Below are 72,089 nucleotides of genomic sequence, written 5' to 3'. Positions count from 1 at the left end.
CAAATTTACAAAAAAATGAACAATTACCATCCTAATAAGGATGCAGAAAAAAGGCTGAACTAAAAGTTGCTTGAAATCGAGATGGGTGAGATGTGAAAAAGAAAAGTTGGCATCTGGTTCCATTAATAGTGATGATAGTAAATATCATCAAAGAGGGGATTGATGGAGCAAGGATTTGCACGTTACGCGACTTGCTTGAATTCAACAATCTTGCATAAATAATGTTTAACATAATAACCAATTTGTTTTGTTTATTAATCTTACACTTTTACACTACACGCGGGTGTCCCAGAGACGCTTGCCTATGTGTTTATTAATCCTAACTACGCTTGCAACTAATATGGTCGCTGCTATGCGGGATTTCAGTCTGCGCATGCGTCGGTCATACCCATGTGAACTTTTAGTTCTGGAGGGATTTTTCGCTCATGCGTGGTACTGCTAAATATGGCCGCTTTGTTCTAACATGCTCTTTGCTTGCCACCGCTGCTTTTGGTCAGATGTTTCATTCTGCTTAACTCCTAATGCTATAGATATTATAAAGTAAGGGGTGTAGTGAAGCCAATCATGGTATACAGTGTATTCATTTTATTCTATGTTTCTAATTTGTTTTCACTTACTTTTCATGTATCGCTTATTGTGGGCCTGGGAGCGGGGAGCCACTCCATCTTTGAAGCCCATGTAGCCCTAACCACGTGATGAAGGAAAACCGAATCACGCAGTAGTGGAACTTAGCCAGCTGGCTGCTGAAGCTGAGATGCTCCTGGGAATCGACCTACGACCCAGCGAGAAGAGCCAAACTGCACCTGAAATTGTTACATTTTGATATTCCACTGTGTGCGCTATTGTTTCTGTATTCTTATGCCATGGGAACTGGAATGTAAGGGGTGGGTTCAAGAAATTGAATATTAATTGTGGGAACACCAAATTCTAGGTGGTGACAATGACCTAACCACCTTTCTTGTCCAATCCGAAGTTGGGGATCCTTACACTTGCAACATTTGTGGGTGGTCTACTGACCCGAAAACAGTATAACTGGCCTAGGTTTAGCTAGAGAAATTGTCCGACTTGTCCGAATAGCTGACCTGTCACTGACCCTACGAACTCTATAGGTGATTGATACAGAGAGCTGCGGAGCACTCTGTCCTTAATTTCCAAAAACTTAGTCTGGGGTGGAGAAACCTTTGAGTGCTGGCGAAGCACTTTGCTGGCAGATTCGAGAACCCAATCGGGGTTATTGGCAGATTCTTTGCAGAGAGGGCGTAGCGCAGGCGTTGCATCTGAAGCTGCAGGTGTTGGTCGTACCCTTCCGTGAGCCCAGTCCTGATCCAATCCTGGGGTGATCCTGTCCTGACTGTCCATGAGCTGTACCCGCTCGCCTACTGGCATCCTTAGTCCTTGAGGGTCCTTTCCTGCCTTTCCCAACTGACCCGTGGCCAGGGTTAGTCTCCGTCCTGTTCTAGGTAAATATAGTCTGTGTGGGTGTTTGTCTCCCAACTCTCAACTCTCTCTCTCTTCTGTAATAAAGCAAACTTGCCTATGTTATTTCCCTGTCCTTATATAAAATTGACTTTTCATGCAAATGGTTTTTTAGCCTGTTCCATATTTTTCCCTACCTTTAGTCAAATCACTGAAACTGCTTTCATATATAGTATGTCCCATTCTTACCCTCCCTATAGGAAATACGTACTTGTTGATATAGAAACTTTCATGAGTTACGTTTCTCTTTAACTAATAGATTATTAGGAAAGTTGCTTTGATTAGTATGTTCCCTTTCTTTACCCGCCTTTAGTAACCGTTTGAAGGTCTATTCACTATAATAGCGTGTTTAGTTTCCGTCCCTTATATTTCCTAAAATTCTAAATGCTTCTTACATTGATTCATAGCTACACTGTATTTCTGATTTTAGTTATTGATAGTTTGATCTGTGTAAATCTTATTCTTATGGCATATGATAACGAAAATTAATAGATAACGTTTTTTTGAAACTTCTTGAGTGTGTGGTTATTACAAGGTATAACAAAATTTTAATGTATATGGTATTGGTGTTTATCTACTTGATTCTCAAATTCAGCTCCTGATCCATGGTGATCATAGGCACCTGTTCTCGAAGACAGATACACGTAAATAAATAGACAGGAAAACTTGAATTACTGATAGCGGTGTGTAGGTTACCTGATTTATGAAATAGGAAATAGTGGTAAGACACGTTATGGGCCCAGTAGTGTATATTTGGTAAATCAGAGTCAGGTGACCTGCACGCTCTATCAGTTTCATCCTTGATCTCTTGAAGGAAGGATGCCATAAATGCCTGAGTGATCGGAGTTTCCGAGATGGCCTTTTCTGGTGCAGAAGCTAGAGGAGCAGAGGTATCCTGTGAGAGTGGAGTAGTTTTGGATGAAAGGGAGGTAACCAGGTTGTCTCGAGCCGCAGCAGAGTGCAAATCTTTAGTGGCTTTATTTTTGGGAGGCATGGTTAGAAGACGTGGTGTATCAGATACCTAGGTAGTTGGAGTACAAATTCCTTCAACTTGCATCGAGATTCAAGCGGGTATCTTGCTTTAACTCTATTAACTACTCAGGAGCACTATTGCAAGTCCAGCACTCTCCATCTTCCCTCAATGATAGCGGCTCACCCAGTAGGGTCCTGGATGCCTGTGAAAGTATTAACATTTGTCGGGCTCTGCCCTCAATGTATGTCTGAACAGTATCTACTCGGGCCTGTTCCAAAGGCAAAACTTGATGATTAAAGTCGACCACAAGTGGGGGCGCTGCGTTATCTCATCTTTACAGCCCCTCCATTCGAGCCTCAGGGCTCCAGGTATCAGCGGGGGACATCACAAACTGCAGATTAACTTTCAAAGTGCCCCTATCCACACAAAGCTCTCAACATCGGTCAGGATGTGAGAACAAGACCCATCAGCTGAACAACAGGGTGGGCAGCCAGACCAGAGCCGAGTCTAGCCCAGGAGGGTATGGTTCCGGTGGTGGAAGAGGCACAAGTATTGTCAATTATGTCCCGGTGTGGCAGGCCACCCAATCCACAGTTCCGCCCCTGTGCCTTCCAGCTCCCAGAGAATCAAACACAGGCCCAGGAGCCTTCCCACAATCCCTGCACCAGGACTCCTGGAGTAGCGCAGTTCACCACATTTCCTTCGTAACGCCGGAGCAAGATGCAGTAATTCATTCGGTGTCTCAGCGTGAAAAATAAGAAGTCTAGGGTCTCACCAGCAGGCCAGATCTATTTGATTACTGCCGCCACCGTAAAAATCACGCTTGCAGGTCCCACAACATAGGTCCAACACAGGCTCTGGCAGCAGGCGAGAGGGAAGGGAGTCAATGACACAGATACATAGGGAGACAGTCCTTTTCTATCCCATCAGCTTGATATAAGCAGGACCAGGCCCACTCATCCAATGATTGTTTGTGTGCAGGAAGGTGTCCCTTCCTGCACAAAAACAATCATCCCTGCAAAGCGGGCACCCTTGGAACATGGCACAAGGATGCCAGTACTGGCACATGACAGCCAATTGTATGCCAGCACAAGAAAAAGCACACAGATGCGTCGTATTGTTGTTAATACGACACATCCCTGTGCTTTTAAAATGATGCCGCTCAGGGCAGCAAAATGAATTGTGGTGACGCGCTGCAGAGTATTCTGCAGTGTTCCAAAATCATGAAATGGACCTTGGAAGTCAGTCACATGAATACCAAGGTAAGTTACGTGCTAGCTTTGCCTGAGGATTTATGCATAATTTCAGTTAGGGGACTGATAACAAAAGTTTGTGATTTGAAATGAAGTAAAGTGTTTGTGAGAAATGGTATGAACGGAATTAAATTCAGTGGCAGATTCAAATGCAAAAGCCTAAAGGTCAATATGTTTTTTTAATTTCTTAACCGTCAGCATTATCTCAAGAGTACTGATTGCACACTCAAACTTTGCAGTAGTGATAACATATATCACGATTTGTAGAGGGAAATGCTTGGATGATCTTTGAAATGTGAACACTGCATGAATACTCTGATTCCCAAATAAAAGGTGGAGTGGCACATTTGATTTTAGTAGTAGTAGTTGGAGACATGTAGATGTACTATGGATTCTGCATAGGGTATAGAAGTGCTACCAAATATACCAATCATATTTCCACCTGCAGCCACTCTCTTTATACCCTGGAGGTTCCCTGAAACCCAATGACCGTCTCACCTTTGAGGCCCGTCTCACCTTTGAGGCCCTTCTCTCTCCACCCCTTCCTTCTTCATATCTTGTGATAAAGTTTCCACTTTCTTGTGAATGCATATTTCAAAATAAGGCATTTATAGCTGCAACAAGGACAAAGACAGCATTTTCTCCTTTAATTCTCCAGCCTTTATGTTTCCTTTCCAGTGTAACCGATACCAGGCTGGTATAGTATTTTGGCAGTAGGTATGTAATTAAATTGGAAAGACAGAAATTAGTAAACATACTAAAGGCACAATTAATCCAATTAGAAATGCATGTAAATGTTGGAAACGCTCCTAACCACTATGCACACACACAGCAAATGGCATTGTTTGCGAACAGTGTTCCCAGACTGGATACATCTTCTGCTGTTTGTTTGTTGCAAGCCATCGGTTAAGGCAACATTTATTTCATGTAATGAACCACATGATTATTTTCTGAAACATGTTTATATAATCCAATTGATGCTGGAGAACATTTCCATTCTTTGTATAGCTTAGGATCCAGTGCCGTTTAGGAACTGGATAGGTTTCCATTTAGTTTTCAGATATGCATTTGGTCCCCATAATTTTACGTAGTGTACGTAGCCGTATCTGTGTAGAGAGGCACTGAGGTAATACAACGTAATATGCTATTTCACAAACAAATAATGTTGTTTCTTTCTACAGTTTTTCAACCTCAAATTACAAGCTATCTCTAAACGTCTTCTTTGTATTCCTAAAACCTTGCATAAAAATGTGATCTTGAATTAAAACTAACGATTGTTCCCTTTCCTCCATTTTTATCAAATGGCCCTTTCATCATCCTACTTTCTCTACATGCCTTACTCTTTTTAATTGTAATCTACTTTAAACCGCCTGTTGTTCTACTATTATTGTATTTCTTCAAATTGGCCCCACCTTACCTCATAAGGTCACACCCTATCCTTCTGAGAAACCAGGGGGCATATTATCAAGGGGGTTTATCTCTGCTTTTTTGGCTTTAAAAGCCAAGAAAGTGGAGATAAAATTATCTCCCTATTACCTAGCTGTCACTTACACCAGTTAGCGACAGCTAGTAGGAGATAGCGACCATCTTGGGCCCCACTTTGCATGTCAGTAATATTTATCACTAATTACATGCAAAGTGGGCGTGCCAAGATGTTAGCGACTGGAAACAGTCGCTAACATCGCTATCTCCTATTACCAACTTATGGAGATATTTGCGCTAAGCGCGAATATCTCCAAAAGCTAACACCTGCCCTGAGCAGTTCTTAGCCATGTTATCCAATGGGAGGTGGATAACATGGCTAAGAGTATTAGCTCGCTAATGCATGAATATCGCTGACTTTTCAGCGATATTCATGCATTGCGGACGATTTTTATCGCATTTGCGATAAACCTTGGTAATACCAAGGTTTATCTGCGATAAAAATCGCCGCAGCTCAGCGGTAAATTTTTGTCTCTAACCAAGCAATAGGGATAATTATCGCTATTGCTTGGTAATATGCCCCCAGATGTCTACATCATAATACCTACTCCACTCTAGCCTATTATTTTCTCCAACTATATGCATCAACTCACATATCCCCCAATAATGAACGCTTCTAACTCCTATTAATTGAATTTACCCCAGAGAAATTGGAGTAAATCCATGCATGGTGACTTTAAGTGCACAAGACTAGTCCTAATAACCAACAATAACCAATAACCATTAGATTAATGACTAATCTTGGGATTCACAGTAGTGTTCTAGTCACTGTAAAATGAATGCTTTACTATCTTGTAAGGTAAGTAGGCACTGTTTAAATACAATTACAATAGAATACATGGAGGCTGTTGTACAATGATGAAAACTACCCCAGCAAGACAATATATCTAAGTACCATCACGCCCATCTATTTAGAATAAAAAAAATAGCATAGGTTATTGAGGCATTCAAAACAAAATCCCAAGATCCTCACCGTTCTATTCGTCAGGAGTCTGTGGGTGACTAAGAGACACTTTATGCATATTTAGAGGCAGGTTATTCAATTTACACATGGAAGGCTGTCTCCGTACATGTATTCCCATCGTAATTACACATTCTATGACATTTAGTCAGTTCTGGTTATCTAAATGTAGAAATTAGCACTGGAAGGTGTTCCTTCAGTACAAATCACATGCAAGACAGTTTGCTCACCTTTGTACCATAGCAAAACGATTAGTGTTGTATAAGAAATGTATTTTTGGAGCATTTCTGAACACATAATTGGAATTTTAAACAAAAAACAAGAGCAACACTTATGTCATTGCGAACAGGGGTACCAAGTAATCCTTGGAACACGCTTTCACATGGAACTAATTTGCGAGTAATTTATGTGTGTCACAGATCTTACTGTGTGGACTTGATCTAAATAAAACAATATTTTAAAAAAGTTTGTAAGAGCAATATTAGCACAGCCAATATTTTCGTACGAAACTGCGGTTCGGCCGAACCGAAGGGCATATTATCAAGAAAGCTCGATCCATTATCGCCGCTTTTACCGGCAGGAAACTGCCGATAAAGTGGCGATAATGGGCTTGATAATATGCTCTATTGAGTTCTAATAGAAGCCCATGTTAGATGTGAAGACATCTAACATGGGCTTCGATTGGAATTCCATAGAGCATATTATCAAGCCCATTATTGACGCTTTATCAGCAGTTTCCTGCCGGTAAAAGCGGTGATAATGTATCAAGCTTTCTTGATAATATGCCCACGAGTTTTATTAAACCAGGATTATTTTGACGCACAGTATTATGAGTGTCTTTTAGGGCACTCAGGAAAGAAAAGAAAATAGGAACATCCAGGTGTGTGAACAGACCAAAACCAAAGTCAAACAGAAAAGTTGAAGTGAAAAATCAACATGTAAAGGTATATTGGTTGATACATAGAAGAGAGACCAGTTTCTATTAAAAAAAATCTTGGATACACAGAATCAATCATTGTATCACAAATTCAGAACCGTTCAGGCACATGCATCAACCATTTTTGCAAGTGCTAACTTTGCAAAAATCGGCTGTTTGCACCCGCAAAAAGGGCTTCTGCGATGCATCAATCTGTCAGCCTATTGCAATTTAAGAAATCGCAAATCATTGAGATTTCTTAAATTGTGATTGCATTGAAGGAATTGCAAATTGCGACTTCTTAAATGCAATGCATGATGGAATAGCAAATTTCGATTTTGCTAAAAGGGGGCGCAAATTACCATCAATTTGTACTTGATGGTAATTTGCAAAGACTTTGAAAAATGCACTAAAGTGCATTTTTCTAAGTTGTAGGTTACACACATTGCGCCTGGTGAAGGACTTAACATCTTCTATGCTCAGACTACACTGCCTGCCAAATTTAGAAATGACCAAGCTGGTGGTCAATGAAACAAACATTAAGAGGAGCCATCACCACAGCAGTTTCTTTTAATGCTTTTTTTCCATTTGATGCACTGCTCCAATATCCAAAATTTTGGAGCTGACCAAAATGTTATTTTAAAATTTTCATAAACAGAATCCTGAAGCCAGATTTTCTTTGTCAAAAAATAATGCGCCTCTCACCATGGGAGTCATCTCTCATGGCAAGAAGCGAATTAGATAGTTTTCACTGCATCGTACCACAATGGTTTTCTACGAGGTGACGGGGAGTAAAAACTTACCCTTATGTCCACTCATTTTTACGTGGGCAGACATAGAGGTCAACCTCATAGAGCTCCTACTCAGTCCTGCCATAGGAGAAGTACAGCCATGCAAGAGTTGAAGTAGTCTTCCCTATGGTAGCACCAATGGTCCCACCACGTATATATCAGGTTGGCAGGCCAATATCTTTGTGGTAAGGATATTCTGCTGCCGTTCCAATGGCGTATTCATACGTCCACAGAAAATCTGGTTCAAATTTGTACACCAGTTACACATGTTGGTTTTGGCACCTCCAGAAAAGCTTGTTTCTAAGAACAAATACTTATCACATAATCTGTATATTGAAACCAAAAACATTCAAGGTGAGCCATGAAGCCCCTTCAAGGCACCACCCGCTTCATGGTCCATTCACATGCCATTTAAACACCAAACACAAGACTTTCATACTACCGCCCACCGGCCCAAATCCAACAGATCAGTACACTCACATCAAAATACTACAGCTATTCAAGAGCATATCACATTCATATGCCCAGGATGGATTCTCCTCTTAAGACAACCTCTAAACTAGTCCTCAATGAAATTGCACTCAAACACACCACAAGCAACCCTCTATAAACATGTATGTCCTGACATGTTGCCGGTTGGTGCATCCTCAACATTCACAAATTAATAAACAGTTTAACTACATATCACCCTGTGGTGGGCTGGCCCGTTGTCATGAGGTCTGACCCCCTTACGAAATCCATTCTGGCCTAGTGGGTTTCCGGGCCACAGCCAGGAAACTGTTTTAGGGAGGCCTCATTGGAAAGGGGAGTCTCTCCCCTTGCCAATGAGGCCTCCTTAAAATGAGAGAGGCCATTTTAGGTACTTGTTCTCCACAGGAGCAGGATCGAGTTCTTACCTGCTCCTTTTGCTTCTCCAGTGGGGAATCTGTAACATCAGCACACCACGGAGGATGATGCAGAAACTATTCCACATCTCCCCAGGCCTTTACTTTTAGTGCAAACACTAGAAGATCCTTTTCAGCCCTCCCAACTGACAGCCAATAGCTGACTGATGTACTCAGGATGGGGTGCCGTTGTCAGCCATTGGCTGACGCCCCACCAAAATGGTAAAGTATGATAGCCATGATAATTGTTTATTTACATTTATTTGTGTATGTTATGATTTCATGAATAATAATAGTAAAATAAAGTATAATGCTCTATACTTTAAAAAAGAAATCCTCCAGTGCAAGCACCAGGAGATCCTTTTCATCCACCCATTTATCAGCCAATGGCCGGTAGACAAACTTGGGTGGAGGTGCCGGTGTCAGTAATTGGCTGACACCCGCACCGAAAGGGTTACGAACCATGAACATGATAATTGTTCTTTTTTTGTTTCGTTGTGTATTTTATGATTTTATGTAAAAGATTAGTAAAACAGGGTATAACATGACATTTTTATTACCAAGAGATAAGAGTCTGCACATTATTTTCAAAGCATTGTTCCTTAATTGTTAGTAAAAGGAATAGGTAGGAAAATTAGTGCCATTAGGCAAAAAAACAGACAAGGATGAGTCGGCATCAAATCTTTAACATTGTGATGAATGTGAGAGAGTAATTACAGCCAAGCACTTCATATTTTAAAATCAATATCAAATAAAAAATAATAACATTAATGTGGCAATGGAGTTGAACATTTTGGAGAACACATTGAAAAGGACTGAAAGTTGGTACACTGGTTCATAAAAGCAGGATGATACAGGTGAATAGACTGTGAGCTACAAAAAGATCTCATTCTCACACTGGGAATTTTAGATAAATAGTGTGCGGAGTCAGAATGCACAATGTATGGCTCTAGCTTCAGTGGGAATTCAACACAGCAACATTAGAAAAGACGTTTTAGGATTGAAACATTTACATGCAACGACTTAACCACCTGAACTATCTGAAAGTAAGCTTACAAATGAGCAAGATGAACAAGTGTTGATGTGAGTATGTAGGATGACATGTTTGCATAGAATCAATAAAAAGGATTTGGTAAAGTCAAGTGTTACAGGCAAGATTGATTTTGTGCAGGAATGGACGTACCTGCAAAAAAAACAATAATTTAGGGCATTTTCCTCTTCCCAAATGTACTTCAGAACAGGAAATAACCAGGAGAAATAGTTAGGAAGTCATACCATTTTGATGCATCCCCATGTTTAGAAGACTTTGTAAATCTGGAAATGCACCAAAATCCATTAGTATATGCGTGGGAACACCTATGCTTCACTCATGGAACAACTTCTCAATGTCGTGTAACACAAAGCAGCAATTTGCACTACCTTGCATTACTCTGGATTTACTAAAGCATGCAAAGCCATGCATAGTGGGTTTGCGTAGTTTAGTTAATCCCACTAAATGTAGCAAGCCCTTTGTAATTATGGACATCTTTTTTGTGTGGATTGCGTTCCAGGTATCAAGTCATCCTGGAGAATGGTCTGGATGATACTGAGATACTAGAATATTGTAGCTAAAATATCAATGACCATATTATTGACACGTAAGTATATGAAATAATATATTGTCTAGTTGCATATATGTAGAGTTAGGAATGGAAAATCTATACTTACCTGTATACACTCACCTGTCAATATTTTAGTATCTCAATATTCTATGCACCTATTGTCAAATCATCCATGACTGAATGTCCTCAAGTGCCAAAGTTAAAAAGAAACATATTACGGAGAGGTAACCTTCAGGTATAACTGTGTAACATCAGCATGATGTTGAAGTTACTTGTCAGAGTTGCAGATTAGAGCCAGAAGAAAATTGAGTTTAAAGATGCTTTAAATAAAACGTATTTAAAGGTTTAAGAAACCTTGTGGCATCCCTTGATGTAAATATACAGAGTTTGAAAGACTTTGGACTGATTTGATTTGTTGAGATTTATTAGTAAAGTAGGATGATAACCATTTAGGGAGCTTATCCTCAAAACTCAGGGATTGTTGAGCATTTAAAATAGCAGGTTATACTTAAATATATCAGCAATTAGTTCCAGCATGGTCAACTCATTATTGCAGCCTGATCTAAAACAAGAAAGTAAATCATTCAAAGTTCTTATCACTGACACTTTGTGCAATGCAGGCACTCTTACATCATGGTGCAAGGGTGCCTGTGTTGTAAGCAGGATTGTTTTTGTACAGAAAGGGATACCTTCTGCAAAAAAAAAGTCCTGCTGAATGAAGCACATTTAGAAAGAGGAGTAGTATTTTGACGCATTCGCAGTCCACTAATGGCAAATCTGTGAATGAACCAAAATCCATGAATGGATGCATGGGAACACCCACACTCTACCCATGGAACTCCCCTGGGGCAGAGTAACGCAAGGCAGCGATTTGTGCTGCTTTGCATTACTACAAACATATCAAGCCATGCAGGGCCATGCAAGGTGACCTTGGGTGCATTGCGCGGCTTGATGAATCTGACTTTAGTGTTGCATTGCCCTTACAACCCCTTGTGTGGTGCAAGGACAATACAACACTATGACAAGTATGGCCGTTAGTATAGAACTCATATCATAGCATTAGTAGAACTCTGAGGGAATAAAAGGGAACTCCGAAGGACAGAGGTCAAAAGAGTCAATCACAGGGACAAAGAACATAACCAGAATATGTGTATGTTGTTGGTGATGATAGTAATTTAGTCTCTCTTTTTCATAGGCGTCCATTCCAATTAGATGGAAAAATATTCACCTCACACACATGTAATCAGCTTGGAATTGGTATCTCATAACAGAGTATAGGCATGAACTAAAGAGAACAGCTGGTACATTTGACAATGTTTATTTGCTCACAGGAACTGTTTTGTGTGTGGATACAGATTGGAAGAGTAATCTTATTCTGTGCCGTATGTTTGCTTGACAGACTCCACAGCTGCTAAATATATGTTAAAACATAGGTAAAGACAAGATGAAAAACATTTACGAATTAAGGGGCATTATATGATTGGATTAGTATTTGGGGTGGGAAGTTGCCCACCTCAGAAAATAATAATGCTAACTTGTTAGGGTGAACTTCAGAAGTCACTAAATCACCCTTAGCTTAACTCCCAGGTGGCTGCTGCATGGAACAGACAGGCCTAACTTAGGGCAAAGTGCAAAGTATTTATGCAGTACCAAAACAGTAATAAAATCAAAACACCAGGCAACAAAAATCCCAAACAGAATTAGAATGATTGAGTCATTCTTTCTTAATGAAAAGAATGACACCAAAATGACAAAAATCCAATTAAAGAAACTAGAGATAGCACTTTTAAAATTGTATATGAAAATAGCATCAAAATGCACTATGTACCAATGATAGTCTATGGAAAGGATGGACCAGGACACATTTCAGGCCAACCAAGATGGAGCACTGGTCTGAATCATCAAGTGGGTTTATCCAGATTTAAATTATGCAGACGCCTGTGTGGCCACCGTGAGGACGGAGTAAATGACTCTGTCCCCATTGTGAAGACGCCACCCACCTAATTTATAGCTGACCACCATACATTAAAATGTTTTACCTGGCAATAAGAAACATAAATAAATGACTACGTCAGCCCATGTAAATTGGGCGGATAGACATAGTCAATTCTCCAATGGCCCTTAATCCCCAGGGCTATCAGGGAGGCTTGGCTACTGCACGGATAGAGTAGTCTCCGCCATAGGCAAACTTAAGGTCTGCCCGCCATTAAATTTGGTAGGCGGACCACTATATTGGAGGGCTGAGAACTCTGTCACTGTTGGAATGGAGTACCCTCTGCCACTATAAAATAATAAAGGCTCATAGACTTTTTCATAGAATTGAAAATCCTCCAGATGGGCAAGCCTGAAGCTATATCACAGGAAGCTGCATCAAAACTAGACACCTTTGCCATCAGGACTAGCTGATGCTCTAGAGGTCACGAAAGACCAAAAAACTGTCTCAGTACCAACTTATTGGAGTTTCATGAGCAGCTCCTCTGGGTTACTTCTATGGCTTTCAAGACCTCAGAGACAGCTCTTAGGAGTCACAGCTCACTGTAACTGGTGCCACCAACAGGGTCCAATCCAGGTTAAGATGGTACTGGCCAACTGCTCACTTTAGAAAAAGGCCACTTGCTGCTTCTTGTGTCCCTGTAGTCACACAGGAGGTCAGCAAATTTACTCTTGAAGTCTACTTTTTTTGTCCTGGGTACAAAGGGGGGACTGGTTCAATCATTCAGCCTTCTTTCAAGTTACAACAAGCAGGTTCCAGTCCTGTTTTGATCTTCTGCAGTTTGGGAAAGTGGTCTTAGGAGGGTTCCTTGGGGTGCCATATTTATGGCTTGCACCAGCCAGTAATGTAGAGACTCATGGGCCCTCTCAACCAAATGTGGTAAAGGTTTCTGGGGTTAACCCTTATCACTTTTAGGCAGTTTCTGTATGACCCACTACAAACAATCCACAGTCCGCTTTACTCCTGAAATTCAAAATGGGAGAATGCTACCTCTCTTCTGCTGAACCCTTGTTTCTACTCAAAACTATGGCTAGGGAAATGAAAAGTCCTCTCCTCTGTGCCCACTCCAAACTGGCTCAGTGGGTAGCTTCCCTCCAACTTGGTTCAGAGTCAGCCTGGCAAATGTGTGGCTTGGGAACATAGACTTGCCCTTCCCCAGGTCTCCCTTTACATTAAACTATGAATGAGCAGGCTTCACCTCTGTCCCTATCAAGCTAATAAAGTCTCTATGCCCACCCCGCCTGCTCTTCCTAATCTGACAGGGATCCCATGGTTTCCATCTAGCCTCTTGTGTCACCATGCCTAAGTCATTGTTCTTGTCTGGGAGCAGTTTTCGAACCTCATTAAGCTCAAGCACTATCTGGGCAACCAATGGTAGGCTAATGCAAAATCGCCTCCTTGAGCTTAAGTATGGGAAAATATACCTTTCTAAAAGCTATATTCCCTAAATAATTATTGCAAATCCAACTTCACCAATCAATTGGATTTATAATAAATATGAAAAATGGTCTTTGAATGACTATTCTAGTCGTATGCTGTCAAAAAGTAAAGATTAAAGTTAATTATTTGTACTTTGACATTTTCTAAGAGCCGGCTACAGCTCTGCCAGTGAAAATGCATTTTGGGAGCTAGTCACTGAAGGAGCAGGTCAACTTTAATTTTGCATATGATCCATTTTAAATTATCAGTCACCCTATAATGTGGCAACAAGGTGCATTTAGCGGTGATATACATTTTTTTAAAAAAAGGGTAACCCTCCTAATAAAAGGGTTCTTTTGACAGGTTTGACAACCGTGTATTAGGTTGCTGCAGTCAGGCTAGACATGGTAGGCCTGAAGTTCTGTTTTATAGGCCACCACTCAGGATGGCACAACAAGTGCTGCAGTCCATAGGTGGCAGCTAAGGTCCAGGCCATCAGTGCATTTTCTACACCACACACTAGGTACTTGTTGTAGTCTCCCTCTCAGGTTGCTCTACCACATCAGGGTTTATCAGGTAGAATGTTGGTGCGCTGCCTGGTTACCCTGTTGCTAGTTGCTTTATTCAAAGGAACTGAGAGCAGTTGAAGAGAGAGATTTATGTATGCTTGTTGCTCCTGTCTGCTGTGTGGTTTTCCTGCAATAAACTCCTATTGAACCTATCTGCATCTACGAGTGCTCTACTACAGTACTTAAAGGAAAGTTAAATAGACACAGAATCCGATCAGGAGGATTGACATTTTTTGACATTGTTCCAAAGGAATGGAACAACCTCCCACTCCACATGCTTCCGCAAGAATCTGAAGACCTGGCTTTTCAATTTCCCAGCCTACCCTAAAAGGGACTAGGTAAACATACCCCCTCACCGCCAGGAGACCCTTGCAGGTGATAGTGCGATTTACAAAGACAGATAACATAACTAGTCTCAAACCTTTTTTAGAGAGCTTTGTACCATGATTGAGAACACTGCAAAGGTGGACCACCAGTGGCGAATGAGTTTTTATGTCATGGTTTGTGTCTGCCAAGGATTAAATATGGCAAAAGGGTATTAAGAGCCATATGTAGGTAATCTACATTTACTGATTCTAAAATACCAAATTTTACTGATTCGGTATTTCAGAATCGGTAAATGTTATGTAGGAAACAATTCGATAAATATTACTGAATCGGTACGATTCAGTATTTAAGAATCGGTATTTGCCGATTCGGTAATTCCCATTCATTCCTATGGTCCTGGAGGCCCATAGGAATGAATGGGAAGCCATTCACTATTACCGATTCGGTAAACACAGAATCGGTAATAGGGGGCACATATTCAAGGGTGGCAGGGTGTCATATTGACACCCTGTTGCACCCCTGAATCGTGCATGTGTGCACATGAGGCACATATACATGCACTAAGGGCATGTATGTCTGCCATATGGCACTTTTAAAAAAACACAAAATAGCTTTTTTAAAGGTTAGCAATATTTACCAGCAACTTGTAGTTGGTGGTAAATAACGAATCCTGAATGCAAGAAGGCACTCACTTTGGATTCGGTAATCACTGATTCCTTGAAATAAGGAATCAGTAATTACCGAATCCTTAAACCTGCCTCCTACATCTCAAACCCTAAATACCAGTCGGTAACGGCCAAAATTCGGTAATTTCGGCTGTTACCGACCGGTATTGGGCTACTTACATATGGCCCCTAGTTAGTTAGTTAGGTAGTTATTCAATTTTATATAGTGCGAGCATGGCCCAAGGACATTTGGGAGTTTTAAAAATGAGCATACTTTAGTGGCGTGGAAGGTGTCCACCTAGAAGATATCAATATTAAATCACCGCTGCTATGTACACATGAGCATTTCAAATGAGTGCAACGCAAGAGTCTTCAGTTTCATTACCCGTCGTCTAGCTTACTGATCAGTTACTAATGAAGTGTGATGTACAAATCATTTGAATGTTCTTCGAATAAAGAATTTTGAAATTCTAAAATGTTTGATCCCGTGCTTTGAAGGAACCATTCTAATGTGTATGCAATCAGTCGCGCAATTCCTCTTGGGAAAGAGACACAAAAAATGTTTACAAAATCTATGCTTCACAAAACCTGCCAGTGATACGCTTCCAGAGAAGTTTAAAACCTCCTGCTGCGAGCCACAGTCAGCAATTTCTTATGTGAAGGTATACAGCTGTGTAGGCTACAATGATTCAAAATCGTTGTACAGAGTACCGAATAGTATCATAACTGCTTCTTACTTAAATCTGTGTAGTATGAGCACCTTTCAATCAATATTAGCAAATATAGAGATTCTACATCAGTATATACTTGCTACTAAAAACCTTCTTCTTGTCTTATGGGTAACTTTGTTGGAACCAACAAATCCACCCCAACCTCCCAGTTTATGTAAGGTACACATTTAACAGGTAGGATAATGAGTTTACTACAGTTGCCAATGGCAGGAAATTTAAGTGGCACTTGCCATTACTCAGAGCAGCAAAAAATGTAAAGCACACCAACTTGAAACACAGATAAAGCACACATGTCTCGCCCCAAAATGCCTATAAAACTCTCACTACTGCATGGTTGATATTATGAAAGGATTTGACCTATGAGGTGACAACAGATCAAAAAACATGCTGTAGAGAATATATGCAAAAGTGATGTGGCTTGTGTAGTGCTGCTCGATAACAGATTGATGTCAATCACATTTATTGGCGATTCTCATAGCCATTTTGTGATTTTTGTCTTCATGGATTCCCCAGCAGTCTTGTCCGTCAGCACTGTGCATGGGATTGAAACATATCCTAAACAAATATATGACTTTACAATGCTTGCAATTACAATGCATGCTTTTACAACACTGTCTTTACATCACAACAACCACAACACATACCATTACAACCCATAATACTTTTAGGGAAACAGTAGGGTAAGTGTTGGATAGTGTAGGGATCAAAATTATTATTCCCACTCCAGTGAGTGCAACAGTAGGGTAAATGTTGGATAGTGTTGATGCAAAAATTACAAAGTGTTGGATAGTGTAGTGGTAAAAATTGCTATTCCCACTCCAGTGAGTGCAACAGTAGGGAAAGTGTTTGATAGTGTAGGGGTCAAAATTACTATTGCAATCTACCCAAAAACCTATACCGACCCTAGTACTAAAAAAAGTCCCTGACTAACCATATAATGTGTTGTAATGGCATGCGTTGTAATGGTATGCGCTGTAATGGCATGCGGTATAGTGACATGCATTGTAATGGCATTTTTGTAATGGCATGGGATGTAAAGGCAATTGTGTTGTAACAGTTGTGTTGTAAAGGTAGGTTGTTGTAATGACTGCGTTGTAATGGATGCTTCCCATCCTAAGCATGCTTCACAATGATATATTCCTGTGAAGTGAATTCAAAGCCTTGGTACTATGTGATCCCTGCTCATCCACAGTTCTTTGCAGATTTCCAATAACCTTGATTTATTAATTTCATGAAAACGATATCTCTCTCTGTATTCAGATTATATTACTAAACTGATGATTGTTCTTGGCCTCATTCGTCCATCAAACCATATTATTCTGTTCCACTAAACAATACCAATTACATCTTTCTTCATAAAATCAGCACAAAAACAAACCAAAACCACAAACAGCACATGATCCAAAGGAAGGGAGCTATGATGAGGTATAAATAAACCCTGGTAAAAGTTTTTAAAAGCAAAAGGCATATGCTTTGAGGACAGCACACAAGAGGAGATTAACAGCTACCGGAAACCTCCTTCACAACGTACAAAGAAGGAAGAGGCTTGAAAATCAGCCCTTTGCTTGGTTTATAGTATTGCTTGCCAAAATATGAGGAGGATGTATGTCCCTTGAAATCTTACGTTTTGCTTCTGTTTGATGCATTTCACCATATCCATAAAAACGCCAGATGAATAGAAAAACTCACCTGCAATGTTTTCCCTGTCTTTTAAGCGTGGTACTTCACAACCCTCTAAGCACCTTTGCATTTACTTATGAAAAGTTCATGATTTTTCAAAGATAACATGAAGACACTAAAAGTACAATGGGTATTAATCCCCATACTTTGATTACTGTGGTATTACGGAAATAACAGTTGTTTCTCTGTGCGAAAAAACACATTTTGCAAAAGTAGCATACATATGGTCAGCACAAGACAAAATACATATGACTAAGGAATTAACATAAATAGAATCTCGTGCTATTTGAACACGATTGCTCCACCAATCAGCTCACACCAAATGTCAACATGCACACAAAAGACTCAATGAGTCACTGGGGACAGTAGTATGGTGCGTTACTTATAAATGTTCTGTGGAACATGTATCGCATTGTGCCATTCCACTTGTTGTTTTGATCTTTATAGTTGATATTTATGACCTCTACATAAAGTGTGCACGGTCACATTTCATAACCATGATAATCATTTCAATATATTAATTTGAAAATTCGACTTTTATATGTCAGATATAAGTCGTACAAATCATGCAGATTGCATAAAAATCAACAGCTTTGAGCAATATCAAATCTTTACCACCCACATCTGAAGCAAAACTTAAGATATGAGGAGGGTAGCAAATGAATCCTGTTTTCTGTTATAAGTCGTATATTTGGCATAAAATAGGTTTGTTGTGAGTTAGCTGTCATGTCCCCAAGCATACCAACGTGTTCATTCGAATCTCAAACCCTAGAAACCCCAAAGGTGATCCAAGGACCTTACCACCGGCAGCTCTGTAGGGCTGAGCTCATGTCAGGCTATAAAATCAACAATAGTGCTGTATCTCTGTGTCTTCCCTACTGGACCGACACCGATGGTAGGAAGAACAATCCAATAAGCTGAGCGATGTAGGTACTGCGGGCACGATTCACAGAACTAACTTAAGACAAAATCCTAAACTTACTACCATTTTGGTATTCACAGAAGGCACTTACTCATTTTGGTATTCACAGAAGGCACTTACTCATTTCGGTATTCACAGAAGTTAGGACTCCTAACTTTAGGACTCCGAAATGCCTTCTGTAAATACTGAAAGTCTTAAAGTTAGGATTTTTGTTAGTTTAGGAGTAGTAAAGTTAGAACTCCTAACTTTAGGACTCCTAAATGCCTCCTCTGAATACTGAAAGTCTTAAAGTTAGGATTTTTCTCAGTTTGGGAGTCCTAAAGTTAGGAATCCTAAATGTACTACTCTTAAACTGACAAAAATCCTAACTGTAAGACTTTCGGTATTCACAGAAGGCATTTAGGAGTCCTAAAGTTAGGAGACCTAACTTTACTACTCCTAAACTGACAAAAATCCCAACTGTAAGACTTTCGGTATTCAAAGAAGGCATTTAGGAGTCCTCAAGTTAAACCAGCACCTAGGGAAACCTAGCAAACCTGCATATTTTTGAAAAAAACTAGACACCTGACTAATCTATGGTGTGCTCAGTTGGACTTCATCACCGGAGAAGAATGCCAGGACTGCTTGCCTGCATGATCTTATCCGGTTTTTATTGAATAGTGGTCTCAAAAGGTCCAGAGTTCTTGTAGCAGATCCTTACAGATGGTGAAGAGGTGTATTATGTTTTCTTTGCCTTTGCCACAAAGGCAGCACTTTGCTGGCATTTAGGTATGCAGCCAAGAGGCCAAATGATTTGCAGGGGGTAACAGTCCTAGGTGACATTTTTAAAACTTCTCTTTTGTCTTTTTGGTGAAGCTGTTCTGAAGATGTGTTTGGGGCCTGAGTTTGATGTAAGATTGTATGGTTAGCCAGCCAAGTGCTTGTTACGCCAGTGAGGCTTTATCCTGCAAGAGAGATTCTTTTCTGACAATGTTATTTTACTGCTTTTTTGAAGCCGGCCAAGAGCCCTTGGAGATCTCATAATTGACGCAGCCCCAGCTGTTTGATTGGGTGCTCCAGGAGAAGCATTGCAGGGCGGTTGTCTTTAGTTTGCAGTTCCTTCCACAGGAGAGCGTTGAGTGTTTTTCCTTCTCCTCTGCTTATTTTGTACCAGCTTTTTAAATATACTGGTTTGCGTGCCAACTCTTCCTTTGCGAGGCTAAATTCAAGCCTCATCTGCGCGGCTGATGTGTACCTCGGCAAGCCACAGATCATGCGGAATGCCCTTGCTACTGTACCATCTATAGTTTCAGTGTCCCTTCCTCTCATCACTTCGCTTCCGTATGTGATAGATGGAATCAGTTTTGCCTGAATCTCCTTTGTTAGGGGGAGGAGGCTTGATCCAGTAATCTTATTTTTTAGATTTCTTAAAGATACTGCGGTCATTAATCCTCTCTTTTTTATGTCCCCGCATTGTGGCTTAAAGCTGCCCTTGGAGTCTAGAATGACCACCAAGTATATATATTTGCTTACAACATCCAGCTTCCTTGAGTCCAAGAACCAGTTGTCCGTTGTTTTCGTGCTGATACACATGACTTTAGATTTTTCTTAGTTGATTCTGACTTTCTTTGTTATAGAGCATTGCAATGCGATGTCCAATAGTCGCTGTAGGCCTATCAGGGTCTGGCTGTTGAACATCAGATCGTCCGCCCAGAATAAATTGGACAGCTGGGTGCCCCCTAACTTGGGTGCATGGGAATTACGTTTGTTCTGCAAAATCGACAGTTAAGCCATGAAACGATTAAATAATGGTGGTGCAAGTATGCATCCTTGTTTTACCACAGTGCTTGTAGGGATCTTCCTGGATAGAAATTCCCCTGCACCTAGTTTGACGTGGACCCAGGTATCACTATGCAAGAGAATTAATTGGTTTAACAGAAGCAGGGGAATTTTCAATTTATTTAATTTTAGTCATAACAGGTTTCTATTGACGTGGTCAAAGGCAGAGCTATAACTAATATAGCACAGGTGCAGAGGTTGTTTTGCTGGAAGTGCAGAGTCAATCAAAAGAGCTAGGGCAACTATGTTAGTGGCCGTCCACGTGTTTTTGGCAGAAGCCGAATTGATTATATGGAATTGCTGGTATGTCTTCCACCCAAGGTGTTAGCTCCTGGAGTAAGAGGCCTGCATAGTATTTGACATCATTATCGATTAGGGCTATGAGATGATAGCTTCCTGGGTCATTCCTATCTTCTTTTTTGAAGATTGGGGAGATGATTGCACCCCTTCAGGATGGTGGGATTGATGAGGACTGCAGAATTTTTTCAAACATTGGTCTAAAAACGACAGCCCAGTATTTCGGCTCTTGTTTAAACAAGATTGGGGGAATACCATTTGAACCTGGTGCACCGTTGCGTCCCCCTTTTGAGATTCTTTTGCATATCTGTGCATTTGTGATTGGGAATTCCTGATTTTGTGCAAGAGCTTCTTTATGTTGAGGTGTCCACGCTTTGGAAGCATTTGTGGGGTTATATGACCCTTTCCTAAATTCTTGGGCTTCATTCAGATGTATGCCATGTAAAGTTGTCCAGGCCTCTTCAGTGGCATAGGATTTGATCCCTCACTTCGCTCGCTGGTCAAACTGTTGATCTTTTGCAAAACTGAGTGCTGTTATTTATTTTGGCGTTGTGTAGAAGTTTTCCCCAAAAGGCCTCATCTGCTTCTTTTTTAAGTCGCCAGATCAGCTTCCTGCGAGTAGCTTTTAACTGTCTAAACGCTTGACATGAGACGTGGTCTGTCCTTACTCTTCAGAGAGTTTGGTTAATCAAGGTCTTTAACTTTTTTAGCTGGATGTTATTTCTAAAATTTTGATGGTTGTTGTGTTTTGAGACTTTGACGTTCCTTCAGTCCTTACATTTTCTTTTTTGATTCCGGAATTGTCTCATAATATTTTTGTAAACAACTCCCAAATCTTGATTAAGTCTGCAGTTGCTATTTGCACCTCTCCTAATACTCGTTTGGCTTGGGATAGGAGACATTTTGGATCATTGGTTTTGCACTTTATCCGCCTTTCATTTGTTGAATATTCTGAGCCTAGTGTGTTGGCTGTGGGGGGACATATTATTGTGGGAGCCTCAATCATGATTTTCTGGGGGAGGTGGTCACTGCGGTCCATTGAGACAATATGGAAATCTCTTACCCTTTGTTACAAGCTACGAGAGAGGAATGTAAAGTCAATTGTAGAGCTAGCCGTAGTGCTATGAAATGTAGCTACTTGGGGGCGATCTCCTGAGAATCTACTGTTGAGTGCTCGGAAGCCCAGCTCTTCTAATGTTGCCAGGATTCTCCTGACTGTTTTTGAGCATCTGCCTCCCGTGGAGTTGTCTTGGTGACTTGGTTCCCAAACAAAGGGATCCTCCTCTTCAGTGGTATCTGAGGCTAAAATGCTAAACATATTAAGTTTAAAGTCCCCGCTGATGGTTTTCTCGGTTTTTAGTAAATTTATATGTTTTTCCTTCAGCTGCTGTGCTCCCTTGGTTTTTTCCTGGGGATGTAGTTAGAGGTTTATTAGGACTAGATCCTCCTTTTTGTTCTGCTCATGAGATGTCAATCGCAGTGCTTGCATTGCGCTCGGAGGGGCTAGTTTGTAAGCCAAGGGCACTCCTGCAACAATGGTCTTTAGCGAGCTGTATGTGGCAAGGCCTTCCTTCTTGTGGCCATACCATGAGCTCTGTGTAGGTGGCAGAAAATTCAAGTTATAGTCCGACATTGCAGGTGGGGTTTTGGACCAGGTGTCTTGCAGTGTGATGATGTCATATCTTTGCAAATAGATGTTTAATTCCGGGGAGATAGACATTACAATGTAACTTTTACATCATAATGCTATTGCAACAAAACCTTTACATCGTATACTCCATTACAATGCATGTTATTACAACGCATGCAATTGCAACGCATATTTAATTACAACGCATGCCATTACAATGCATTTAAAAAAAAATGAAAATAAGTACTCGCTTTTAAAAATAAAACAAACGTATTATTATTTAATATACAATTTGCAATATATAGTAATATTTAGTTTACTAATGGATTATTTGAATTTATTAAAATAATACTTGGGTTTTAACTAAAATACTTGAAGAATAAAGAGTATCTCTGGCACTGGATGCAGGGAAAATAGGGGTTTTGGATAGGGTAGTGTATTAAAATGTAGGCAGGAACTATGAAGAAAGAATATAAAAATGAGTTAAAGATAAATGTATAAAACACGAATTTATGGATTTAAATACATTAATACTCTGGTATGAATTAGAATACTCGAAGATTAATAAAGAGTATGTCTACCACGGGATGCATGGAAAATAGGGTTTTACGATGGGGAAGAGTATTAAAATATTACTCGGGTATGAATTAAAATACTTGAAGAATAAAAGAAAGTATCTCCGGCACGGGATGCAGGGAAAATTGGGTTTTGGGTGGGGTAGTGTAATAAAATGTAGGCAGGAACTGTAAATAAAGATTACAAATATTATTTACATAAATGTATGAAAACAAATCCTCGGGTATGAATTAGAATACTCGAAGATTAAAAGAGAGTATGTCAGCCATCACCTAGAAGTACAGCCGAGGTAGGAGAACATGGCGGCCGCAGGCTAGTGCGGCGCGCGCGTCAGACGTCGAACTCCGAACGCCGTGGAGCTGCTGTTTCTGTCTCTGTCTTCCCGAGGAGTAATGTGAGAGCACAGCACTAAACTTCTGCAGAAACCGGTATTGGGACCTCGGGGTACACGAAGTAGGGCTACAAAGCTGAATCTGCATCACGTTTCCTCACCACCCGGATCCCTGCTTTCTTTCAGAGTTTGTGAAGTGGGCGGCTCCCGTGGATGTGCCACTGCGACGCCCTGCTATTCCTCCCCGGCAGCCCACCGCCTCCTCGGAGCCCGTGGCAAAGAGCAGCCGTGGAGTTCCGCCGAGGTCGTTCGGCGCGGGGGCAGCTGAGAGGTAGGCTGGGTTGTGCTGGGGGAGTGGGGCTTCAACTGCTGCAGCGACGGGTTTCCTCTGAGAGGGCTCCTGACATAGGAGTGGATGTTGGAATTAATGTGACTGACCAAATCAGACCTGAACAGGGGAGCGCGACTGGAGGGGTTTGTGATGCCGTCTTAGAGAATGGGAATCAATTAGAAGAAGTTCTCGGGGGCATTGAGAGCGAAGAGAATGAGGAAGTCTCAGAGCTAATTAAACCTACAGTTAAAGTTAAAACCACCTCCCTTAGAATAACGAATCCCCAAAATACCAAGAGCGTGAATGAGAAGTTGGGAAAGAAGCAGAGGACGAGTAAGGAAAAACTACAACCCCCAGAATCCCCTTCGTCAGAAAAAGTGGCGACAATTGAACCCTCTACTTCTATCTCCATAGACCCAGCAAAAGTTAGGCTTAATCAGAAGTCTATAACTAAGGGGAAAAGAAATAAAAAAAATAGCAAAGGTATCTCCAAGGGGGGTCTAAGACTTTAAACTTGACTAGCAGTTCTGGGAGAATAAACCCCTCTCTGCGCTCATACTTCAAAGTCTTGCCTCAGGTATTAGATTTGATACCAGCTAGCAATCCAGATAAGTGTGACAATATAAGCACACCTCCTGTTCTTATGTCCACAAATATAAACTCGGATACTCACAACAGTAACAGTATCCTTGAGATTCCTACCCCAGTAACCGATATGGCGGAGCTTCTGTCTCCCTCACCACTGAATGTAGTAGTAAATACCCCGGAAAGAGAAGGCGGGGCGCAAGCTACAATTCCCCACGGAAACATACACAACTCAGCGGAGGGAGATGAGGAAAAAGGAGAGGCCCACTAATACTGAGAGCGCATTGGAAGCCCTGGCAGCCTCAATAGCTTCAATGAGAGAAGAGATTTGTAATGACTTCTTGATCTCTAAGGCAAATAAATATGATATCCGGACGTCTTGTGAGGGACTGAAGAGGAAGGTAGATGGGCTGGGGGAAAGAACAGAAGTATTGGAGAGCTCTGTCGGGGTGAGCTAATCTGGAGGCAGCCGAGTCAAAAATCCAAAGTCTACGGAGGGAAGGGGATGCTATGAAAGAAAGAGTGGAAACTTTAGAGAATTATTCACGACGAAACAACCTGCGTCTCCTGAAGATACCTGAGGGAAAGGAAGGTGGAGACCTTAAGACCTACATAATTAAACTACTGAAGGAATCCCTAAATTTGGAGGAGTCAGCAGAGGAGCTCGATAAAGACATACAGAGAATTCATTGTGATCCCTTCCGATTAAACCCCGGTAGAACTAAACCTAGGAAAATTTTGATAAACTTTCTGACGTATTCCCTGAAAGAAAAAATCCTTAATCTTGCGCTTAAACTAAAATCTATAAAAGGCCCAGATTTTCCTTTTGAAATTCGCTCTGATCTCTCTAAACTCACGCTGGATAGGCAGTGGGAACTAGGCCAGGGGATGGACACATTTAGAGCTGCTGGCGCAACAGTCCAGATGAGATTGCCTGCATTTTTGTGGATTATGTATAATAATAAAATGCATAGCGTCAAATCACCCTTTGAGGCTGATAAACTATTGGAATCTATCTGTAATCATTCCTAGGGCAAACTCTAACTGAGTAGAACTATTAAGTTCTTGTTCTTATACCATTCCGCTCACCTTTACCAACTGATATATATTGAGAACAGAGTCCAGGAACATCGTATTTTTCTGTAACACTCTACTCAATGCCTCATATTCAACGCCTGGTTTAGGGATCTATAGTTAGTTTCTAGTATGTTAAGTCAGAAATCGATTCTGAGCTAGCTCAACGACAAGAAGGAGATATATAAAAAAAAAGAACGCACACAAGGATTCATATGATTATAGGATGGGAAAAAAAAGGGAGGGGGAAAAAAGAAGTAGAAAGTCCCTAAAAGTGTAAAAAAAAAAGACAGAGGGAGAAGAATGTGTAAAGTTGTTTTTGCACTTGTTTATGTTTTTCAGTTGAGGCAGGGGGGCACTTTCGCAGTGTGGGAGAAGAAGGCATTGTAAGACGCGAATCCGGCCCTACATCTGGTCGGAGTAAGTATGGGAGGGTTCTCCAAGGGTGGGGTGCTGGGGGTGGGAGGAGGGGGGAGAGCAACAAAATGCAAACAAATCCTCAGGAGTCAGGCCTTCTAAGACAAGTTTTTAGTCCAAATAGAGCAAACTGATATTTTTGGGATAACAACACAATTATGACAAGCAGGGAAGTGCTAATAGGGATCAATGTTGGAAGATGACCTCTGTTCAGTTCCTATCTTGGAAGGTCAATGGTCTGGGCGCGCAAGGGAGAAGAGAACGTATTTTACAATATTTACCAGACTCTCCAGTGCAGATCATAGTCATCCAAGAATCACATCTTTTAAAAAGTGAGGCCAACATAATACTAAAAAAGCAGAGATGGATAGACAAATTTATTAGTACCGATCACAATGCTAATATAAGAGGAATTCTCCTAATTTGCAAAAAATCAGCAAAGGTTCAGATTCTTCATTACAATGAAGACCAAAGTGGAAGATGGCTCTTGGTGAATATGTCTATCAATGGTTGGGTGTGTAACCTAGTTGGATATTACGGTCCTAACATAGATGATTCGTCCTTTTTAGAAATAATAAGGAACCATTTAACCATTTAACGACCTCTTCGGATCCAATAATATGGACAGGGGACTTTAATGTTATATTAAATCCAAAACTAGACAAATCCACCCATCACAGTGGACATAGAGGTCATACTCCTTCTAAATCTAGACAGTCCCTTAAGGGGATAATGGAACAAATAGGCTTGGCAGATTTATGGAGAGAAAAGCGGGTATAAAACAAGGGATATCCTATAGAAACTTAAAATACAAACACACCTCAAGAATTGATTTTGCGCTATTTAGCTATTGCCTCCAAAACTCTATAACTAGTATTAGTTATATCCCCTCTCATCTATCGGATCATTCGGCTTTCTTATTTATTTTAAAACTTCCAGCTCAAACCAAACATCCTTCCTGGTCATTTGACCACACTATCTTATTAGATCCAGAGGAAGTGACATATTTGAAGAGTTAAACAAGTACGTTCTTGGACATAAATTTATGCTCAGCTTCCCTTGATACGGTTTGGGAGGCTCTAAAAGCATTCTTGAGAGGATGTATAACAAACAGATCCTCCCACCGGCATAAAATGTATAGATTGAAGATTAAAACTCTTGAACAAGAACTAGGAAAGATTGAACAGAGGCTTGGTGCCTCAATTGGTTCACCTCAAGACCTAAATATTATGTCTGACCTGAAAAACCAACTAGATAACATTTTACAAGAGAGAGTAACGAAGAGATGAGAGGCGAGTAAAATTTCTAATTTTGAATTTGGAGAAGCAGCGGGCAAGATTTTGGCTTGGAAGGTCAAGGCCGATCAAGCCAAAAACTATATAGGAGAAATCAATGTTGAGGGTGAGAGTGCCGCTAGGACATCTAATCAAGAGATAAGTACTGCCTTTAGGGAATTCTTCGAGTAAATATGCAGGGAAGACACCCTAGACAATCAGCATACAAGGGACCTATGATTAAATCAGATATCCTTACTGTTCCTCTCATCCGCACAGCGCGAAGGGATTGAGATGGAAATTTCTGAGGCAGAAGTGAGGAAGGCCATTAGGTCACTAAAGCATGGTAAGGCCGCAGGACCTGACGGGCTTCCAGGCGAATTATATTGGGCCTTGATAGATGTAACCGTTCCTACTCTATCGGCCCTCTTCAACGGAATCTTGAGGGGGGGGGACATGACCCCCATAGATCTTGGGGTGAGGCCACTATAGTATTGATCCCCAAACCAGGCAAAGACCCAACATTATGTGGGTCATACCGCCCGATATCATTACTGAACAGCGATTACAAGATATTTGCTTCCATTATGTCATCTAGATTGGGTTCAGTAGTGGGGGAAATCATACATCAGGACCAGAAAGGATTTATCAAAGGTCGCCAGCTATCCGATCTAACGTATGATCTTGTGGGGGCAATATATATCGCCTCATCCTTTTCCCTTCCATTGGCAAAACTCACCTTAGATGCGACCAAAGCCTTTGATAGGGTTAATTGGCCCTATCTTGGTGCTGTCTTGAAGAAGTTTAACTTTGGTGAGAAGTTCTGTTGCACTGTAGCACTTATGTACAACTCACCATCTGCACGGGTCTTAATCAATGGTACACTGTCTGACCCATTTAAAATCTTGAGAGGTACTAGACAAGGCTGCCCGCTCTCCCCTCTCCTCTTCAATTTGTACATTGAACCATTCGCAGAAGTTTTAAGGGATTGATGTACTTATTCCATCATTCAGATTTGGGGAGTGGGAAAGGCGGGTAGCCCTTTATGCAGACGACATTTTAATTTTTACCTCAGATCCAGAGACCTCATTCCCAGAGGTTATTAAGAGAGCCGAAGAGTTTGGTCGCACCTCGAGGTATGAGAATAATGCAAGTAAAACCGACATCATGGCATGGAACATCTACAGCTGGATGTGACCAACTCAATGCGATATTTGGGTATTCGAGTAGTACAAGATGACGGTAAAATTGCCCAAGTCAACCTTGCGAGAGTGTTCAATGAGAGCAGGAAACTGTTAAAATCTTGGTCCAATCTTCCATTGACTATCCTCGGCAGAATAAGTCTGATAAAGATGTCTATTCTCCCTAAATTTACTTTCATTTTTAATACCATCCCCCTCGCATTCGACAATAAAATCTTGGAGAAGTATCAGAGAGAGCTTAACTCCTTTGTCTGGAACTATAAAACGGCGAGAGTGGCATGGAAAAAACTGAGGAGGAGGAGGGAAAAGGGGGGACTGTCCTTGCCTGACTTGCAGTATTATGCCTGGGCCTTTCAGTTGTCCCATTCCAGAATGCTTTTAAAAGTTTCATCTAACACATGTATTGGTGTAATGCTAAAAGCCATGTTGACTGGTGCTGCTATATCAACTAATGGTTTCATGCTTAAATACGGGGATCAGAAGTACTTTAAAAAAGGGAAGTTAAAAACACTTATGTCCCAGGCGAAGGTTTGGTCACAAATAAGGAAAAAACTAGGTTTGCCATATTTTTCAAATTTTGCACTTATTTGGGAATCTCCCGGGTATCGCTCTGTCTGAAAGATAGGCTGGCAATTCCGGTGAGAGATGGAGGAATATCAACATAGGGTGATTTGCTTGAAGGCGAATCACTGAGGTCCCGGGAGGAGTTACGGGAACAACTGGGCTCAGAGTTTTGGAGGTTCAAGTTTTTTTCAACTAGATAGTTCGGTGAAAGCAATGGCTAGGTCAGGGGTAATACTTGGGAAGAGCAGCACTATAGAACAAAACTTGGTAGAACGACTGGGAGGGGGTAAAGAAGTTTTGCAGTGGTACTGGAATCTGCTAGAAGAGATTGACGGAGAATTCACACTCTCGGAACAACTATGGGGAACAGAGCTTGGGGCCCAAAGTATCGATATCTGGCAGAAATCTTGCACCCTGTTATATAAAAGTGTTAAACCTGCATGGCTAAGGCGTAACCATTTTTTTACAATACACCAAGCCTATTTCTCCCCCTTAAAACTGTCTAAATTCATTCTAGGAAAGAAATGCAATAAATGTAATTATATTGCGGCCTCGGACATCCATATGTTTAAAGATTGTCCTAGCATAACACAGTTCTGGAATGAAGTGAAAGAGACTCTGAACTCCATTCTTAATATCTCGGTTTCCATTACATTACCCCTTATTATATTCAGATGGGACAACAGTATAAAGGGTCATGCAAGGACATTCCTGTTCTATGCAATATTACTTGCAAGAAGAGAGATATGCAAGGTTTGGATAGAAAATTTGGCACCAACACACGCAAACTGGTTGTCATCACTGTATGAAACATCTAAGACAGACATGTGGAGATCATGCAGCTCACGTAACCAGGCCTTTTGGAACTTTTTTGTTCAGTGGAGACAACAGCCGGGGTTTTTTTTTTTTTTCCCCCGGTCCAATAATTATGCCACAATACTCCAAGAACTAGGCCCCTCCTCTCGGTTTTATGGCTGGTTCAACAGGTTTTAATTCCAAGTTTGGAGTCATCCCCTCTACCTCTTCGGGTCATCTCCTGCCGATTTTCACTAATCGCGTTTTCTGATGCAGTTACAACTACGCACTTTGATTTAAGAAGCGCATGGCAGTTGGAGGCTAATTAAGAGGAGTGCAAGGCAAATGAGGATAAAAAAAATAAAATAAAATAAAAATAAAAAAATAACAAATGTATAAAAACAAATTCTCGGGTATGAATTAGAATACTCGAAGATTAAAAGAGAGTATGTCTGGAACGGGATGCGGGGAAAATAGGGGTTTAGGACGGGGAAGAGTATTAAAAAGAAGTTCGAAAAAAAGGCAGAAACTAGAATAATAAGTCGGAAAAAAACAAAAGGGGAATTAATGTTAATAATTATATTAAAGAAAGAGAGTAGCCTATATAAATGGTTTGTTAAGAAAAACAAGTTTAAATAAAACATTTCGGAAATTAATCGAAAGTTGAAAAGTATGGAGAGATGCACGTTTACATAAACATGTGACATACTTAAACAGTGGAAATTAGAGCATCTGTCAACTGAAAAACGTTAGATAAAAGTGGAAGGAGTAATAAATTGATCCCATAGAGTGTTACGTAACCAAAAAGTATATAAACGACACCTGTTGGATGATTAGTTTAATTTTAGAGAATCAATACGGGTGAACAAAACCAAGAGAAAGGTAAATATTTGGGGCTGCGGAAGCATCTTGAGAATATCTTTCATTTCCTCAGAGGGAACATATTGTTAATGTATATTTAAAAAAAACATAAAACATTATGTTCCCTCAAGAGGAGTTGGATGAATTACGACGGAGTAAGGTAAGAATATCGAAGAGAGGTAATTTTTGTAATAGGGGAAGGGCCACATTAGGATGGCGGGCGGATCCTCACGGTGAAATGGACCGCCCGCCATAAGGGCAGGGGTCCCGTGGGGGCAATTAGGTTGCGCCCGCCACAGTGGCGGGCGCATCCTGTATTTTTAACATTGCGGCGGGCGGTGCTGAAAGCACCGCCCGCCGCAATGCTAAAAATACATGTTATGCATTTCAAAGCACAACATGACAGGCACCGCGTGGTGCCTGACACATTGGTCTTCGAAAGGCAGGGGGTACCATAGCTACCCCCACATGTGCACCCCCACCCCCCAGAGTTCATGGGGACCCACAGGGGGCCCCCAAAGCAGACTCTGCATGCCTTTCCGTGGCGGCAATATCGAGCCGTTTTCGCCCGGTCGACATGTCGACTGGGCGGAAAAGCGGCGGACGGTCTTTCCGTCCGCCGCGGACCCCCCAGCCCTTATACTATGGCGGGGGTCATTCCGCCACAGATGGTGGGCACGGATGGCGGCCTAGCAGGGGCGATCTGCCCGCCACCCTAATGGGGCCCTATATGTTTTTAATTTTTTTAACAAAGACAGCAAAATGATTTAAATGATTTTAGAATGTAGTATGTTTAATTTTAAAAGGAATTTAAGACGAGTTGATGAAAGAACCATTAAAAGAAAAATAGCTGAAATAAGGAAATACTACATGCAAGGTAATGATTCGGAGCGATGGTATCATCTTGAGTTTATCTTTCATTTCCACAGAGTGATTATATTCTTAATGTATACTTTAAGTTACATTCAACTTTATGAATATTTTTGGAAGAGTGCAAGAATATTTTAATGAATAAAAATGTACTATATCTAAGTTAAAATGTAATATAATATGGGCTTGACGAAATATTTGTATAAAAAGCTATCGACGCAAAAAGGAAAAACTTTGGAAAAAAAGGAGAATACTCTTTATCTTCTATATATTGTGTAGTGCTTTTTCAAATTTTCCCTCGTGAAGAACAGAAGGATTATTTTCGCAAGCAGTTGTTATGTTAAAAAAAAAAGAATTTAAATGTTAATTAATAATGGATTTAACTTTTAAAAATGATTGTTAAATGTTATATTGAAATAAAATGTACAGAAAAAAGAAAAAAGAAGTAGTGAGGGAGTGTTTGTTGTAGCACTTCTATTCTACTTTATCTGAAAGTGAAAAAAAGCCCATTCATTTTATTAAAGATGATGGGGCAACATTTATATAATGTAAACATGAGGAATGAGTGCTTTAAAAAAAAGAATGAAAAAGAGTTTTTGCATCTCACACATGTGATGATTTAAAAAGACTCAATAAAAATATTTGGAAAACTTGTGCATTTTTCTTTCAAGGATGGTTTGAAGAATTATACATTTCATGAAAGGACTCAGTACTCCACGCAAAAGGCGAACAGTCCCCATTATGTTAGATTAGAAATTCGAATAATATTTTTAAATACCTTGACATGCCACAAACTTGTAAGCAGAGTAGACAGTTTAAGTTAAGAATACCCTGCAACAACTTGTATTTGACACGCATTGTAAAATAAAGTGCATCACAAAATGGCTACGTACATGCAGAGGGTATCATAATGTCACAGATAAAAAATCAGCCAATCAACATTAGGCTCAGGAAGGTACAGTTAACCACACAACAGCCAATCAAATGTTTTTGCAAAACTGCACAAGGGAAAGGATTGGTCGGAAATACCTTTTCTAACAAAGCTTCAGAACCAATGAAAAAGAAGAAATAGAATGTTTCTGTTTTTAACATACGATCTAATAAGATGACCTTGCAAGTACGCGCAGGGGGAGGCAATGGTTGCTTACAATAAATAATTTTAAAAAAGGTAGTTTAAAAGAGCGCTTAGGAATAACACATGCATGTTTGATAACATAAGGTTTCAGAGGTGAAGTATAATTAACAATCTTAAAAAAATTATCGGAGATATTATCTAGCACGGTGTTAACATTATCGCTGTATTAGCAGTGAAAAAATGAAGTAACATTAGGAAAACATTGTTTAGATAATATGTCATTGAGAATATACCCCTATGTACAAGGAAATTCTCTCGAATCATTTACGCAGGGTTCAATGAAAAATACAAATTTAATTATGGAATATTTAAAATATACTGCACAGATACATGTGGCACATAGTAACTAATGTTTTGTTTACGGTGAATTTTCAATCACGTGACTCACGTTTCACCACTGTCTGGCGCACATTACTTCACTTGCAAAGTTAAAAAGAACATGTGTGACATTTGCATACCAAGTGTGGAGCGAAGCAAATTATTGAGGAGGACTTGCTTTCGCAAGACAAAGAAAGGCTTCTTAGAGAATAAGAATGCATTTATCTGCCAGAGTCCATTTAATGATTATCCAGGCTCCCATGGCTAAATACGACGGGAATAATTCCTCGCCATTTTCTGATCATCCTGCTTGTTCGCTAAAGTGCATGTATGCTAACCCTGGGCGAAGAACTACGCTCCGTTTGCGGAGTTTGCGGAGTTTTGGCAACTCCGCGTTCCGCGGAGTTCGCGTAGCTGCCGATAACTCCGCTATCCGGTGCGGAGCGTAGTTGTCGCGCGCTAAATAACATTGTCGCGCGCTAAATAACATTATCGCGTGCGCGGCAATGGCTTACCTTGGTTCTGCGTTCGCTTTTTCCCGGTCGCGTCTGCCACCATGTTTGTAAACCCTTTCGTGCAGCTGTGCGAACGCGATAACGTAATTGGAAGCGCGATAAAGCCATAAGGACGCGCAAGTATGTTTGTTGGTAAGATCGAGTTGCCGAACACGCAGAACCTGCAATCTTGCACAGAATAACTCGCGAGCATGTTAAAAGTTAAACCATAATAATAAATTACCATTTTGGTTAGCAAACAAGTGAAAAACCCCTCAAAGTTGTACCTTTGGATGTATTTTATGGGGGGAAGGAGTCCTCTTTCTGTTTCTACTCTATTTTTGAATATTAAGGAGGAAGGGCTCTGGAGTTTACAACTTCCTGTTCCTGTCCACCAGGCTCCTCCCAGTGCTTTGTCCATGAGGTGGTCACTTTCATTTGGATTTTGAGCTGGCAGGATCACTTTCTGTGTGTGTTGGCTGCATTACTGCTTTTTTTGAATTTTACTGAGGACTTTTGGATTTTGAATTCTCTTTTTCAAGTAAGTTCAGTAATGTATGAGTGAGTATGATGTTGTAGACTTGTGTTTGTTTGATTTTAAATTTTTTTAACTACAGTATTCATTCCTTGATTTAAATTATTGATGGGTGCCTATACTTTTATGAGGTCCCAACTTGTATTTCTTTTTAAATTTCATCCAGGCTACATAGAGAGGTACCCATGAGTAAAATCATAATTCTGTGTTTAAATTTTTATTCAAGTTTGTAAACAAACATCATGGCTGGCATTGGATTATGGTCATCATTATGCAATAGCAATGTCTGCTGTTGAATTTCTGTTTGTGTAATTAAAAAGTTTTTTATTTTTTTAAGCCAATAGCTGACCCTAGTACTCCATGTAGTTAGTGTGTAGGCATGTTTGAGTTCATTGTAATAACTTTCTGTGGTTGGCCTGGCCATGTGTTGTTGGCGGCCATTTTATGTTTCCCAGCCACTTTGCTCTTGCCATAGGCCTCCAAACTTGTGGCCTACTCTGCCAGTAGGCCAGAGGTACTAGTCATAGGGTCATGAAAGGTAATCAACTGTTTTTCTGGTGTACCTCTAATTAGAAAGTCATGGATGGACTGGTTTGATTTAGAAAATCTTATGTTTATGTGTGGGGTATGTCAGGTTTTGGGTGTCTGTCAATTTCTGCCAGTAGGTAACCCTAGGAATACTGTTCGCGTACTTTTGGTAACGTCGCACCGTGTGAGAACGCGACCGTACCTTTTTTGTCTTGTTCGCGCGCTCAATGTACTGGCTCGGGAACGCGATAACGACTTTTCACTCGATTCGCGTTGCCGAACACGCCGATTTTGCATTCTCGCGACCAATATGTCCCGAGTTGCATAAAAGTTCCTCGAAAATGTTTAATGTGTCCCCTGTGCTACAAAAAAGTCCTCATTTATGTGTTATTTGGTTGTAGTTTTGTCTTCCTGGAGCATGGGCCACTCCCAGTTCCTTTCTGTCCTCTATGTAATGATTTCTTGTTTATGGTTGGGGTGACCAATTTGGGGGGTGGTGTCTGGTGTGTCCATTTTGTGAAGCTAAGCATTGTCCCTTTGGCATAGGCATTTATTGTCTGTCCTCTCTTTCTTTTCATGTAGTGGTGAGGGCCATTTTGTGTGTACTTACTTCCTTTGTGATGATTCTGCTATGTTGTTGTTGGTGGGCAGGCCATGTGGTGGCGGCCATTTTGTGTATGCTTCCTTTGTGACTGATTTTGCCATGTGGTGGAGGCCATTTTGGGTGCATCCCTTTTCCATGTTGTTTTTGGGTGTCCCTGTCCTCCTGGCCCTATGGAGGCGGCCATTTTCTGTGTCCTTCCCTGGTTCTCTTCTTTTGCCATAGCCATCCAAGGCTTTTGTAGGTACTACTACTCACAGCCATAGGTGCATTCAAGTTAATCAACTATTTTTGTGGTGTAACTTTAATTACACCGTGTATGGCTTTGGATTGCTTCACATTTTTTGTAATGGTGGTACTTTCAGTTTTTGGTTGCTTGTGTGTAGCTAATATGGCACTCCCTGCCAGTAGGTAACCCTAGGAATACTGTTCGCGTACTTTTGGTAACGTCGCACCGTGTGAGAACGCGACCGTACCTTTTTTGTCTTGTTCGCGCGCTCAATGTACTGGCTCGGGAACGCGATAACGACTTTTCACTCGATTCGCGTTGCCGAACACGCCGATTTTGCATTCTCGCGAACAATATGTCCCGAGTTGCATAAAAGTTCCTCGAAAATGTTTAATGTGTCCCCTGTGCTACAAAAAAGTCCTCATTTATGTGTTATTTGGTTGTAGTTTTGTCTTCCTGGAGCATGGGCCACTCCCAGTTCCTTTCTGTCCTCTATGTAATGATTTCTTGTTTATGGTTGGGGTGACCAATTTGGGGGGTGGTGTCTGGTGTGTCCATTTTGTGAAGCTAAGCAATGTCCCTTTGGCATAGGCATTTATTGTCTGTCCTCTCTTTCTTTTCATGTAGTGGTGAGGGCCATTTTGTGTGTACTTACTTCCTTTGTGATGATTCTGCTATGTTGTTGTTGGTGGGCAGGCCATGTGGTGGCGGCCATTTTGTGTATGCTTCCTTTGTGACTGATTTTGCCATGTGGTGGAGGCCATTTTGGGTGCATCCCTTTTCCATGTTGTTTTTGGGTGTCCCTGTCCTCCTGGCCCTATGGAGGCGGCCATTTTCTGTGTCCTTCCCTGGTTCTCTTCTTTTGCCATAGCCATCCAAGGCTTTTGTAGGTACTACTACTCACAGCCATAGGTGCATTCAAGTTAATCAACTATTTTTGTGGTGTAACTTTAATTACACCGTGTATGGCTTTGGATTGCTTCACATTTTTGGTAATGGTGGTACTTTCCACAAATCCTCATCATCAAGCAATTGGATTGCGGGAAACCAAGAATCATATTCAGCGTGTCCTTTTCTTACGTCCATTGCTTACAATCATTAGCTAGCGGATCAACATCATAAATCATCGTCTTCATTGTTTTGCTTTTGTTGTCTCCAATCTCCATGCGTACTGTTTTTCTTTCTCAAACCTTTCCCAAAACCCCCGTACCCATCCATTAAACAAACCCTAACCCTCTTCCCCCGGGCTGCGTGGTTACATTGAGGTGTGATGTTTCTTACATTAAATATACACCAACAATTTGATCATGCGCTTGCTGGGGCAGATGTGGTCAAAGCAACAATAGTGAAATGTCAACAAGGCATGGCCAGGATCTTCTGCGGCTTCCCAACTCAAGCTCTGTGTATAACGCCAAATAATTTACCATTAACATCAAACAACGAATGCATCTAATGAATTGGCGTAATTTTTTGGGTTTAAAGTGTAAAACATTATGATTTAGAAAAGTTTGACGTTGCCGTGAGTACTACAAGTAAAGTTGAACTTCTTATCTTCTCTTGCACTTATTTTCCAGTCCCCAAAACCATTGTTTGTTTCGTTTCAGTTTAGCAGTTGCAATATTGGGTCACCCATGCAATGTACTGTACTTACTTATACTACCCCCACATTGTCTGTCACGCAAATGACTGTCTCTTTCTTTTTGTCGCTACTGGCAGGGTCTGTCTACTACTATCACAGAAGTTCTGATTCTGAACCACAGATTCGTCGCCATTGTCTTGGAAATCAAATGCAGCCCTTGCAGTGCCACACTTCATGATAAATCATCATCATCTCATCAGCAATCACAGGTAAGATAAGTTTGCAGTGAGGTATAACGCAAGACAGACTGGTCGTTCTTCTAATACTACAAATATAACTTGGTGAGGGTTTACTGCATCTATCTGTTTGCATGTTAAAGATGTGGGCAATATATTTTATTATTAAAAAGCACTGTCCGCCGACCTGCATGGCCAAATTAAACCTTGCGAGGTTGCACAACGTACATTATTTGGTGAAACACTCCCCCCTCCAACCCCACAAGAAACGCAAATGAACTTCAAATGTTTTCTTTTTAACATAACTTTGTGTCTCGTTTATTTTAACATAATGTAATATATAACTAAAGATGATACAAAAATAAAATATATATAAATCCTACACCACAGCTGTCCCCCTACCCGCCTCCCCTAACCCCAACCAAATTCCCACGCTCAATGTCATGTAAAAAAAAAGTAAAAACCCAACACCCAATTCCCACCCACCAACAAAAGGATTGAAAAAGGGGCAAACAGGGTCCATCTCATAGCCGGCGGGCTTTTAAGTGTTGATCCACCAGGATCTTTACACGCTCCTCTATTTGTTTTTTAGTCTGACTGCTTTGAGCCTCCAGCCTGGCTACCCGGAGGAGAATTTTTCGCTGGAACTGGCGGCACCTACATTGGCAGCCATGTTGTTGTGGGGGGGTGGACGATGCGGGGAAAATCTGGCGGCGGGCGGCTGCCTGACCACGCCGACGTACTCCTGCAGGCTTGGGGGCCGGGGCATTGGAAGAGGCAGCAGCTGCTGCCGCCGCCTCCTCCTCCTCCTCCTCGGCCTGAGCCACCAGCCGGCGGTAGGCCTCAACGATGGCCTGCAGTTTCCGCTGACGGGCCCGGACTGCCAGCTCCTTCCTCGTTGGTTTAGAAGGAGTAACTATAAAGAAAGAGACAGAATTGTTGTAATCAAAAATCCCAGCAAATCAAGAACACAACATGGATCCAACACATAGTGGGCGGCACAGTACAGTAGCAATAGCAAGCAAGTTGAGTACCTAAAATGTTGTTTTATCTATCTTGAACATTCTACGCCTTATATACTTCATTTGTCTGCCTTTTTGGCACGGCATTATGCCTGCCCTAGTACATAGGTAGCATGGGTCTACTTCAACGGTCACATACGAACACCTGTCTTTTTCATATCTCGTTTTTTTATATCATATACTCTGTGCTTCCGGGAAAAGTGACAGTCTCCAACTAACATTAATTAACAGTGGCCAGCTAGTACTAGTAAATGTCTACTCTAGAGACTATCATTCTTTATATCGCCAACAAACGTTAGGTGGTTTGTGTTTCGCCAGCAACGACCCGGAATGCATCCAGTTGTCCCCTCCTTCCCTTGCCTTTGGGTTTAAGCAAAACACCGCTGCCAACACTAGTATCCACTATCCACTAACCACCGATATTGGATGTGTCTCCCACCCACGCAGGCAGCTGTGTTTTCCCCTTTCTATGCTTCCACAACAACCCACGCATCCAACTGCTCTCAAACACCTGCATTGCTGATTCCAAAGTATCCTATATTATATGATTGGAGCTTTTTCCTTGCTCCTTTCATCATACTTAAAATCAATCTCATGTTAATCCATCGCGGTCATGTAATGTTGTGGATAAGACTTTTTCAGTCTGCCACCAACCTTTCACAGCTGAGTTGTAGTCACATAGAAGAGGCCTGTATAACTTATTTTATCAATTCTCGCCGGTGGTAATGCTTTTGCTAAGCTTGGTAATGACAACGGTGGCGTCATATATTGTCCAGTAGAACTTCAAGTTCATTATAAATATCAGAGTACAGTGAGGAAGTTTTCCCCACCCACCAAGTAATGCGGATCACTATTGAATGTAACTTACCATCGCCCACCGTTGTTGTCTCCTCCCCCGCTGCTGCCGGTGCTGCTGTAGGTGCCTCTGGTGGTCCTCCATTCCCCTCCGGGATCGCCTCTGCTGCCGCCGTTGCAGCGCCGCTGCCCCCGTCGGCACTGGTGGATGGTACCGGTTCTGCAAAAATAAAAATAAGTAATTAAGTACACCTTTTTAGATGGATGCACAGCCCCCATTGTACTTGTTCACCAAAAACGGAGTTCTGCAAAACAGTTAAGTACAACGTAATCAGTAGTAGTCCACATTGCCTAGTACAGCAGAGTAAGTAACACACTACACATATTAGCATTTGTTTGGTATGGTATGGTACCCAAGCTCATCTCATCTATACTGCTACTCTAGTCTAGTCCTTGGAAAGTTAGACTGAACCATGTAACCTAACCAGTTTGTACATCAATGACATGTCTACAGTTTTGCGCATGCTACCTCACACCTTGTTGCGCAGTACGAGAAGACGCCTTTGAGGCCACATGATAGTTCAAAGCATACACCTGAAGAGTTCGGAAAATAGAAAGGCCCGTATTTACTTTTTGAATGTGGATTGTGGAATTTCCTTACAGCCTCAGGTTACACCTTTTTTTTAGCATGACAGCTAAAAAGTTGAATAAATGTATGTAATGTTTTCATACTGTCTAACGTGCACCACTTTTGTCATTATCTTTCGGCAGATGAGAAGATTTCCTTCTACGAAGCAAATATTTCCAGAGCTTACCAAAAAGAGGCATATGCAACCAGTATACGTTCAATGGTGAGGGGTCTCCGACATTTCCCACATTTCCCTATCGTGCACTGGTAGCTGTACAAATGTAGATTACTTTTTATTCAGCCTTTTTTAACTCTGGATTTTTTCTGGTGGCCCTGCCCTTGACGCATTTCACAGAACAACTTAAAAACATTGATGTTACTTACTTAGTTACTTCTAACAAAATAAAGGTTTTGAAGTACCACATTGACTCGGAAGTATATTTTCAGTGTCTGTTGTCTTGTAGACTTACACGAGAGAGTGAGCAAAAGGGGGTTACTTAGGTTATGGATTGTGTAATAAAAGCATTTGGCATCTTCATATTGGGGTTCAGGAAAGGGGTAATTGAATAATTGACCAATGACTGAGCCCATATAGGTTGTCGTTCATTGAATTGTGGGTTCCTCTGAGTTCTGTGACTGAGGTGTAAGACTGTAAGTAAGTAAGGTCCAACCTGCCTATCAACAACAACATCCAATTTTGGGGTGCATACATAGTTATGTATGTGACTGCATAGAAGAATACCCGCAAGAGTAGTAGTGGTATTCATTACTAACGCTTACAAAAATAGTAGACCAACATCTGGATGCATACTTGGTTGGTGTCAATTGGCAAAGAAGAGACATTACAGAGGAAAAAGCATAAGACAGGAGTGGACCCTGTGCCTTCCGCTATTCGATCACAGATTTTTTGAAAAGATTGATACCTTAACTAAAGAGTGGGCAACAGGGCAAGCTTACCTACAGACAGTCTAGTAGTAGCACAGAGAGTCATAAGAGAGGCTCTTTCAAGGAACAGAAAGGCAGGGACAGATAGTAATACCCAAAATTTTGAAAACATAAAACAAAAACAAGCATTTGTCAAAATTTAGTTAGGTGAAATGTCATTAATCGGTTGGAAAAAAAGCTCCGTTAGAAAGTTAGGGAAATATCATTGTTCCAAAAGAAAACACTGTTGGACTTACTAGGGACAGCAGCAGGATCCTCAGTAGAGGAGCTCTGTGCCTGTGGTTCACGTTCACCCGCCGACTCGGTCCCAGCCTTCTGCTTGCCCCTGGGTTCTGTGGTTCATGTAAGAAATAATAAAGAAAGAGAAAACATTGAGTGCTGTGAAACATAGACAGCATTTCAAAAACCACTGCTACAACATTAAAAGAAACAAACATTGGTCTACCAAATGACTACTGCCTTGCATGATTCACTGACTAGTGTACTTGGAGAAAACAAATCAAATGTTCCATAAACATTCTGATTGCAGATTACTAAGTAACACAGAGGCAGTAAGACCTGAACAACACCACAGATTCAAGAATGGGGTAATCAATCAATTATCTGTAAGTAGCCATTTCTTTTTCATTTTTTGCCAGCAAAATGCATAGATCACAAGGAGGAGACATGCTTAATTTTGTGCATACTAACTAACACGAAATTGTACGTTCATGGCATCATATTTTGTTTTGCTACTGACTGAATGCTACTGCTGCCCTACCCACTCAATAAACAAACTACATCAGTTCTATGGAGGGCTGAGGCAGGGGCGGCTCTAGGCTCATGGTGGTCCTGGACTCCTGGCCAGGGAACGTAGGTGGGGGGCCCGGAAGAGGATGTCGGGGCGGAGCACGGAGGCCAGTGAAGAGGGGGGAGTCAGGGTGTTTGGAAGTGGAACAGAGCCGGAGGCACCAAATCCCTGCCAGGGGCCGCCACGCAAATATGTATCCATCCTCTGAGGATTATTAAATTAAGGATATATATTGGTGGGGTGGCCCCTGGCGTTTGGTGGCCCTGTGCAGTTGCACAGCTTGAACATGCCTAAATCCGGCCCTGGCTGAGGTAAGAAGAACAAAGTAACTTTTGCATTCATTGCCAGAGGAGTATTCATGCAGAAGAGAAGGCCGTGAAAAAAAAATGATACAATATGCATTGCAAACACGTACAATTATCCATCAACGGCTATTTCACTGACGGACAAAGGAAGGACAAGACTCTATTAATAGCATTAACTAACTTCAGTTCTCTACAATAAAGAAAATCTCACACCAATAAACAGCAAAAGCTAGCGCCAAATTGAACACGCAAGAGTCAGTGAAGATGAAGAAGCGCAGCATAGACCAGTGTCATACAATTACAGTAGATATAATAACGGAATACATCGGAAATGTAACTAGGAGCACCAGTCATCGCGTTACTTATTCAGCCAAGATTTACAAAGATACAATAACAATACTTATACTACTATAGAGATATATTATACACACACTTTTTTTTTTTGGGTAGCCACTCACCAAGACCCACGACCTCGACGCCAAGCAGGTCCAACAGGTCCTGCTCCCGGTCCAAAATGTCTGCCCAACGGTGGGTCAGCTGATGGTGGGTACGCCGGATACCGGAGCAGCGGAAGACTGCCCGGCGCACCTTCACCCACCGCCGGAGACGCTCCTCAATATGCTGGTAGCCGGAGCCGGGCCTGCCACCTGCTGCCAACATCAAGGGGAGGTAGCGCTGGATAAAAAACACCAGGGCAGCCACCTCCTCCTCCCCAAAAAGTTGGCGGGGCCTCACCCCTAGGGGGCGCATTCTGCCGCAAGGCAGCCTAGTTTTTGGGGGCACTGGCGCCTTGCCCTTTGAGCCGCCGCTGCTGCTGGCGCCCTTGACCATGGTTCTGGGTGGAGGGTAGAAGAAAACTAAAAGTTCAAGACAAAAAGGTAGGGGAAAGAAGAAGCAAGGTAAAAGAACAAGAAGGAAGTAAAAAGCAATAGAAAAGTTGTAAAAGTAGAAATAAAATGAAAAATATAAACCTAGGCACAGAGAGAAATAGGTAATAACTAAAGAAAGTTAGAAAAAGTGGGTAAAAAGACAAGGATTAAAGAGATTTTAACAGGATGCAAAAGTAGGCCCAAAACCATAGCCAGAGTGTGTGATCCAAGATGGCTGCGCCCATCGCGACCGCATGGGTAGGTTCGCGCGATATTTAGCGCGATCACGCACTTTTGTAGTGCGAACGAGAAGATGAGTTCCCGAACATGTCTTGCACAACGCGACCACGTTACTTGTGACCCGGAACAGGAAATAAGGGAACGCAAGCAGGCGGGACAAACCTCTGGGGTAATTTAGCGCGCTAGCCATCCCGAGCATGCAGGCAATGCCCCGAACACGCGCACCGCGCTCCCGAAGACGAAAAACGGCGCGCGAACGGGCCCAGCAAGCAACTCCGCATGGTTGCGGAGCTACGCGTAGTTCGCGGAGTGCAACTACGTCTTCGCGGAGCTTGGCGGAGTCCGACTCCGCGAACTACGCCCAGGGTTAATGTATGCTTCTCATTTAACTTCTTTCTTCAACATAGTAATTGTTACTCATACACTATCCTGCAAATACCCGACAGATGCACCCCCCTGGAGTTAGAATAGTAATTGTTACCCCTACACTATCCTACACCTACCCTACAGATGCACCCCCCTGGAGTTAGAACAGTAATTGTTACCAACACGCTATCCTGCATTTACCCTACAGATGCAGCCCCATGGAGTTAGAATAGTAATTATTACCCCTTCACTATCCTGCCCTTACCCTACAGAGGCACCTCCCTGGAGTTAGAATAGTAATTGTAACCCCTTCACTATCCTGCACTTACCCTACAGATGCATCCCCCTGGAGTTAGAATAGTAATTGCAACCCCTACACTATCCTGTACTTACCCTACAGATGCACCCCCTGGAGTTAGAATAGTTATTGTTACTGCTACACTATCCTGCACTTACCCTACAGATGCACCCCCATGGAGTTAGAATAGTAATTGTTACTCCTATACTCTGCAGTACTTATAATAAAAATACTTCACTATTGACCTTAAAATAGAAATTGGTACTCCTACAATATCAAGCACACATGTTAAATACGCACCCCCTTATCGTACTTGAAAATTTGAAACAGTTTTTTGATTAAAAATTAAGTATGGGCGAAATTTGCGAATTCGCGGTCCGCGAATTCGTGCGAAATGACAAAAAAAATCTGCGAGTTTGCAAATTTTCCCACGAACTTGCGGATTTTTGTGCCATTTGCACAAATATGTGACCACGTGTGCCTGTAACTTTGCCAGCACGCCAAAAGGCGCGAGGTCCCTTGAGTGAGTTGGCCATTATAGTGGGGACAGGTGGGAAGACATTTCATACCGCTAGTGTGTGGTGGACGGGGCTAAACGGGCGGGGCTTCTATGTAAGTTCACATGCATCTTGTTTATAAAGGGTCAGAGACCGAGCAGAGCAGCAGATGAGGAGAAAGCAGCCTCTTGGTCACAGGAGCTACACGGGGATGGCGCTCTGGAAACTCATGGATGCAAAAATACGTTTGGCACAGGACCCCAGAATCCTTCAGATGTCCAAGATAGCTCTGCTGCGCGTGTTGGTACAAAGCCATTCTGATCCTGCTCAGTGGGTTCAGGCGCATGCAGCTGCTGCTGCTGGACAATGTCCCTTCTCATACTAAATTGCCCTGTACAAGAATATGCTGGCGCTGGGCAGTAGGGTGCAGTGGCATGCGGGTGCTCCACGCCTGGTACATGCCCATACCGGTGCCAGGGGGGACACATGTTTATTGGTGCTGTGTAGCAAGTTATGACTTTACATTTTGACTGCACCAGATGGTGGTACCACCTACACAGATCAGGAGCATCCAGGCACCAGACTTCATGGTGCAAGAGCATAATGGTGCTGTGCGGTACGGGTATATATGTACTGGGAGCAGGGGGGCACTTAGCACAATGTGTGCTCACACCCAGAGGACTCCCAGGAAATTTAGCACAAATGATTTTCACACTGAGAGGGGCAGTTCAGCAGCACGGGGGCTCACACCCACTGGGCCCCGGAGCAGTTCAGTAGCGAGTGGGTTCACAACCCCTGGGCAGCTCAGCAGTGCGGGGGCTCACACCCACAGGACTCCCGGGCAGTTTAGCAGCACCACCCTCTGGTTCATCACTGCCACCCTCTGGTTCATCACTTCCACCCTCTGGTTCACCACTGTCACCCTCTGGTTCATCACTGCCACCCTCTGGTTCATCACTGCCACCCTCTGGTTCATTTCTGCCACCCTCTGGTTCACCACTGCCACCCTCTGGTTCACCCCTGCCACCCTCTGGTTCATCACTGCCACCCTCTGGTTCATTACTGCCATCCTCTGGTTCATCACAACACCCTCTGGTTCACCACTGCCACCCTCTGGTTCACCACTGCCACCCTCTGGTTCACACCTACCACCATCTGGTTCATCACAACTCCCTCTGGTTCACCACTGTCACCCTCTGGTTCACCACTGTCACCCTCTGGTTCATCAATGCCACCCTCTGGTTCATCACTGCCACCCTCTGGTTCATTTCTGCCACCCTCTGGTTCACCACTGCCACCCTCTGGTTCACCCCTGCCACCCTCTGGTTCATCACTGTCACCCTCTGGTTCATTACTGCCACCCTCCGGTTCATCACAACACCCTCTGGTTCACCACTGCCACCCTCTGGTTCACCACTGCCACCCTCTGGTTCACACCTACCACCATCTGGTTCATCACAACTCCCTCTGGTTCACCACTGTCACCCTCTGGTTCACCACTGTCACCCTCTGGTTCATCAATGCCACCCTCTGGTTCATCACTTCCACCCTCTGGTTCACCACTGCCAACCTCTGGTTCACCACTGCTACCCTCTGGTTCACCCCTGCCACCCTCTGGTTCATCACTGCCACCCTCAGGTTCATCACTGCCACCCTCTGGTTCACCACTGCCATCCTCTGGTTCATCACAGCACCCTCTGGTTCACCACTGCCACCCTCTGGTTCACCCCTGCCACCCTCTGGTTCACCACTGCCACCATCTAGTTCATCACTGCCACCCTCTGGTTCATCACTGCCACCCTCTGGTTCACCACTGCCACCCTCTGGTTCATCATTACCACCCTCTGGTTCACCACTGCCACCCTCTGGTTCATCACTGTCACCCTCTGGTTCACCACTGCCACCCTCTGGTTCATCACTGCCACCCTCTGGTTCACCACTGCCACCCTCTGGTTCACCACTGCCACCCTCTGGGTCATCACTGTCACCCTCTGGTTCATCACTGCCACCCTCTGGTTCACCACTGCCACCCTCTGGTTCAACACTGTCACCGTCTGGTTCACCATTGCCACCCTCTGGTTCACCAATGCCACCCTCTGGTTCACCAGTGCCACTCTCTGGTTCATCACTGTCACCCTCTGGTTCACCACTGCCACCCTCTGGTTCACCCCTGCCAACCTCTGGTTCATCACTGCCACTCTCTGGTTCTTCGCTGCCACCCTCTGGTTCACCACTGCCACCCTCTGGTTCACCACTGCCACCCTATGGTTCATCACAGCAGGCTCTGGTTCACCACTGCCACCCTCTGGTTCACCCCTGCCACCCTCTGGTTCATCCTTGCCACCATCTGGTTCATCACTGCCACCCTCTGGTTCATCACTGCCACCCTCTGGTTCACACCTGCCACCCTCTGGTTCACCCTTGCCACCATCTGGTTCATCAATGCCACCCTCTGGTTCATCACTGCCACCCTCTGGTTCACCACTGCCACCCTCTGGTTCATCACTGCCACCCTCTGGTTCACCACTGACACCCTCTGGTTCACCACTGCCACCCTCTGGCTCATAACTGTCACCCTCTGGTTCACCACTGCCACCCTCTGGTTCACCCCTGCCAACCTCTGGTTCACCACCGCCACCCTCTGGTTCACCACTGCCACCCTCTGGTTTATCACTGTCACCCTCTGGTTCACCACTGCCACCCTCTGGTTCACCCCTGCCACCCTCTGGTTCATCGCTGCCACCCTCTAGTTCATCACTGCCACCCTCTGGTTCACCACTGCCCCCCTCTGGTTAACCACTGCCACCCTCTGGTTCATCACAGCAGCCTCTAGTTCACCACTGCCACCCTCTGGTTCACCCCTGCCACCCTCTGGTTCACCCTTGCCACCATCTGGTTCATCACTGCCACCCTATGGTTCATCACTGCCACCCTCTGGTTCACCACTGCCACCCTCTGGTTCACCACTGCCACCCTCTGGGTCATCACTGTCACCCTCTGGTTCACCACTGCCACTCTCTGGTTCACCACTGCCACCCTCTAGTTTATCACTGTCACCCTCCGGTTCACCACTGCCACCCTCTGGTTCACCCCTACCACCCACTGGTTCACTACTGCCACCCTCTTGTTCCCCACTGCCACCCTCCGGTTCACCACTTCCACCCTCTGATTCATCACTGTCACTCTCTGGTTCACCACTGCCACCCTCTGGTTCACCACTGCCACCCTCTGGTTCACCCATGCCACCCTCTGGTTCACCCTTGCCACCATCTGGTTCACCACTGCCACCCTCTGGTTCACCACTGCCACCCTCTGGTTCATCACAGCAGCCTCTGGTTCACCACTGCCACCCTCTAGTTCATCACTGCCCCCCTCTGGTTCACCACTGCCACCCTCTGGTTTATCACTGCCACCCCCTGGTTCATCACTGCCACCCTCTGGTTCATCACTGCCACCCTCTGGTTCATCACAGCAACCTCTGGTTCACCACTGTCACCCTCTGGTTCACCACTGCCACCCTCTGGTTCATCACAGCACCCTCTGGTTCACAACTGCACCTTCTGGTTCATCACATCACCCTCTGGTTCACCACTGTAGATTATGGGGAGAAAGCACACCTGCCCAGCCTCAACCGGGGCCTGGTTAATGTCTTACTGAATTTGAGCTTCAAGTCCGGCACCTGCTTCCTTATCTGTAAGTGCTTCCTGTTGTGGTTTAATTTTTGTGACAGCCTAGAGCATTGTGCCATACTTGTAACTATTCTCTGACCCTGCTTTGAGGGTCAGAGCAGGGTCATAGAATAGTTGCAAGTAGGCAACAACTCTGGAGGCCCCGCTCAGGAAACACTTACAGGGTTAGAGCAGGTGTCCAAGTTGAAGTTAATTTCTTTATAACCATTTGGTAAATGGTTACAAAGAAATTAGCTTCAACTTGGGCCCCTGCTGTAACCCTGTAAGTGCTTCATGTACTTCAGTTTTTGAAAATCCGTCCCACACGCGATTTCACAGATTTTTCTGCAGTTTCGCGAGATTCATGGACCGCGAAATTGCAAAAAATCCGCAAATTCCGTGAACGAAACGAATTTTACGCCCTTGCTTATTGAAAATACTTTAATAATGAATGAAAATCGAAATAAATATTTATTTTGAAAAAATGTATACAAATAAATATTACATTCTTATCATTTAAAACAAATATAATTTTTTATAAAATCAAAGAAAAAGTTAATAATAAAAAAAAAATATTTAGTCTGTTTTCTTTTTTTGATTCACGGTATGACGTTTATGTATTGACGTTCAACATGAAGGCAGCCATTTTGAGTTGCAAGGAAGGACAAAGCTGAAGCAAGGTAGAGGCGCTCAAAGGTTTAAAACTTGTTAATAGTTATTATATTTTCTACAAGAGTGACATTTATTGCAAGGAGAGAAGAGGGAGGTTTATAGACGTAAATAGTTTATTGCAAAAATAAAAACGTAACATGTCCGAAGTCATATTGTCCGTGTATGCCCAAGTTGGGTCATGTGCTTAGATAGAAAGTAGTTTCAAAGAATGCATTTGCAAAGTATATTTATAGTGGATTTAAAAGAAAAAGACTAAAGTAAAGCCTAGATGCAGAGAACGGTGTCCCGAGCTAAAATTTAGATTTACTGTTAATATAAAATGCCAAATTAATACAGTTGTTGAGTTTGGGGCAAAACAGAAAAGTAAAAGTGTAGAGAGTATTAGTAATGTAAAATGTGAGCAACATTATTCAGGTAATCAGAAGCCACACACGACAAAAATTGTTGTAAAGTTGCCAATAGTCTTTCAGACATCTCATTTGATTTTTTGCTAATTCGTGGGTTCATACTACCTGTTAATGCTTGACTCATTCTCATTTCTTGGAAACTTTGTTCCTTCCTCAAAGTTTCCAAGGAATGATAGAAGGTAGGGTGAGCTTTTCCAATTGCTTGGTTGACGGGGTTGTGTCATCCCTCTATGGCACTGTTTGTCTTTGCTTCTCCTTCTAAACAGCTCGAGTAGCAGTTCCACCACTCCACATGAAAACGTGGTTTACTTCTGCGACGTCACCTGCTCAGATGCCCAATCCATGTGTCCTCGAAATAATTTAGTAAGGGAGCAAATTTTTCTTCGTTTGATGTATAAAAGTCAGATCCAGTATTTGAAGAGTAGTACTCATCTACACTCTCTGGAGGAACAAAGCAAAGTGCTGTTAGTTTTTTTAGTTCAAATTGCAGTTTGCTATCCAATACATAATCCACAACTAAGGATTTTTTTTGTATCTTACGCCAAAATGCCTGGGAAAAGTGGAAAATACATCCTTGAATTTGGGTACCCATGTACGTTTTGGAAATAACATTAATCATTGCGAATTCGAAATCAATAATAATTTTCCTAGGACTTTTGTTGGATGTTTTAGATTTTAACACTGTTAAAAGTTCAGTGTAAGTTGAGGATTGCTTATCAGGTAGCAAACTGTATACTAAGGGGACTACTGTATTAGAAATGTTGGCATGAATAGTATATATTTGGGTGAAAGGATGGGGCGTGCTTTTAAACGTCCCATCCATCATCCAAATATCACTATTCTCCAATTAAAATAGGTTACGTGGAGTACTTAAGATGAGAATTCGTTTATGAGGGTTTTGGTTGTCATGTAGAAAGAAAGGTTCGTTAGAAAAAGTTAACGAGTGCTCAGGAGGAATTAGAATGTCGGAAAAGGGTTGAGGAACAACTCTTTGTGGGTTACTTGCCTGTTTTTTTCATTGTATAATTTGTCTCAGATTGGGATAATTACCATACTTCCGGCAACATGACCTGGAACATGTTGTGCAACCTCCCTCAAAATAGAACTACAGCTGTCATTGGAGGAGCATGCAATATCTTTCATTTCATTTATAGTTTATCTGACCTCAATCTCCATTGCAGAGGCAGAGTGGTTATGGTCTGTGGTTCTTAAAACAGAGTCACCCAGAGTAACCGCTCTGCATGTGCAATGGGATGAGTAGTATTCCGCACACCTCCAATGACACCTGGGTTCTGTTCTTCTCTCCTTGCAATAAATGTACCCTGCATGTTTTAATAAACGGTTTCCTTTTCTGGAAGAGATGTATGGTGCCCTCTTGTCAATTTCGTGAATTGAAGACATTTTCTGAAAAGATAAGAATATGCATATTGTACGTTAAAATATATTTTCATTTACAAATAATTTTTTACAAATTATATTTTTTAAATAAAAAAATAAATGATAAAGAATTTAGACAAGTTGGAACATTACATGGTTTCATTGATTTTTTACCTGCTTATGATAATGCAAACTGATTTCTTTACAAAAAAAAAATTTTAGTTTTGGAATATGCAGAATATGCGAATATGCCTTTTTGTTTGTTGGTTTTGGTTCTTACTTGTTATCTGTTGTTGTTTATTTAGGTAGTAATTCTCTTGATTTTTTAAATCTGGAACAGAAAAGAATATATATTTCGTACATCAATAAGACATATTTTTTTGTATGTTGGTTGTTAAGGAGAAAACGGGCTTAACTTATATTTAAATATACATTATAAACGAGAATTTACCTATATTATTTCTTTAAGAGGTAATAAAGAAGATGCAAATTTTGAAATGTAGGATTGGAGAAGTAGTGGATTTTCAGCTTTATGAAATCTGAGGAAAATTAAAAAACAACATTTATAAGATTTGGAATTCGTATTTTTTTTTAAATGCATTAATAATACAAAAGAAGGATAAAGTGGTTAAGAATACTGCATTGATGTAACAAACATACATCATTAAAATGTTCACATGTACAATAATTGTTTTTTAGAAATGTTGCAGTAATATTCATTGTTTTCTTCTTCACAGGTTTCATTAATTTTCTTCACATCATATGTTGATACATTTTCAAAAAGAGAGAGATATCTTCCCCAAAATGAATAACATCACAAAAATATACCAATTGTAATTTGCCTATGATATTGAAAAAAAATGCTATTCAGAAGGGAATATTTTTTTCAAAACACTTTACAGTGTGGCAAATGAACAGTCTTATAAAATTTAAATTGAAATCCATTAGCATATTCAAACATATACATTTCAATTAACAAAAGATTATATTAGGAATAATTAATCGAGAATTTTGCCTTTTTAAAAAAAAAATGTTTTCCTTCGTGTTAAATGGAAGAGTTTCTTTATTCTTCAGTTGTTTGATTAATTAAAAAAATGAAAATGTGTTCTTTGTTCATTTTATTCTTGTTATTTGAAGGAAATCTTTTTTTTTTTTATTTAACTCGCCTAGGAAAAATAGTGTGTATCTAAGGAGAATGATTTTTTTGGCTTGTATTGATTGAAGACTTCTCTTGACTTTATACATTTTTCCTTTGTATTTAACTGAACAGTTAAAAAATATTTAAAACCACTGTTTTGTTCCTTTAAATTGGTTCACTATGTATTCATTTTCATTTTATTATACTTACTTTTTGATTTTCTGAGGCAGTTTGGTGCTTTCGATTCAAGTTTGTCAGTAACTGAAACAGAGTCGGCATTCAAAGCGTCTGCTCCCATTGATAGTCAGTTGACCATTGTTTTCAAAATGGTGGTCGGCTTCTATTTATACATTTTCTTGGGTATCACCATAATTTAAAATAAAAAAACTATGGTGTTTGTAATTTTTTGGGGGATAAAATTATGTGGAAACATATATTTGAATTTTCGTATTACAAAATACTTGTTTCAATGGTTTGTGTTTCTTTTGGCCTCCATTTTGTTTCGAAGTTGACGTATTTCATGTCATTGAAACAGTAGTAGGGCTTGCTTTTTGACCAGAGGTCAACCTATCGTCGTCTGCTGAAATTAGATTATGAAGTCCTTGATATAGAATTATATTTCGTCAGGTATGTTATTTCAAAATGTTTTTATATTTTAAGAATATTTGTTATTGTTTTGAATTTCATAAATCATCAAAATAATAAGGTTATTTAAATGATATATTAATACACGGTAAATACTCAAGTAATAAAATTAATACTTGAGTATTCATTTTAAAAAGGAGTACTGTTTAATTAATTGGTGTGGTCAATTACTCTACACATTTTAATACACTTACGCACCCAAAAAACATTTTTTTCCAGCATCCTGTGCCAGGAGTTATTTTACTAATATATTTTTTTTAATTAAAAAATGGGTTGTAATGGCATGTTTAGTTTTGTATTGCTTTGGAATGGTACTTTTAATGCTTCATATATATTTGGCGTAGTAATGATTTTCTTTGTAAAATATTGCTTTGTAACAGCATAAGCGTTGTAAAAAACTGTGTTGTAATAGTATGTGTTGTATCGTCATACATCCGTAATTCCGGGTCCATTAGCTTGTCCCCTAGGCTGTTGATGTTCCAGGAGCACTGATTGAAGACTTTGGCTTTACTTTGTCATTGATTTTTTTTTTTACTTTTAGGATCCTGGAGAGCCAACTCCAGTCTTGTGAGGTTGGGCTGTTCTTGGCAGGTGGTGTCTTGTTAGACTGCTCTCGATGTTCTCAGGGGTGTTACTCCAATCCCTTTGCAGTACTGAATTCGGATTGGACTGTCCGTTCTCTTTCTTTTGCTGGCTATCAAGGGTCAGAGGATCCGTATATCTTGGTTTTAAGAATGGTCGAAGTTTTATTCCCCCTGAGTTAAACTTTGCTTGTTCTCTTAGCAGTCTCTCAGGTAATTCTACTGTAGCCCATACTGTTTTGTTGCTTCTACCCTGAGTATCCTGGCAGTTCTATAAAATCTACTGACTCTAGGTCACTGGAGGATATGTTTGTAAGGCTATTGATGGATTTCAGTAGGCGTAATATATTCCCCGTATTTAAAGTATCTATTGCGCCCTTTGATTTGTACTCCTGGTGGAACACTATAGTGGCGGTGCCTACTTGCCCCTTCTCTTGTGTTGGGCTATTCTGCACGATAATAAGGTCCTCCCCTAAGCCATGGCATTCATCAATTACTTCTACCTTGTCTTTGAGCACTCATTTCGTTTATGTGTATTGATTCTGATCCGGTGGGACTTGCTGCTGTTGTCGCCCCTTGAGGGCCCACTCAAGGGCATCTGGCTTCCATTTTATGGGAGGGATTGGTGGCAGGCTTTCTTTTTTGAGGCATTTTTCTTTTGAGTTTTTTCCTCCCTTCCTGGTTTCCAGTTTCTCGTGGATTGTATTCCATTTCTATATCATCTCTCATCTGAACCAGACTATCTTGTGTTAGATCAGGTGTCAAGTTCACACAAGTGTTGTCCTTGCCCCAAACTATTACCCTTGTTTTTCTCTTTTGATTTCATCCCTTCCTTTTCTGCTTTCCTCCCTGTTTTCCAGATCGGGGATGTTCCGGCGTGGTTTCTTTTTGTGAGTTTTAATCCAGTGGCATTGTGTTCATAATTAGTGGTGGTTGGGTTCCTCCATTTTGCTGACCGCTATTGGGCACCGCCTTCTTTGTGTCTTCGGTTTCCCTGTTTGACTGTGGTTCTTGAGTAGGCTTTGGACTCTCCTGAATTGGTGACTGGGTTCCTGCTAGCAAAGGTGGACTCATTTCGCTTCTCTTTCTGGCAGAACTATCTAATGGGTTATTTTTTACGGCCTCCCTAATGTCAGAGAGGAGATGGTCCATTTCCTTTGTGAGTGTTGCCAACTGTCCACAATTGTTATGCAGTAGCAGTTAGGTTGTATAAGTTGAGTCTCTGCTTGCACCCTTCTAACCAAGTTGGTAAGCACTGCTAACTTTCCACAATATTGGCAACTAAAATTGACTGGAAGTTAAGGATGGAAAGTTGGGGATCCATCTTATCTGACTGATATTGGATGGCATTTACCAATAGTTGCATTGTGTGCAGAAGCGATGTCCAAATATCTTCTCTTACTTTTAATGTTTTTTTCCCAGAGTTAGCATTAGTTGCGCTGTTGGTTCCTCCTGATAGTTCCCCCAGAGAGGCCACTGGGTAGGATGCTACCAATTCTTCCCACTTCTCAGGAGTGAGGTACGAGGATTCAGAATCTGTGACCTGGATTGGTATAGGTGGTGTTAAAGTGGCTAGGAGCGGAGGGTCTTTTTCAATTTGGCTTGGGGCGCCTCCTAGCTTGACTTGCTCATGTTGTTTCTCAAGTTGTTTGTCATTTGTTTGAGGTGCAAGCTGTTCCTGCCCTATGGCTTCCTGTGTAGTTATTGCACTGGGTTGCCTCCCTTCTTCTGTGTCTGCCAGTGTTGCAACTACCCTCGTTCTCCTACGTTCTTGCAGCGCCAGCCTGTCCTCTGGCATTGTAGGTGTGTACTTGCAAAGTACCAGCTCTATTCACTGTTTTGCGCGTCACCCTTGCCCTGCAGGGTGTGGTACCTGGACCCCCAGGTTGCTGCTGCCTCCAGCTCTTCTTGTTTCTCAAGGTTTCTGGGTGGTACTTGTCCACCCTTTAAAGATTCTAAGGGCTCACCATCTGTGGGATTGTAAAGACTTGAAGGACTCCTCTTCCATGGGCAGTCCTTTCTAGTCCCTTGTTCGGATCTTCTTTACTTGCCAGTGCATCCTCTTCCACACAGTTCCCCCCTTCTCTTGGTCAGCTGGATCCCTCCCTGACCCCGCCTGTGGTTGTTGCTTCAAGGGGTTTGCCTTACTTGGTTGTAGTGGGATTGGCAGATTACTTGCGTTGAGACTATTTAAGCAAAGGGCAGACCCGACTTCTTTGATAAATGAAAACTTTGTGTAGATTTTTGGTTGAAAGCTTAGATTTATTCACTGGGAATGCATTTACAGTCCCTCTCGCCTTAGTATCTGATGAACATTTGGCGCCTGTAAGCAGAGGGGAAATCAAAAGAAGTTCTTCCTCCTCGTCCTCCTTCCTTCACTCTTTTTTCCCCATATCCTCATCGCTGACCTTCATTAGGTCTTTCTTGAAGTTTTTATTTGTTCTCCTTGTTCTTTTGGGGGGGGTTAACGGGTGCCGTATAGTCCCTTGACTTTCCCGACCTCATGGCTCTGCTCTTATTTTTGCCCTTCTTTTTCCATGTTTTTTCCTGTTGTTCTCTTCTTCTTCTTCCCTTATCCTGCTCAGCTCTGTGGGTGGTTCCAATCTGGCAATTGCGAGTCCAGTAAGTGGTGGTGGGTGGTGGTAGCTGGGGTGGTGGAGGCAGTGGTGGAGGCGGTGGTAATGACGATGGTAAGGCAAGGTGAGCCGAGCAGATGTGAAGATGCGGTGGGCCGACGCTGCCGAGACTGGTAGTGAGGTGAGAAGGTCAAGCGAGATGGGGGTTTAGTGATAGAGAGGCGGGAGATGGGCTCATTAGAGGAGCTGGGCTCGCTGGAGGCACCGCAAGCCACACTTGACCTAATCAGGCTGCAGGCTTCACTTTTCACTCTTCACTCTGGTGGTTACGCTCTCCTCCTCGCCCCTCACTCTCTCGTGGCCCTCTGCACTGCTCCGTGCACTTCTCCCTGTATGCCGCTGCCAGCTCCTAACCGATGCTCCACTGCACTGCACCACACCACACCTCTCTGCGCCTCTCACCTCCACTTAGTGCGCACTGCTCTACCCTTCTCATTGCTGCTTAGTTTCACTTGCCTCTGAGTGTGATAGCCCTGAAAACTTCAGGTTCTCGTGTGCACTTTTGAAACTCTTAATATGAATTATTCACACCCCCTGTCACTCATATGTGCACTCATGCATCCATTTATTCATACATTGTCTGATTCTTGCATTCACTCACTCACCCACCCAAAACAAATTACAGCTACAAAGGAAACAAGCATATGCAAGGTAAATTAGAAATAAAAGTAGAAAAAAAGATAAAATGCAGTACCCTAAACATTCAAGGTATTTGCATGCACTAAAAAATGTCAACATAGCAGTAGATGGTCACATTGGCATGATGCTGTTTATGGTGTATCATTTTTGTATTGATAAAAGATGGATGACATGTTGCTTCTAAACATGGTACCCATCTGGAGATGACACATGAGAAGAATTGGCCACTTAGAAGCCGTAAATGGTGAGCATTTTGATGCTCTACAAAAACACAAATAAATAAATACTAGAAGTAAGAAATTCAAGGGGGATATTCAAGGAAAAAATGGAAAACTAAAGGACTGGGCCAACATTGATGACACAAAAACAAGTTCAGTTTTCAGGTGGATGTGCACGTAATCGGGTGAAATGCCAACTCTCATAGGGCAACAGAGCCACTGACTGAAATGGGTTGATTGGATTGCCAAATTGTATAGCCTGTGGTGGGCGGAAGCAGGAAACAAATGACACTTGAATAGACAAATGACCTAAGAAGGCTGAACCAAGGCACTTCTATATGTGTACATATATGTATGTGGTTTTACCTTCTTCTATTTTATTACAAGTACCAAGAAGAGCTAGCAGTACTTTTAAGCAACACATAGTTAAATGCTATGTATACAATTTTAAATAAATAAAAAATTACAGTTGGCAAACCATTCTGAACCTAATTTTAGGCAGGCCTAACATTGATTATCTCAGTGTAAATTTTGTAGCCTAAGTGCTTCTAAGAGGAGATAACCAAAACCAAAATCCTTGTACACCACAGATCTATGTGATTCTTCAGGTGACTCAAGTCCTACATGCAAGCTTTAACACAGTGTAACAATATTCCTCCCATAAAAAAAATATATTGGGTTCCAGATATGGTTTTCACAATAGTGAGTCCTACTATCTTTTTTCATAATTGTCCTTAGAAACATACGAGGCCGACCACATTTGACATAATTGTTTCAAATGAACCAACCAGAAATGTATTATTAGCCTTTCACCATAACCAGCTCAGACCTATTGTATTGCAAATTAGCTTGCCCACATGGTAACCAAAAGTCATACAGTCATGAAACTCAAAAATCTTCAAAATTAGCTATTAATAAAAGATACAATGGGGCATATGTACGAGGAAGTGGCGGAGTGAGGCATTAGCCATCTTGGCTTAACGTCTAACTCCGCCACTTCAGAAATGCAATGCTGCACCATATTTACAAGGATAAGGTGCAGCCTTGCGTTTCCCCCTCCGCTGGCGCTACATTTAGCAGTGTAGGGCCAACGCAGGCGCGCTTGCACTGTAGTGCAAGGGTGTCTGTGTGCAGGGGAGGATGGATTATGTGTAGGAAAGTGTCCCTTCCTGCACAAAAAAACAATTCTAAAATGCAATTTTGTCACTTCTATGTGTGCTGCTTCAAGCAGCACACATGAAAGTCACAAAATGGCATTTTGGTTTCAGATTGTTCATGTTCAGGAAGGAGGACCTTCCTGTACATTAACAATCCATGGCAGTTTGCTTTTTCCATGTGTGCTGCACAGGGCAGCACACATGCATTTCTCCTTGTTTCACCAACTTAAGACTAGGTATTCCTGGTCCTAATTTTGGCACTGCCTCCTGCATAGGCTGCTCTTGTACATAGGGAGCAGCGTCAAAATCAATGGGTGTTGCGGTGGTACGCCCACCGCAACACCCACTGTCCACCCCTTTCACGCTAACCATAGCCTGAAAGGGCGACTTATTTACAAGGCAGCCTTGTAAATAAGGCTAAGCCATTATCGCCACAACATCGGAAAAAGTGACGTTGTGGTGGCAGTAGGGGCTTGTACATATGCCCCAATATCTCTTAGGAGAGTTAACAAGGATCTACCCCATTCATATCTTCTACCCACACAGTTGTCAGAAGGGGTACACTATCACCAAAACCCTTGCCTACGAAAGCAATCTGTGAAATTCCATGTAACAAAACACCTGTTGACAAGCTTTGATACAGTACAAAACACACACACCCTTATTGCCTTATTGGCTTCAATGTGTGTTGTTTGTAATGAATAATGTTACAGCAAAAAAATGATGGACGGAATGCTGACAATACAAACATTCTCCCCCAGTCAAAAGATCTGGGTTAAATCCATCATTTTTTGTACACTACGCCACCCCAGTTTGGACCCAGCCATATGCAAATCAGTCTTGACCCTGTGCCCCATGGGAACAGTCCAGACTGAACTGCCAGGCCAGGTCCTCTCTGGACTGGACACAAGCATCCAGGGACAGGTTTCAGGGAATGTTACCCTTCTTCAGCCAGGCTAGCTTGAATCCAGTGGCATAGTAAGCAAGGGACGCACATCTAGGCATACCCATCCCAGTTAGGTTAAAAAGTGTTAAAGCAAACAAATGATGGACAGAATGCTGACAATGCAAACATTCACCCCCCGTCAAAAGAACTGGGTTAAATCCATCTTTCTTTTTCCAATACGCCACCCAAGTTTGGACCCAGCCATATGCAAATCAGTCTTGACCCTGTGCCCCATGGGAACAGTCCAGACCGAACTGCCAGGCCAGGTCCTCTCTGGACCGGAAACAAGCATCCTGGGACCGGTTTCAGGGTATGTCACCCTTCTTCAGCCAGGCTTGATTGAATCCAGTGCCATAGTGAGCAAGGGATGCAAGTCTGGGCATACCCATCCCACTTAGGGTGAAAAGTGTTATAGCAAGCAAATGATGGACGGAATGCTGACAATGCAAAAATTCACTCCCAGTCAAAAGAACTGGGTTCAATAAATTCACTCCCAGTCAAAAGAACTGGGTTCAATCCATCGTTCTTTTGCCAATATGCCACCCAAGTTTGAACCCAGCCATATGCAAATCAGTCTTGACCCTGTGCCACATGGGAACAGTCCAGACCGAACCGTGGGTCCATTGCTCACTGTGCCACTGGATTCAAGCTAGCCTGACTGATGAAGGGTAATACCCAGAAACCGGTCCCAGGTTGCTTGTTTCTGATCCAGGGAGGACATGGCTTGGCAGGTGGAAAACAGAAATGGATTTAACCCAGATCTCTTGACTGGGGTGAATGTAGGATTTATTCAGCATTCCGTCCATCATTTGTTTGCGTAACTCTTTTCATAATGAATAAGGTAGGCCTACTCACTTTGCCATAAGTTTTCATAATAAACAGATCACTCCTGTGGCATTTGACATACCTTTTCCCAGTGACCATTCAGGCCTGTGATCTTTGCCATTGTTTTTTCACCATAACTAGCGCAGACCTATTGTATGGAGCACAAGCAAATTACAAACATTCCTTTTAAGTTCAAGTGTATACCATCTGCCCAGGCTAAAGCTTGCAGAGGACAAGATCTACATGCTGTGCGAGACAAAGTCCCTCCCTTAGTACTGCTTCTTAAGGCTCATTTTCTGTTGATCACATAAGGTCTTTTCGACAACTGCGCTGAGCCGTCAGACATAAAATGCAAGGTAACCGTTCTCCGTACGTATGCCATAATAATCAAGTATACTTTCAAAGGGTGAATAGAGACAGTGAAACAATAACAGCAGTCACCTTCATAATGCATAATAACTCTGACAGAACAGATACAACGTTCAAGTCGAGTTTCAATCCGGTGTCATAGCAAACATTTTCATGGAATCTTAGAATATAATGGATTTTTACGTTTATTAAACATTGCACACGTCCTTGAATATGCAGAATGCACACTATGAAATAAAAGAGAAGGCCATAGAAAAAAACTCATGAATATCAAACGTGTTCAAAACAAAAAGCAAGCAGAATTCTTGCAGCATTCACATCAATCGTATCTAACAATGTTTTCCTGAAAGCTTCAAAAATTACACACGGTTGAACGGAGAGGTGATTGTTTTGCTTTAAAAAACACTGATAAACAACATGTTTTTGAATTGTCATTCACAAACCTCTTAAGATGTAGTTAGCGGTGCATGTGCTAGACATATCCAGGCAAAAAAAAAAACATTCTAGTCTCCTTACCTACAATACAGGATTAAACCCATACTGCGGACAGATTGTTTTATCATGCGTTTCAGGAACATATTGATGCTAGATTAAAAAAAAAACCTGAGCCTAAATTATTAAAGAGCAAAGAAGGAAGAGGGAAAGTTAATTTGTGTCATAACCGGGTCAGTGCGCCGGTCACGAGACCGTTCCTATGTAACCGGACCTGCTGCTTTAGAGCGCTGTGTATTGTCCTTGGTTCCAGCAAACCCAGGACAATAAAGCCGACCTCGCAACGTGATCTCTCCCGCGGAGCTCCGAACAACATGCTGTCTGCGCCATTAATAATTCAAGGTAACTTCAGAAAGGCATGTTTCCAGAAAGCGCTGGTCATCGGTAAGATTGTATTAACCCTTCCAAGCAACCAAAGTGGCCGGCCAGAAATGTACATCCGCGCCTGTCAGCTTTGAGGGGATTGCGAGTAATAAACCTAGCTTTTAAAGGTTTTGTTTTTTTAACTTTGGACCTAAAACGGATACATATTGAGCCTCCTTCTAAATGAGACTGCCAAACTTCTTAAATTTCCTAAAATAATATGTCGTTTTATATATTTTTTTCAGCGTGTCCCCTGCTTCGTGGACGTCTTGTAAACGGAGTAGACACGAAGGCCTAACCCAGAGTAACTCTGCCTCATGACCGACAGTAACGTGAGAAATGCACAACATTGTAAGACACATGGCATTTCACACCTACTCGTTTCACGTGCCGCGCAGTAAGGAATGCCATTGAAGTATTTATTCTCCACAGAGATGGCGGCGCGGGATGATGTTACATACAAATCATAAACTGCGCAATTCGTAACTTTGATCCAGCATAACAGCATCCGAGATATTTTAGCAGTTACTCGGGAAGTAAAGCAAGCCAGCGCCATAAATAGATGCCAAACATTAAGCTACTGCTCAATCACTGATCAGTTCGCCAGGCGGTATTAAAAGATTAACTGCGTTGTTCTCAAATGGCCGGTAAGGCTCAGGGGCGTCTAGGGCGAAGAATTGCTGTGTAGTTTTAAATCGCCACGTAAAAGTTAGCTGCAAATTATTATGACCTCAATCGAAGTGGATTTAGAGCTGTCATATAAAGCACCGACAACGCTCCCATACCTACAGACGAACCAGCACTCATGAAATACAAATTGTGATACAGGCGCCGATGCACATAGATTAGCCAGTAGCATAGCCACTGTGTTAGAGTACTACTGCAATGAAGGAAATGGGCCCCTCCAAGGGCTGTTTGAATCATAACGTATAGCCATAATCGGGGTTAAGTGGGCCCCTCAAAGCAACTGGCTTTGGTGCTACTGCACCTGCTGCACCAATGGAAGCTCCACCCCTGAGACCACCTCACAAATAGGAGGATTTTCTCAAGTGATCGCTGGGAGACGAGACTCATGAAACCCTGGGTGGATGCTGGGTGATTTAGAGTTCAATATGGCATGGCTGTGCTTATTATATGCATGCAGTGTGACGGGGGTCAGTGTCAATTGTTTTAATTTATTCCGATCCTCTATAACCTTTCTATATGCTGTATTTATGTTTCAGTGCGAGCCGGAATCATTCGTTGCAGTAAATTGTTTAGCTAGGATGGGCGTAGAGAAGAGACGTGCGACCCCTGATTAGACGATGCATTGTGTTAGTCCTGGGATTACTAAAAACCCACAGTGTCCTAAAAGTCTATCAATAAAAACGTCAGGAGTCATTGGAACAATCATGTCAAGCGTAGGCCAAGCTGCAATGCTGGACCACACGAGCAGTTTAGCAGTTCTCAAAGCCAGACATTTCGAAAGTCAGCAGTTCCAAATGCAAAAGCCATTCTCCCTTATTCGTGTCTCCAAAACGAATTAGCATATAAATGTTGCAGCAATGTTCATAGAACCAAACCTAAAAATGTGGTTACTGTGATAATTGAACACTGGGAGCAAATGAGAGAAACTGGGTACAGTGTAAAGTAGGGCAAATCCATTAGAACCATAATTGCTGGACGTGTAAAACACAAAGACAAAGAGAAACATATTTTTCTCCAGTACGTAGGACAATATTCTTTGAACTAATCAAAATTGAGAAAATGGATTGTAATAATGCACAGCAAAAGCATTACGTAGAAAACATGTAGAGTCTTGAAGCCACGAAATGCCGATCTATGAACAATATTGAAAGGTATTCAAATCAAATCCATTAAACATTCTTTATTTCGATTCATTTAGAACCATAAAAGATACATATAAAATCACTTGCCAATAATCCAAATACAATTGATAAAAATACAAATATTATGCATCGCAATAAGTGCTTATAGAGACAAATATGGATGCAACCTACCCCCACTATAGCTGTTAAAACCATATAATATACAATAAATATCTAAAATACAGGCATTAGTGTTCAAAAAAGCATTTGTTCGTAATCCAATGACCCTTTTCTGTTATTTACTCTTACCTGTAGGACTTCGTGGTGCTGCAAATTTCAAAGGTATTCATCTCACCATGAAAAGAGCAGAAATAGTGTAAAGTCCGTTTTCTCTCTGTTTTTCCCTGCAGCAAAAACCATTTTTCCATTTTACACGAGTAGCAAAAGGGTGCTCACCGATTTGGATTTTATAGTCAAAGCCATATGTACATGATATGTTCACAGGAAGTGACTGTTCGTACATAACAGTTAGATTGGACTAAATCAGTAGATTCATTCTCATATATGAGAGATCAATAGATCAAAGGAAAAGAGAAGGTACGAATAGAATAACTAATGAAGTAAAGGGGAGAAGCATAATAATCTACATATTTAGGAGCAGAATTCATAAATCATCATACTAGGATTGCAGTGTGCTGTTTTCTGGCGTGAAAACTGATTGATATGAATCTGAAAGATGGAAGCTTGTGATATTTTCTTACAGTTGTCAAGTGTCACATTTAACAGCTTGGTAGGAAGAGGTACCATGAGATGGTCAGCAGCCCTTAGGGTGTTTTGGGACAGTGGCAGGCTTTTTAGTTAGGAGGAAAAAATGTCAGTCTTCAGATAATCATTCACTCACCTGAGTAATTATGAGAAAGTTAAACTCAGGTCAGAAGAGGATAATAAGTACCCGATTGTTCCTGATGAGGTAGAACAGAGTTACATGAAATAACATGGTTTGTTTTAGTTACTCACTCACTGTACTGAGGTCATCCGGGGTGGTAGGAGGGAGAGATAATGCAAGAGAATGATTTTCTTTCCATTTTAAGTGTAGGGTTTCTCGTCATGTTCTGACATTTAAGCACTTAGGGCCCAATTAGGAGGGCAGACAGACTTTCATCTGCTCACCACCCTGTCGCAGATGGGACCACCAGACATCGTGTTGCATTATGATGTGACAGCCACCAAGGCAGTCGCAATGCCTATATTTTGCATTGCGGTGGGAAATGCTGGCTGCAGCACCCACTACAAAGCAAAAAAGGAACACCGTACATATCCCTGCACTACATGGCAGGCACAATGCAGTGCTTGCCACATGATGCAGGGAATTGCCCCCCAGTAACAACAACTTAGGGCCAGGTTGGAAGGGGGGCGCACCACGGGCCCCCAAAGTCCCTTTCTGCGTGCCTGGCGGACCTGCTACCACGCCATCGGGCAGCCGTGAGGGAAACGGTGGTGCGGCTCGAGGGATTCTGGCAGACAGGAAGCGCCGAGAGACTTCCTAGCTCGAACCCGGGCTGCTTCACGCCATCGGGCAGCCGTGAGGGCAACGGCACTACATTCCCCAGAAGCCTCGGGAGTGGCGGCGCACTGTGACGGGTGCTGAGCGACAGGAGGCGGTACAAAGATCCCCGCGGCAGCGGGCACTGCGGGGGCTACAGCGGAGCTGCTACCACGCCATCGGGCAGCCGTGAGGGAAACGGTGGTGCGGCTCGAGGGATTCTGGCAGACAGGAAGCGCCGAGAGACTTCCTAGCTCGAACCCGGGCTGCTTCACGCCATCGGGCAGCCGTGAGGGCAACGGCACTACATTCCCCAGAAGCCTCGGGAGTGGCGGCGCACCGTGACGGGTGCTGAGCGACAGGAGGCGGTACAAAGATCCCCGCGGCAGCGAGCACTGCGGGGGCTACAGCGGAGCTGCTACCACGCCATCGGGCAGCCGTGAGGGAAACGGTGGTGCGGCTCGAGGGATTCTGGCAGACAGGAAGCGCCGAGAGACTTCCTAGCTCGAACCCGGGCTGCTTCACGCCATCGGGCAGCCGTGAGGGCAACGGCACTACATTCCCCAGAAGCCTCGGGAGTGGCGGCGCACCGTGACGGGTGCTGAGCGACAGGAGGCGGTACAAAGATCCCCACGCCCTCTCGCCCCGCGAGTCGCGCCCGCGGGAGCGCCCGGGGCTAAGCCCGGGCAAAGGGTGGGCCCTCTGTGGCCTGAGGAGTCTGGTCTGGGCCAGAAGCGCCGCTCGGACTGGGTAGGCCCCTTCTGTGTGTCGATTCCTAGTAGCAACTGAGACATTTTTAACATTGTGCCTAAAATTGGTATGGTTCTGCATTTGCACTGTTTATCTTTTTATAGTGTGTGTTTTTTCTATAAGTTTAATGTCTAAGGCTAAAGTAGGCAACATGCCACTGGGACAGAATGCCATTGATAACTATATGGTAAAAAAGGTCGCCCAGATAAATAGCGATCGGCGTGCCTCATTAGGGAAAGGAGATACCACAGTATGTACACAGGATGATCCCCTGATTGTTGCACAAGACACTGAGGCTACTAACGGGGCTAGTTTGTCCAACTCGGAAATGCCCTCTCTGAGGGCACCCGACCCGCTACCAGCCAGCCCACCAACATGTATGCTGACATTAACACCCAACTCTGTAAATGTTGTGGCAATGGTACATTCAGGAGAGAGGGAGCAACCCGATATAAATAGTGAAGCGAGCGAGGGGGTAACCACCAAGAAGAGGCCATTAAGGCAGTGTAGAAAGACGGCATTACGTAAAGGGGGACAACCAACTAGCAATTTAGCGGTAGCAAACCCTAGCCATACTACTGATAACATCTGGGCAGCAGCTAACAATCCCTTTGTGTTCACGGGAGCTGATTCAGGCCCCCCCAAGCAGAATGCCAGTGTTAACATTACTAATGAGCAGTTTACTGCCTTAATCTCAATTATGGAGACCAGCCTGGGGATGAAGATAGAGGAGGCTCTCAAACCACTAGTGGAAAAAATCGATTCCCTTGTAAAAGAAGTAGACAGGCTTGGGGGGCTTGTCTCCGCGCAGCAAAAGGCCGCTGGAGATACTAGCACTATACTAAAAGAAATAAGGTCCACCCAAGCTGAACAGGGGAAAAATGTGCCAGCAGCAGTCAATTCGGCAGGAGCACAGAGTACACTAGGGAATAGACCCCAGCGGCCACCACCTGTCAGTCTCCCCCAATCTAAAGCAGGAAACCCGCAGCCACGTGTAGGCTCACTTCCAACTACAGGTAACAAGATAGACCCTAGACCTGATAGAAGAAATGGCTATCTAAATCTTCCTCCGGATTGTGCGCCTTTTGTGGTGGTCTTAACAAATGTCCCTGCAGTTGGCACCCATCCGGCATCTCCATATGGCGAGTCACATGACTCTCTAAAAAACAAGACAGTCTCATGGCTAAATAAGAACTGCGGTTTTCCCGTCGGGTATTCAGATCAGATAACGCTAGTTAGAAGGGTAAACTGGGTAGGGCCCTCTAACAAAGTGGGCAATGGGGATTGCATTGTGGCTAATTTCAGACACCCCCAACATGTGGCAACAGTACTCTTGAGAGCTGCATCCCTGGTATACAATGAGGGTAGTATCTGTGTTCGTCCACTGGGCTACTTTTATGCTCACCTTTGTACGGCACCCCCACAACTGAGCAGGCCAACACCTCGGTTTGATACTCTGACCCCGAACATTGGGAATAATGGGATGCAATTTACATATAATGTAGTTAATTCTGGCGGGCTAGGTTTTCCAACTAACCCAGGGAACAGATTTGATCTCGGTGGGCAATGCCAGATGGCCTATAACGTCAACACACATAACAGATATGAACTCCTGTCCGGTCTTGATATGTGTGACTGACATAAAGTACCTGTGGGTAAGGATGGATTAAATGTAGCTGATCTAAAATGCAATATTGACTCTACCAACCCACAGGAGCCCAATAAATGTGTGAATATTGTGTCTTGGAACGTTGCGGGTCTAGCAACCAAAATGGCAGATGAAAAATGGGTTTCTTTTTTATTAAACAATTTAAGGTTATCTGCCTCCAAGAGACTTGGGATGTCGAGTGTGAAATGTTCTTAGAAGGTTATAAAGCGTTCTCTGTGCCAGCAACTCCATCTAATAGAGGAAGACCAAAGGGAGGATTGGTGATCTTTGTCTCTGTTTTGATAACTTCGAGTATCCTCACCATCAATGTACAACGTTCATGTGCCCAGGGTATTGTTTTATCTGCCAAAAGCAATAGGGTTGGACTGGTCAATTTTTACAATGCTACTAATACCACCTTAGCATTTAATGAACTAATTGTACTAGAAGAATATATTAATGCCTCCATGAAGAAACACAGCCTTAATCTAATGGTCATGGGAGATTTCAATGTGCACCTCTGTGGCGATCCCCTCAGGAAGTGTATACGGGATTTAAACTGCGATAGAGCAGATGGGCTACATTTTGCACATACAGCAGAGGGTGAATTTTGCAATTCCATGATGAATGACTTAGTTTTAACAATGGGCATGGAAATTAGAGATCCCGGTAAAAGCTTTGACACTCCGACTTTTAAAGGGCATGGTAGAGGCACCTTTATTGACCACATGCTATTTTCTGAAGCTCTGTTGCCTTTTTTAGAATCCTTTGATATTAATAATAGTGAGTTCAGTGATCACAACCCCCTTGTGGTTTGTCTCAGGGGTTTTGGCCTCTCAGATGTCATGCCCTCACGCCTTGCAAGCAATCTGACAACGACTGACGGGAGGCGGCGCTTAAAGTGGTCAACTATTACCCCAGACCTTCTGTATAAAAATATAGAGGAATCCTGTGCAGATGAAATTGTTAATTGTACAGGGACAGATCCGGTGGGGGTGCTTAATGCCTTTCAAGCTCTGGCGGGGAAAGTGTCAGGGTTACTCACGAAACCATCTAAGGGAAACTTAGAGAAATGCGGCCCAAGGTGGTTTAACCAAGAGTGTTCAAAAGCTGCCCGTAACCTGAAGGCAGCACTGGCAGATGTACCGCGGAACCAGGAGAAAATCCGACTCTGCCGCAAAGTATATAAGTCCTCGCTTAAAACACATAAGGAGACTTTGCGTGTGGAGGCCTGGAATGAGCTTTTGGACCCCGAGACCCTAAATAGTAGCACGAAATTCTGGCAGTTAGTAAAAAAAACATTCCTGTCGGAACAACCGGGGGATGGGCTGGAGTGCTGTATAATGAAAGAGGATTGGTTTCGTCACTTTGAATCACTGTACTTTTCAGCCGACCCTGGCACTGGTGTGAGCCATCCTAGGGAATCTAAAGGAGTACTCAGATTTGAGTACGGCGAAGTGTTTGAAGCCATAGAAGGTTTAACATCAAACAAAGCCCCCGGCCCAGATGGCATCCCCCCTGATTTATTTAAGTCCAGACCACACTTCTGGGTTCCTATCTTGTTGGCGGTTTTTAATGCTGCCACAGTGGTAGGATGTCCAGTGACCTGGGGGGTGTCAACCATTGTCCCGGTTTTCAAAAAGGGAGACAGGGGTAGCCCACTGTGCTACCGTCCAATCTCCCTAATTGATTCAAAGGTTAAAGTTATCGGGAGAGTTTTGTTGAGGAGAATCACTAGTTGGGCAACCGCAAATAATGTCATGTCCATATCTCAATATGGATTCTGTGAGGGCAGATCCACGATAGCTCAGTGTCTTAATTTATTCCTCATACTCAGCAAATACACGGTGGCCCAGAAGGGTACGATCCACCTCGCCTTCATGGACCTGTCGTCAGCCTTCGACTGTGTTAACAGGGGGAGGCTGTGGCAGTACATGAGGGCGAGGGGAGTCGACATTGGGATTGTCAACTTCCTGGTGGATATGCACCATCAAACTAGTGCCAATGTAAGATATTCATCTAATGGGGACACCACTGATAAGTTTATGATAAATAAAGGAGTACGTCAGGGATGTATTCTTGCCCCTTTTCTTTTTAATTTTTATATTAACGATTTGGATGCAGCTCTACAATCTATACAGGCTGACTGCCCCAGAGTAGGCAGAAGGGGCATCCCTGTGCTGTTATACGCGGATGACGCGGTTTTAATCTCGCGCACGGAGAAGGGGCTCCAGGCACTTTTAACTGCTTTTAACGTTTTCATGTCTGATAGAGACCTAATGGTCAATAATTCCAAGTCCTATATAATGCAGGTTGGCCAACGCCCAAGAAAGAACTTTGTATTCAAGCTTGATGATAGTCCCATTCCGGTCACAGAGACTTTTTCCTATCTGGGTGTGCTATTTGACTCGAAGCTAAGTTGGGCCCCTCATCTGGTGAAGAAGAAGAATGATATGTTGAGGGTTAATGGAACCATCCTTAATCTTGCGAAAAAGATAGGAAAGAAACCAATAACTGCAATGATTAAGTTATATAATGCCAAGTCTGTAGCCATGGCGGTATACGGCAGTGAACTGTGGGGGTATGTGTCCAATACTCAATTACAGGTTATCGAAAACACCTTCTTTAAACGGTTACTATGTGTCCCTGCGAGTACCCCGAACTTTGTTGTGCATGAGGAGCTAGGGACACCGTTTTTATGCGATAACCTAGCACTGAAGACACTGATCTGCTGGGTTTCGCTGTGGCTTAACAAGGAGATACCACTCACTCACCAGATTGTACGGGATGTAACATCTCAGGATAGTTGTATGCGCATCCCCTGGCTAAAATACTTGAAATCTTGCTTTGATATGCTGGGGTTCCCCAAACTGTTCTCCCATCCGAGTGGCATTGTGAAGGGGGACATAACAGCGGTTAAAAGAGCCTATCTCAAGTTTAAATTGGCGGACAGAGAAAGTGTGGAAGTGCTGAAACCGAGTGTCAGAAAGTTTATCATGCTAAAGTCGTGTGGTGGAATGGAGCCCTATCTGGCTTGCGCCTTTAGCTCACATGAAAAGTTCTTGCTGACTAGGTTCAGATTTAACACTTTTCAGCAGCTCTTAATAAGACCCAAATCAGACATTTTTAGCAAACATGTATCTTCCTGTGGCTGCGACGGGAAGTCTCCTCAGGATATGCTACATTTTATATTTTTATGCAGGTTTTATGATTATCCCAGACGCTACTTTCTTGTTGATTTGCTGAGAACATTGGATTTTAAACAAATTAGACCTGCCCTTATTTATTTGCAGCTACTGCACCAGGATTGTGTACTCCATATTTTGTCGTTTTTAAAACTTGCACTAAGAATAAGAACTTGCTTAGACCAATGATCTTTTTTTAAGCAATACTGCACTATGTCAGGACCAGAAGGACACTTTTTGCTAACTAACAATCATGATGATTTTTAATGATATTTGTGTATAATGTTTTTTAATATTGTATTGATGCGCAAGTTGAAAATGTAATCAATGTATGTACTTTTTATGGTTTGAAATATTAACCGAAATAAAGTCTCATTTGATTTGATTTGATTTGTACTGAGGTCATCCGGGGTGGTAGGAGGGAGAGATAATGCAAGAGAATGATTTTCTTTCCATTTTAAGTGTAGGGTTTCTCGTCATGTTCTGACATTTAAGCACTTAGGGCCCAATTAGGAGGGCAGACAGACTTTCATCTGCTCACCACCCTGTCGCAGATGGGACCACCAGACATCGTGTTGCATTATGATGTGACAGCCACCAAGGCAGTCGCAATGCCTATATTTTGCATTGCGGTGGGAAATGCTGGCTGCAGCACCCACTACAAAGCAAAAAAGGAACACCGTACATATCCCTGCACTACATGGCAGGCACAATGCAGTGCTTGCCACATGATGCAGGGAATTGCCCCCCAGTAACAACAACTTAGGGCCAGGTTGGAAGGGGGGCGCACCACGGGCCCCCAAAGTCCCTTTCTGCGTGCCTGGTCATGTTGGGTTAATCGCCATGAAAAGGCGGACAGAAAGGGACATCGTAATCCCTACAGTGGTGCTTGATAGGAACCCCCACAATTGTAGGGAATGCAAAGCCCTCCGACGCACTGGCAGGCTCAAGTAGCCCATCGGATGCGTGGTGGTCAGTGTTAGACGTGGCAACATTGGCGTGGGTCTCCCTTCCATTTTTTTGCTGTTGCCTCCTGTGTTTTTGCTATATTTTTTGCTGGTCTAGAAGCTTTTGTCACTTTGCCACTGCTATTCAGTGCAAAAGTGCATGTGCTCCCTATTGTAAAGTATTATATTGGAATAGTGACTCCAAGATTGGTTCATTTGATTTACTTGTCAGACCCTACTACAGTGCACCATATGTGCCCAGGGCCTGTAAATCAAATGCTGCTGGTGGGCTTGTAGCACTGGTTGTGCCACCCACAGAAACAGCGTGCAAAATGTGACTCAGGCCTGCCATTGCAGAGCCTGTGTGCAGCCTGGGGTTGCCATGTCGACTTGGCAAGTGCACCCACTTGCCAGTCCCCAAACCTTCCCTTTTCTACATTTTAGTCACCCCAAGGTAAGTCCAAGGTCAGGGTGCATTGTATGCAAAAGGTAGGACATGCCCTGATGTGTGTAGCATATTCTGATAGTGAATTACAGCCAATTTAGTTTTTCACTATTGCAAGGCTACCTGTTCCCATAGACCAGAATGGGCAGTTTGATTATAGCCTCTTATAATCCTAACTGACTCTGGGAACTAGCTAGACATTCAAGTTTAGTATGCCTGAACTCAGAATGATAAAATACATCTTTTAGTGAAGTTGGTCTTAACATTGAGTTTGAAAATACCGCTTTTAAAAGTAGAATTTTGTTTGCCTAACTATCCATGCCTGCCTCTGCTAGGTTGTGTATTCCTTGTCTGATTTGTGAGTGACAGGGGCTGAGAGACTCCAGGAGACAGGGTGAGTCAGCACAGGGCTGAATAGATCTATCTGAATGTAGAGTGGTGGGAGGAGTAGCACCTGGACCTGAATAGGGCTGTGTCTGCCTTTCACAATGCTGGCTCCACCTCCTGTCTGATGACCCTGGCCCACACTGCCAAAGGAAAGAAGGAGTCCTGTAAATGAAGTCCTCCAGGACTGCACAGAACTGGTTTGAACTAGATACAGACACTCCCTGCCTTCAGAGATAAAGGATTTTTGTGTATAAAAGGGGTGACCCAGACCCCAGAACTTTAGATCACTTTTGGGAATCAAGACAATCTTTACCAAGGAGAAGAACCAAGGAAGCTGAAGGAGGAGACTGACCCTGTGCTGTGTTGTTGGAGTTGGCCTGCAGTGATTACTTTATTTACCAAGGAAAGGAGAAAAGGAACTTTATGTGTACTTTTTCAATCTTGAACAAGAATCTCCCAGGGCTTGAACTGAGCTTGCCTCCTGCCTGAAGTCCCAGGGATACAAGACTTCACTCCAGCTCCCCTGAATTCCCTTGCTGTGGAATTCTGCTTGCAGAGAAGTGCCCACTGTTGTTTAGGCTCTCTGAGAAGACTGCGAGTTGATGGTAGCTGGAAGCGCAATGCAACGAGGAGAAGCGTGCCGCCTCTGTATCTGTTCTCCGTCGCATCAACGACGAAGCATGTCGCATCACCAGAGAAGCGTGTCACTGCCGCAGAGGTCACTGTCCTATCACCGGAGAAGCGTGTTGCAGGTCCTATTGCAACTCAGAAGTAACCGAGTTCTCTGCACGGCCGTCGGGCGTGCACTTATCACATCCTACGTTGTCGCATTGCATCAAGACAGCATTTTCTAGCATTGCACTGAATCATCACATTGCGGCGCCATCTTGTCGCATTGCACCGGATCACAGTAAGAAACCAACGCATCACCTCCTCTCCGGTAAGGAACTGATGCATCACCTCCCATGCACTGCAGTAAGGAACCAATGCATCATCTCCCTGAGGTAAGGAACCGACGCATCACCTTCCCTGCGACCCTTTTGTTTGTATTGCGTGACGCATCCAAGGTACTTTGAGAGTAAAGTGTCGCGTTTATCATCTACATTGAACTGAGCTATTTCTACCATTTTAAAGTCTATTTTTGATAACAGTATTGTGGATTCTTGTTGTTTGGTCTTTTGTTAAGTCTAATAAAGATTACTAATTTTTCTAAACTGGTGTGGTGTCCATTTGTAGTGTTTTCACTGTAATACTGCATGTGTTCACAAATACTTTACACACTGCCTCTGAGATAAGCCTGTCTGCTTGTACCAAGCTACCAAGGGGGTGAGCAGGGGTTATTTTAGAAGTGTACCCCCTTACCCTCACTAGAAGCACGGGTCCTATTTCATCAAATGTACCTACATCTGCCAACTAGAGCCCCAGTTCTCACATTGGTGGTCAGCGGTGAGGATTTGGGCTTGCATTTGTGACAAATATACAGTGACAGGTGTACACTACTAGTGAGTGCAAACCACAACACAACCACATACTTTTTGGTAGAATGTTCTGTGGAACTTCTTTTT

At 42.7% G+C, this 72,089-nt stretch overlaps 1 long non-coding RNA gene across 1 annotated transcript; it reads right to left on the bottom strand.

The window, feature by feature from the left end:
• Positions 1-37,570: 37,570 nt before the first annotated feature.
• Positions 37,571-40,855, bottom strand: LOC147698275 (uncharacterized). Its single transcript, XR_015299189.1, has 3 exons — positions 40,550-40,855; positions 38,814-38,960; positions 37,571-37,839 (listed from the first exon to the last, which is right to left on the bottom strand). It is a non-coding gene; the product is annotated as an uncharacterized LOC147698275 (long non-coding RNA).
• Between the last annotated feature and the right edge of the window lie 31,234 nt (positions 40,856-72,089).

This window comes from Lissotriton vulgaris, chromosome 8, assembly GCF_964263255.1.
Source record: "Lissotriton vulgaris chromosome 8, aLisVul1.2, whole genome shotgun sequence".
Lineage (NCBI taxonomy): Eukaryota > Metazoa > Chordata > Amphibia > Caudata > Salamandridae > Lissotriton > Lissotriton vulgaris.
This window is presented reverse-complemented; position numbering and strand designations above follow the sequence as displayed.